Consider the following 72,089-nt stretch of genomic DNA (forward strand, 5'->3'; position numbering starts at 1 on the left):
AATCAGTGGGCCATACTTTCAAGTCCATATTTTTGTCACTTCAAAAAGAAGTACTTCATTTCATACAGGTCCTATTTCTCTATTTTCAACACTTTGAAAGATCATTTACTCAAGAGATCATCAAAATTCAGTCAATTGTTCACCATAAATACAAATTGCTTTCCAGAATTTCAAAGTTTATTACTACCTCTATCACCAATACATTAGTGTGACTGTTACCCAACATTTTAATACATATTTCTCTCTTTAGTAGTTAATCTTATCATTATGATATATGTGAGGTCAAGATTCAGATTGAGTTTTATTTTCATTATTGTAATTATTAGCCAGTTGGAGCATTTTTACACATAGGTAGGGATAGGTTAGATTCCTTGTATTGATAGTTGTATTTAAAACCTTTAAAAATTTATAAATTGTAAATAGGCAGTAGTACGTACAAACATGGAAAAATTACTTATATATCTTAGAAGTAAGAATATTAGAAGTAGAAGTATAATAAATAGAGTTTTATTCATGAACATTTTGGTCATGAATTCTTGTCCAGTTCTTAACCCTGGAAAAAAACTTCTTCCTTGTGCCTCTCTTTCTTTAAGATACTATTGGTTTTTGTTTCTACGTTATGTAAGATTTGAAGATTATAATGAGATATGTTTTCAGGTGAGGGACCTCATATCTACAAGGTGATGAACATTTTCCCCAACATTTTTTTTTATTCTCTGTATGCTTGGTCTCCATTTTTTTAAATTTAAGAATGGATTTTCTAAAAAGTTTGGCAAACTAGAGAAATTGGTAATTTTGGAGATGAGCTGGTAACTGGTAGAGAACTGTTTTATATTCTAAATATGATAGTAAATTTGAATGAGAGTCGGAGAGAATCTCTAGTACAGTACCTAATGTCTTCAAGCCAGAAACAGGTAAGATGGGAAAAACCATTATAGCTGGGTTATAGCTCCCTTCCACTGCAGGTGGCTGCTCAAACACTATTATCAAGTCCTGGCATTAATGTTTGCCATAGAAGAGATCAACAGGAACTCCAATCTGTTACCCAACATTACTCTGGGATTCCACATCTACAATGCCTATGCCAATGATGAGAGGACCTTGGAGAGTTCCCTCATGTGGCTCTCAGGCCAGGGACAGACCATTCCAAATTACAGCTGTGAGAAGGGAAAGTCCGTGGTGGTCATTGGAGGAGCCACTTCTGATTTAACTGTCTCCATGGGAAGCCTACTGGAGCTCTATAAGTTCCCACAGGTAAGAAATTATAAGTTCAATTTATCCTATTCTAGTTGAGGACAGAGGCAAATTTTTGAAGATTTACCAATTTATTTTCGGCTTCCAAAGAGTTTTGGCAAATTCTAGGGGAAAATTTATCTTTCAAGTACCCCTCAAAGAAGAAATAGAAAACAAAGAGTTTGAGGAAATCAGACTTGTTCCCTTCATCATGTCTTGTAGCAAGTGGCATGTTTTGCCCTACCAAGATTTGAAATTAGGCAATTGAATGCTGGTAATATATATTAAATATTTCCAAATCCCTGGATTCAGTGGTACGGAAACAAGTAAAAAAAAAACATACCATTGCACCTAGAGCAATTATTATGAAGGAGAGGACACCTGGCTTAAGCCCTGAATAATAAGAAGTATTATACCAGATAGAAATGAAGGAGTTAATTCTACAGAGAGGGAGGATGAAAAAATAGGTTCAGAGGTGGAATGGTGGAGCGATGAAATTTTTTCTTACCATGAACTCATTAAACTGAAAAAGGCTCCTGTTTCGTTCCTATTTAGATCAGCTATGGTCTCTTTGATCCACTCCTAAGTGACCCACTTCAGTTTCCTTCTGTTTATCAGATGGCCCCCACAGACACCTATCTTGTACGTGGCATGGTCCTATTAATGCTGCATTTCAAATGGAACTGGGTGGGTCTAGTTGCCTCAGATGATTCAAGAAGTGAAAAATTCCTGAGAGATCTTCAAGAAGAAATGACCAGAAATGATGTCTGTGTGGCCTTTACAGAAAAGATCATCTCTGGTCAGAAAGGGGATATTGGCGTTTATAACTACTTTATAATGAACATATTAATGTCAACAGCCAAGGTGATTGTCATTTATGGAAATACAAATTCACTCTTGAGCTGGATGTTTACCAAGATTCCTTATGTCATTGTAACAAGAGTGTGGATCACCAGCAGTCACTGGGATATTGCCAAAAAACCCAGTTACATCTATTTCAATAATTTCCATGGAGCTCTGATATTTTCAGACCAGACAAGCAAGATTCCTGGATTCAAACATTTTCTGAAAACCATTCACCCTGCCAAATATCCAGAGGATACCTTTCTTAAAAAATTCTGGGAAATAGCATTTGAGTGTACATATGAACAGAGAGAGGGAGATGAAGGGCTCTGTTCAGCAAATGCTTCTTTGGACACACTACGTTTGAGCTATTTAGACATTAGTATGTCTGACCAGAGTTACACTGTCTACACTGCTGTGTATGCTGTGGCCTGGGCCCTTCATAAAATGTTCTCGGTGAGATCAGAAAAGGAATCAAATATATTGGGTTTTCATCCATGGAAGGTAAGGTTGCCCCCTACCTAAGCACTAATGCTTAAATCTCTTATTGTAGGAATGCCATATAAAGAAAAGATATAAGGGATTAGGAAATCAAATTCCCACTTTTTTCAGTGAGTGTCCTCTGCACAACAAACTGAGAATGTCACCTCATTTCTAGTCATTTCAGAATTGAGATCATTTCAGATCTTGTGGCAGATTGCAGGAGTGAGAATCCATTTAAAGTGGTACCTGAAGGTTTTTGATGAAGAGGGTGTCAGGGAAGGGTAAGACCATCAGCATTGCAAAGTCCTGCCTCCACCATGGGCTAAGTGAGAACCAGGCATCTCTCCCTACCCTGGCAGTCTTAGTACTCCACTACAACACAGTACAATGGACAGAGCTTTGTTCTAAAGCCAGAGAAACTGGATTCAAATCCTGACTCTAGAACATATTTCTTGAATTTCCTAAGTTTAATCTGTAAATTTTAAAAAAATTGAATTAAATAGCCATAGAAGTCATTTCCAGCTTTAGATCTAATTTCTTTCTTTTTTTTGCAAGACAATGAGAATAAAAGTGACATATCCAAGGTCCCAGTAAGAAAATGCCAAGTGTCTGAAGTCAGATTTAAATTCAAGTCCTCCACACTCCAGGGGAGTGCTCTACCTTATTTGCTACCTAGTTGATCCTTTTTATGTAAATATTAACGTGGGATTTTGAATCTCAGTAAAAGAATTTATATATCATCATTTCTAAAATATTAGCTTCTTATAATTGGAATTTCTCTTATCTTTGCCTTCAGTCTCCAGTACAAGCAGCATACTTCCATGATGTGGGAGCCATTTGATAGGTGCTTGTTGAATGAAAAAGCATCTAAACTATTAGATTTTATTAATCCTGCCTCCAACTCATCACTTACAGAGCTGCCAATCAGTCAAGAAATATGCATTTAGAATGGTTCTAAGTGAAAAGATGTTACACAATAGGATATAAACACAGAGATTTTTTTAAAATTTCTCTACATGATCTGACACTGAAAGAAGACAACATAAATATGTGTGTAAATGCATCTATAGATATAGTTGTATATAGTTATATGTATATATATATGTTTATTATGAATATATAAATAATAAAGATAAAATTTAGAGAGATACAGGAACACAGTGCTTATATAAGTATATAAAATAAATTTAATATATATAACACAATAATATAAATCCTAATAATTACAAGATTTTGGGGAAAGGAAGATCAACAAGATCATAATAAAGAATATCTGAATATGTCCCTCTTTTGGTCTAAAGGTGACACACTCTTGGTCAGAAATTATAATCAGCCCACTATAACCTCTAAGAGAAAATGAAAAAAAAAATGCTCAGGTTAGAATTAAAAGTCCTGCATTGTCTGATTCCACTTGTACACACTCATTTCACCCTTTGACTCAACATATTATGTTTCACTATAAAACCTTACTGAGTGTACTACGAGTTAGAATTACATTACCAAACAACAAACTTTTGCCCAGTCACTTAAACCTAAGACATACTGCAACCTCACCTCTGACTCTAGTTCCCTTATGGACCCCAATGCTTGCTGCCACTTAAGAAATCCTTTTTGAATTCCCTCATCTATAAACCACATTGATTAAAAATAATACTCAGCATACTGGATTGCATATAGTAGGTGCTGTATAAATATTTAAGCTTTCCCTTCCAATTTAATAATATTTCCTTTTCCTTGAATCACACAATAGTTATTCTTCAAGTACAATGAAATATCATCCAAAGAAACATAGCTTCCTTGAAGGTACATGCTTATTTTTTTTTTCATATCAGACCTTAAGCACTCAATATTGGGATATGAAAATAGTTGGCATGGAATAAATCATTACAGCTCTATGGATAAGCTCTGTTGCACCCCACCTACAATAAACCACTATTGCAAGCTTCATTTTCCTGTCTTCTTTCCAACTCCACCCTCATTAAATAGAGAATAGACATTTCTGGCCTTTTCCACAGGCTTAAAAATTTTTACTTCAGTCTTGATATTTGGCTAAAACTCTAGCCAGATGAGAACTTTTTGGATCTTGGTTCTGTTATCCAATTTATTAGCAATCCATCCCAATTCCATGACACTTGAAAAATCATAGGATTCAACTATCTTTGCTTATTAAAAAATATTGGGGGAAATAATAGAAAGTATAGATTCTACCAAATGTCTCTGAGTGAATCATTATTTTCTTCATTTTTAGCTCCATGACCTTTCTGAAAGAACATCCATTTCAACAACAGTGCTGGAAAGCAGGTGGTCTTGATACAAAAGAATAAGTCTATGGCAAAATATGATATTCTCAACTATGTGACCTTTCACAATGATACTGAAGTCCTGGTAGAAAGTGGGAGAGTTTATTCCTCAGGCTACAGATGGTGAAGAATTCACCATCCAAAGAGAACAGTAGTATGGGGCACAAGGCATAGAAAGGTGAAGAATAATTAAAATGTTAGCTTTGGGAAACATATAAATATAAAATATAGACCATCAAAATATTCACTGGCTTCTTAAAAGAGGCAAATGCCACAAAAACAGTTTGGAGAAAACAGCTTACAAATCAAGTTTTCATACATAATGCAATCCAGAAAGGGCAAAAAGAAAAAAAAAAAAAAAAAAGCATGTGTTTCTTTGGATGAAAAGCCCAAGAAATACTGAGATTTCCCAATTGCATACCTACGACAGTAGGAAAAGCATCTGATCCATGGATTCCAAAGGAGAAAAAGTGGGAACATTCAAAACCTTCCTATGAGATCTCATGATTTTTGACTACTTCCTGCTAAACCCAGTAAAGTTGCGATGAAGTTGCAGTGTCTTGATGAACATCTCAGCTCTAAATACAGTAGACGTCTAATATAATAATCTAGATTTTTCTCATGCTTAGCTTGAGACCCAGTTATTGGGAAAACATTTTCCAATTTTTATCATAAATTTCAAACATGATATCATACAGACATAAATTTGTCAAACATTTATGAACTAATTTCTCCGCTGGAGGATTACTTTCCTTATCTGGGCATTGACACAATTAAAGAACAAAATACACAGGGACAAATGGAATTTGACAAATCTAAAAATTTATATAGTGAAACAAACCACAATATCTGATCAAGTCAGTATAAACAAATTAATCACTTTCAGGTTTTCTAGTGATAAGGGTATACTATTCTAGGAATGTAAATTGTGCTAAAATTGAACAGCCATTAGGGCTGAAGAAGAAATTGATCTTCTTTTTATAAAACAATCCCTTTCTCCCTCAAAAATACAATATACAAGATACAATAATCTTGTATTCATTCAAATAGAACTTAATGACTTGGTAAATATTTGGGGAGAATCAAAGAGAACATCAATATCCTTCACAAGTGGCTCCTTCTTGTTGACATTTGACTAAAATTTATGGGTTCAAATATAATTGTGCTGAACACATGATTATTTCAATCTGCAGATAGGGTCCCTGTCCAACTTCACTTTCCCTCATAACCCTCTTTATTCTAAAGATAAAATTCAGTTATCTAGAAAGATGCAGGCAACCAAACAGATTATGTATTTATACTATCTGTTAATATATAGGGCAGTATGGAAAGATGAAGAAATAACTGACTTTTTCACAGGATTTCCTGCAGTGTAGGGCTTCGACTCCAAAATGTGTCTAGAGCTATTGATTCTCCTGGCTTCTTCCTTTTCTACAAAAGCTTAGTTTTTACTTGGCTCCTGAAAGTTATTGAAATACTAAGATTATTCAATCCCTCCACATTCAGACCCTCAGAATCTTTACTTCAGAAAAAAAAATGACTGCTTTTTATATAAATTATTTTGTTTATTAACAAGTCTATCAAACAATAGCTTTAAATATTTCTTAGAAATGGATAAGTACTTTCACACTCAGTTCTGACAGTCAAATGCATAATGCTCTTACTTAATAAAAGTGACCATTTTTAAGTTGGAGGAATAATCACTGAAGCACTACCTTTACACTCTACATACACACTCACACATACAGAGAGAGAGAGAGAGAGAGAGAGAGAGAGAGAGAGAGAAACACAAGTTTTAATATTTGTTTTTCTGAGGAAATTCATGAGAGTTTATTCAGAGAAAAAGTCTGTACTTTCCAACTTCTGATACTTTTAAGTGATTTAGAAAAAGACTCCATTAACTTTTTAAATACTTCTGCAATACACTGTACTAAATACTATTAGCAAAAGCCTCTTTTGGTAATAAGTTCTGCTATTTCCCACCCCAGGAAATTTTTAAATTCTTGTATAGTGAGAAAATCTGCAATTTCAGCCTCGAATATTGTTATTCTTCATACATTCATGGTTTCCCCAATGCTTTGAGACACTATGGAATATGCCACATCAGGGTCTTTTCTCCTCAACATCTCATGAATACTACTATTGTTTTATTTCTTTCATAGTATCTATCTATCTCTTCCTCTGCAATTCACGTTTCCTTTTGTCACATTAGGGACTTTTCCAGTGGGTTCCATTTTCTCAATATGGGGACAAAATATTTAGGCTACAGCTTCATTGCTTGACTTTCCAAATGTTTAGCCTGGATTCGTTTTTGTCAGTACTTACTGGTTTCATCTCTGCTGTTTTAGGCAGTGTCCAAAATCTTCTCTAGCACAATTCAAAACTGTTGATTATGCAGTGTTCAGATTTCTCCAAAGTTCAAATCTCAAAACCATAGTTACCAGAAAAGCCACAGGTTTGTCTGTACTGATTTTTGCTGCTTTTTCTATGCTGTTCAGATCTATCTGCTTCAATTCTTTATCTCTTTGTTAACAAGGAGTGATGCAACCCATCAGCAAGATTTAGTTGTTATTTTGTTGTTTTTATTGTATACTTCTAACTTTAATTGTAAACTTTTTTCAATCAAATCAAGAGGATTCTTGAATTTTCTTCCCTTTTCTCCTCACAAAGTTTTGTCTTATTATCTGAGATTGTTGGTATTCTCCCAGAAAAGTTACTTCTGGATAATATGCAACTTGCTCATATGTAATCCGCATTTTGAAACCATTAAGGTTTTTCTGATTTAATTCTATCTGTTATTTCTTGATCTGCATACAGGTTACTCAAGGGACAGGAAAGGTTATTTGGTACTTTCACCTCTTTAAGGACTACACATATTTGTTATGGGTAACCCAATCCATGTATAGTTAATGAAGCAGGCAGAAAAGATTATATGTTTGTTTTCTGGAGCCCCCTTCCATTTTCCACAGTCAAGGGAATATTGACAATGTCATCCCTCATTCCTCTGCATATATGAAAAGCAGCTGACTCTTCTTTATTCCCTTCTTATAGAAACCTAGCTTGAAAATCTTGAATATAAACTTTCCAGGGATATGAAAAGAGTGCAATGGCTCAGTAATCTGAACATCTCTTAGCTTTATAATGCTTTGGAATAAACAAATAACTGATTTTTCCAATCCAGTCACCACTGTCAGGTTTTCCAAATTGGCTGGCATTGGAGTGCAACACTTAAAAACAGTGCTATTTTTTAAAGATTTTTAAACAGCTCAGCTAAAATTCCATTTCTTCTACCAGTCTTCTCAATGACAATGCTTCCTAAGGAACACTTCATTTCATTATCTAGGATATGTCCCTCTTGAAACAAACCCACCACTACTGCAATTATTGGTGATATGAAAGCCTTCATTGGATAGTTAAATTCTGTATTCTTTCCAGTTCTTCTGATTATGTCATGTTTCTATTAAATCACTAAGATTTTGTCTTTTATAATATTTATATTTGCATAAAATTTTCCCTGATATCTCGAATTTTCTGGAAGACATCTCCTATCTTTCCCATTCTACTGTTTTATTTCTTTGTATTGCTTAAAAACATGTCAGCTATTTGTTCTGATCCTAATATTGAGTAGGATGTAAGTAGGAAGAAATATCACTTCTTAAATGTTTAGAAATCTGTGTTGTTTTTGCAAAAAATAAAAAATAAACTGAATTAGTCTTTGGCAGAAAGACTATTTTACGAATGTAAAATAGCATTGGTAGACTTTATCAAACTGTCAAATAGTGTATATATTGCTACAAACATTAGGTAACAAATTGTGCTAAATAATGATCAATACTGCTTCAAAAGCCTTGGGATATTTTCCTGTGTAGCCTCCTCAGTCAAGATGCAGTAGTTGTGGTCCTGGATTCCAGAAGAAATCCCAAGAGGGAAAGGCTGTCTGCTGTTATGACTGTGTTCCCTGCGCAGACAGGCACTTCTCCAACCAGACAGGTGAGTCTGTGAGAATACTTTTGTTCTCCTTCACTAAACACAGATGCAGGATGACCAAATAAAGCTAACTATCCCAGGTGACAACCAAGCAATGGAAACTTGTTAATCCAGAGACCAAGAAAAGGCTAGATGAACAATAAGAAAGATCAAAGAGACTGAAAGCCCAATATGATCGATATCAGGAGTGTTTGTGGGTTTGAGGCACACCAAAACATGAATTTCTTGCCTAGGATTTCTGTAATTCATTGGTAGAAATACATATTTAAAATGTTTTTCCCATTGATGTAGGACTTAAGAGTTTTCTGCAACTATTTTTCATCAAGACAGCCATTACAAAATGCAAATATTGATTTACTAGTTGTAGAGAAATATGAAGTGACCATTCATGGCAGCACAGCTAAGGAAGAGATGTGGAACACTAGCCAGGGTACTGAACTGCCATCCATCATAATTTTCAGTTCACCTCAGCTGTCTCCCCTGACTGTTCCTCATTTGATGTGCAATGGCTGCCAAGAAGGCACAAATTTACCTAATCCAAAATGAACTGTCATTCGGAACATTTCTTGGAATCTGCTTCTCACTAACTTCTTTAAGCCCCTACTTTTACTTATTTAATACAAATCTATGATTTTGGAGAAGATGCAAATATGATTTGAAGATGCATAAACAGAAAAGGCTTTGCAAGCAAGGTGAAATAAGGCAAATTACTGCTAAAATGAAGTAAAGGAAAATAATGTATGTTGAGGAAATAATTTAACCCTGAGCACTACCTCCAGGCATAAGACCTCTGGGAAGAAAGATCTTGCAGTCATCTTTGATCATTAAGAGAAAGTGGGAGCATAGTCTTTCCTCAGCAGATCAGTGAAAATCATAACTTATGTGGACTTGTTCTACCTCTCACCAATATACGTCAGACATTTTCCTCTTTGCCTGATATAGAAGGAGCAAAGCAGGGAAATGCCAAAGACACAGCAGGAAGAAATTTTTTTCTCCTAGAACTAAAATATACCTTTATCTCCTCCATTGTTCTTTTAGTAAAAAAAACATCTCATTAGAACATCTTCTTTATGAAGAGAAGTATGGCCTTATATTTATAAGTTCATGGGCTCTGACAATCATTGTACTTCAAAATTGGAAGGTCCTAAGCAATCATAAGCTCCACCATGTCAGATACTCAAAAAGTAATCATCCAGCATCTTCATGAAGATGCCTAAGGATCTCAGGGCATTTCTAGATCACTCACATTACAAAAAATTTACCCTGACACGGAACCTAAATTGTCTCTTCTCAATTCCCAGAGTGCTTTAGAGTTTGTCTTTTAGCATCAAACAAAGCAAGCCCATTCCCTCCTCTAGCTATAAGTACTTTCTTTGAATAAAAACATCCCATCAGTTGCCAGGTTCATTCAGAAGCTTCTCTTCTCCAGGCAAATCATCCTCAGTAACTTCCATTCATATTCTTAGAGCAATCTGAGTTGATGTCCCTAAAAACAACCTGAGGATCATGTGGAGAAAGTGTAGAAGAAAATGTCACTAAGTAGCTTAATACACACGTCATTGATATCCAAAACATCAACAGGAAAGGGAAACACATCAAGATCTTAAAAGGTTGTAAGGAAGTTATCTTCACACACATTGCAGAAAGAATAATATTTTCACTACAATGGAGTCATTTTCCTCTGAAGGAAAAAACCATAAAGAACAGAGAGCTCTAAGCTGAGGAAATGAACCATTAAAAAGATTATGGTCCAATTCCAGGAAATGAACTCAGCAATAACTTGATTTCTTTGCTTTTTGACAAATAGCGGCCACATTTATTGTTATTGTTGTTGTTATTACTAAGAATAATACCTCATATTTTACAAGAATTCTGACAATAAAAAAGCTATATTTAATGTAGCAGCTGTTTGTGAAATAGTTCAGAAGGCTTGTACAGAGCCTGCAGTCAGGAAGATTCATTTTCCAAGTTCAAATCTAGCCTCAGAAATTTACTAACCATGTGATTCTAGGAAAATCATTTAACCCAGTTGACCTTAGCTTCCTCATCAAAAAAAAATGGGCTGGCAGAGAAAAGGCCAAATACCAATTTCTTTGCCAAGAAATACCTCAAATGGGAATATGAAGAACCACATAAATCAAAATTGTTGAAATGTATATAGTACTTAAGATTTGCCAAACTCTTTCCATTTATTAAAACATGTGATCTTCATAAAACTCCATGAGATTGGCACAATTATTATTCCCATTTTCCAGGTAGGGAAATTTAAGTAGCGAGAAGAAAATTGACTAAATCAACATCATAAAGTCACAGAACTATCTGAAGCAAAAATCATACTCAGACCTTCCAAGTCCTCTGTCCATAACAACCAGATTCTGGAATCAATTTGAGCAATTTGAATATTTTTAAACTATTTTTGTTCCTCTGATAGGAAAATTTTTCTGAAAATAAAATATTAACACTTTGTTTCTTCTCTTTAGATACAAATCAATGTATGAAATGCCCTGGTGATCAATATCCCAATAAGGAAAGGAATCATTGCCTCCCCAAAGTAGTGACCTTCCTGGCCTATGAAGAGACCCCTGGGGATGGCTTTGGCTTCTCAGCTGCTTGCTTGTCTCTCCTCACAGCTCTGGTTCTCTGGGTCTTTGTGAAGCAAAAACACGCCCTATAGTCAGAGCCAATAACCAGGATCTCAGCTACATCCTCCTCATCTCCCTTTTCTTCTGCTTCCTCTGCTCTCTGTTCTTCATTGGCCAGCCAACTGCAATGAATTGTCTCCTTCGACAAGCAACATTTGCAGTCATGTTCACGGTGGCGGTCTCCTCAGTTTTGGCCAAAACCATCATTGTGGTTCTGGCCTTCAGAGCCACCAGACCGGCAGCAGGAACAGGAAATGGATGGGAACCAGAGCACCCATTTCTGTTGTTCTCCTTTGCACTTTGATTCAGGTTCTGCTCTGTGCAATCTGGCTGCTGCTCTCTCCCCATTCCCAGAAGCAGACATACACTTTGACCATGAGCACAATATCCTGGGATGCAATGAGGGCTCTCTCATTGCTTTTATTTGTCCTGGGCTACATGGGAGTCTTGGCCCTGGGGAGCTTCATTGTGGCTTTTCTAGCCAGAAATCTCCCTGACACTTTCAATGAAGCCAAGTTCATCACCTTCAGCATGCTGGTGTTCTGTAGTGTCTGGGTCTCCTTCCTCCCCACATACCACAGCACAAAAGGGAAGATGATGGTGGCTGTGGAGATCTTCTGCATCTTAAGCTCCAGCACGGGATTACTAGGCTGTATCTTCATCCCCAAATGCTATGTGATCCTTCTGCAGCCCCACAGGAACACCAAGAAAACTTTAAAAGATAATTCCAATTCCTGAGTCAAGAATCATTCTGAAATGTTTTGTGTGTCTTTCACTCATAGTATGATATTGAAAACAATTAACACAAATTAATTTAGCTTCAAAATTCCCAATGAAATTCTCATGAAATCTTCATTTACTAAATAAGAGCTCCTTGCCTATTCCAAAAGCAGCTGGGGCAACACTTTCAAGCTCTCAGTCTTACTGAGAAGTCAGGAGATTGTGACAACCTGTGTTGTAGTTGAAGCAGAGTGATACCAAGTGGCAAAGAGTCATACAATAGTAAGTTGTTTATGTGGTCCCCATGCCCAGTATTTTTTTCCTTATACAAGGGTATTAGGGTATATAAAGCTGAGAGAATTTGGAATAAACAGACTCCATCCACATGACCATCAACATGAGTCTCACTTCATCACTTCTCCATTAAGACCAAGGACTTGGGCTGGTACTGAGATCTTCCAGAGAGTTAGTCTGATCACAATATAATATAATCAAAATTATCTATTTTGTGATCAATAATGATCTCTAATTATTCTTTGGTCACAAATTCCTTTCTCCTTCACAGATCTGAGAGATAAACTATCCTATGTTCTTCTAATTTGTTTATAATATTATTCTTTACATCTACATCATGAACATTTATCAACCTTATCTTGGTATATGATGTTAGACATGGGTCAATACCTCATTTCTATTATGCTATTTTCCAATATTTCCAGCAGGTTTTGTCAAATACATAATTCTTATCCCAAAAGCTGGGATCTTTGGGTTTGTCAAATACTAGATTGCTACAGTCATTGATTATTTTATCCTGTGAACCTAACTTATTCCATTGATCAACTAGTCTATTTCTTAGCCGGTACATACTGGTTTTGATGATCATTGCTTTATAATATAGTTTTAGATCTAGTACAAGTAGGCCATATTCATTTCTTTTTTTCCATTAATCCCCTTGAAATTATTGACCTTTTGTTCTTCCAGATGAACTTTATTGTTATTTTTTCTAGGTCAGTAAAATACTTTCTTGGGAGTTTAATTGGTATGCACTAAATAAATAGATTTATTTGGGCAGCATTGTCATCTTTATTATATTCACTCGACCTTTCCAAGAGTATTTGATATTTTTGCACTTGTTTATATCTGACTTTGTGTGGAAAATGTTTTGTGATTTTGCTCATATAGTTCCTGAATTTCTCTTGGCAGATAGATTCCCAAATATTTTATACTAATAACTTGTATTTCCAATGGAATTTCTCTTTGTATCTCTTGCTGTTGGATTTTGTTAGGGATGAATAAAAATGCTGATGATTTATTGTAAAGTGCTGGAAATCTGAAGAAATATCCTTAAGACTCAGTATGATTGATTTAATCGTAAAACAAGGTGGTAACTCAGTGGAATTGATAAAACAATGGTTATCTAGTTTAGCATGTGAGTTCTCTAATTGAGTATGATTGATTTAATCTTACAACAAATAGTGGTTCCTTAGTAATATAATGATTGGTTTATACTTAGTAAACTGTAATGATGTAATTGTAATAGAGTACATAAACTGAGGACAAAGTTAGGCACAGACATTTCCATCCTTGATCAGCTTTGGGTGGCTCTCTTGCCTCCTGCACTTGGAGAGACTGGTTCAGACTGTAAGACAGACTCAGATATAGACAGAGAAGACAGAGGACTGGAGGCTGGAGACAGACTTCAAGATAGAGACCATCCTGGTGGCTCTCCTGCCTCCTGTATTTACTCCACTGAAACCAAGACCCATCTGGAGAGCTTCCAAAAATCTAGCTGGGCCCAGGGTGAAGAAGACAGACTGTAAAGGAGATAATAAAGACTTTGGAATTTATCCCTGACTATTCTCATGGTGATTGTTCCCTTGAAACTAAGGCTGGTCCGAGTTTTCCAGAAAGCTAATCAGAACATCACAATTTATGTGGATTTATTTTGTATCCTGCAACTTTGCTAAAGTTGTGGATTATTTCTAATAGCTAACCTGGGCCCCACACAGGAGACAATAAAGAATTTGGACTTTAACATCTGGCTATTCTTGTGGTGATTAATCTGCTGAAAAGAAGGCTGCTCCAAGACTTCCAGAAAACCAACAAGAACACTATAGTCCCATAGTTCTAAAATTTAGCCACAATGTTGCTTGGAATTTTAATTTTGGGATCTCTTTAAGGAGATGCTCAATGATTTCTTTCAATGGTGGTTTTACCTACTGAGTCTATGACATCTGGGCAGTTCTCTTTGATCATTTCCTGAAAAAGAGTCTCTAGGCTCTTTTTTTCATCATGGTTTTGAGGAAGTCCAGGAATTCTTAGATTATATCTTCTAGATCTATTTTTAGGTCAGTTGTTTTCCCGAGTAGGTATTTTACATTTTTTCCTATGTTTTTCATTTCATTTTGTTTTTCTTGACTGATTCTTGATGTCTCATTGAGTCATTCATTTCCATTTGTTCAGTTCTGATTTTTAATGAATTATTTTATTTATTTACTTTTTGAAAATTTCGTCATCAGGCGATCATGGGTGTCTTCAACAAGAACAACCAAAGACTAGTTTCATTTGAGTAATGAGGTCAAAAACTAGACTGCAACAAGTTAAAAAAAATGAGAAGGAAAGAAAGCACTGAATTTAATATAATGATTTTATGTCATAAGAGTGTCTAGGCATGTAATGGGCTGAGGCTTGAACTGATGCACTGAGGTCCCAAGCACGTGCGGCTAAATAGTAATTGGACTATACTCTATTAATATATATGCTTGGAGAAAGAATGACCCCCGCCCACTCTCTGTGCAAGTCCTGATGTGTTGTATAGGAAATGAAAATTTTGGTGGGTGGAGACAGAGGGGCAGGAAGAGAGGTGGAGAGAGATGGTTGGGTTCTGCTCTGGTGGCTGCTGGTCTCGTGGCTTCTGGTCTGGCTAGCTTCTTGACTCAGCTACACACATTGCTATTGCCAATTCCCCTTTTACCTCCGACCCTTCTTTACCTCTACTGAAAATAAAGATTAAAGGTTTTCCCTTAACCTGAATTCCTGACTCCAGCTGATTTTAAAATACGCGGTCATCACATTTGGGGCCCAAGTGTGGGAACCAAGGACCCTACTTTCACTGAAGAAGTCTCTGGTGACCAGGAACTTGGGTGAATATTGTTAATAGACAAACAGGGAACTTATTTTCTTAAAAACTAAACTAGAAATCTTTTTTTGGTGGCAATGGGACAGATACTAGCTAAAGATTCTCCATCCCCGCCCCCAACCCCTTCAACCACACCCAGGAGTGGCGCTATAGAAAGCATGCTTAAGCTGATAGAAGGACAAGGGGTACTTATAACTTAGGAACAGATAGCTAGACTTCTGAGTACATTAAACCACACCTCCCCTTGGTTAGTAGAGGAAGAGCAAATCTCTCGAGATAATTGGACATTAATTGGTCAACAGTTTCCACATATTACAACGAAAACGGTCCTCATTCAATTTCCATAGAGGCATTCTATTTATACAATATAATACAGTTAGGCCTAAGAAATCCTATGATTCCTAAAAGAAAGAAAATAAGTGCTAAAAATAGCCAAATGTGGAAGCCTGAGAGTAAGGAGGAAGACAATGAAGAGATTAATGACCATATCCCCACAGGGCATGGAGACTTAAGTGAGGCTCACTGGTGTGGTGAATCTGAGGCAGCTTCACCTGAGGAACAGGTAATTGACTCTCCTCTGTCAACTCCACCCACCGGGATACAGGGAAGAGGGGTAGTGGGGGGAGGGGCAATGACAGCACCAGCACCTCCCCCCCCCCCAGCATCCAACTACTCCTATGACTAGATTGCAAAAGGGACTAATGAAGGCCAAAGTGGAAGGGATTGATGTAGCAGAAATCCAACACCATATTTTTCCCGTAATACAACAGTTTAATTCTTCAGGTCAAGAAAGTCGAATATACGCTCCTTTTAACATAGAAATCCTCAAAGATCTGAAAAAGCCTTGCACTCTTTATGGGGATACATTAGCTTATGTTAAGATGTTATTACAGAATTTGGCTTTTGAAATCTTGACCCCTAATGACTGGAAATCTATAGCAAGGGTATGCCTAAAACCTGGACAAAAGTACTTGTGGCTTTCTGAATATAGTGAGCTCTGTAGGATACAAGCCCAACAAAACAGTCAAAGTGCAGTTCATGCTGCAGTCACCTATGACCCATTAACAGGTGTAGGTCCCTATGCAGATGTTGTAGTACAGATTAATTATTCCATAGCAGCATATGAGCAAATTGCTGCTAATGCTATCAAAGCGTGGGCTTTGCTCCACAATAAAGATGACAAGGGTGAGGCCTTTACAAAAATAACACAAGGGCCAAATGAATTCTTTGCTGACTTTGTGGGACATTTTCAGACATCTATCCACAAGAACTAATGGTGAAAATGCATCAACAGAAGTTTGGATAAGGCAACTTGCTAAGGAAAATGCTAATGAGGTTTGCAGAAGAATTATACTAGGACTGCGCAAGGATGCTCCTTTAGAGGAGTTCATAAGGCGGCCACAGTGGGCACAAAATGTCTTTTATAGCAGGCTATGATGCAGACTTCCCAAGATCCCAACATGGGAAGACAGGGTTCCTTAAGGCAAGGGACTTCAGAGAGATTGTCAATGCTTTCAGTGTGGTAAAGTAGGGCATCTGAAAGCCCAATGTTGGTATAGAGACAGAGTGAGAAAACAGGTGAGAGAACAAGACCCAATACCCATGTCCAAATGCAACAGAGGCTTCCATGGGCCTCAGAATATAGACATTGGGAAACAGGATGAGAGCCCAGCCCAGGCCCCAGGCAAAAAATGCTTGGGCATGATAGCTAATGGACCAGAAGTCCTGAAGTCCAATACCCGATATGCCAATCAGCCAGGAAGCCATGATGAAACAGGATTACACAATCAATCAGCCAGAAGCAACCTAATGGGAGAAAGGATTACAATTAGGAGAATAGAATGCAGCTGACAACTGAGATACCCCTGGAAGATGAAACTGTTCCTCCACCTATGATCCCCCTCCAGCACATAGGCTTGACCATTCACCTCCTTTTGTACATACAAAATAGGTCCATCCATACCGATGTGGGAAACTGGAAATATTAGATAAATCCCAGTCACCAATACAGCAGACAAATGTGTGACTTATCACCCAGGAGTAGTACTCAGTTTACTCATACAGAATCCTATACAACCTGGTGAAAAGTCACCCAGATTCTGATTCCAGACCACAAAACCAGCAATACGACAGCACTAACAACTGACCGACCTATGCTCACGATCTATATAAATGGCCTACCATTAGAAGATTGGTAGACACAGGTGCAGATCGTAACATTAGATGCCATGGCCCAAACAATAAAGATTAAAGCAGACACCTACAGTCTGTGAGGATCAATAGCAGCCAACCATTGCCCCTATGAAATGGACTTTTGAAGGCAAACAGGAGTTTTACTCCTTTTATATTGAAAAATCCCCATCAATCTGTGGGAAGGACTTTCAGCAATTAGGGTTAAAATGAGTACTTTGTTTTAGCCAGGGCTTTGAATACCAACACTTCACCTGCTCCTGTCCAATGGAAAACTGATACACCAGTGTGGATAGAACATGCCCCTTAGATAATGATAAAATTCAGGCCTATTAGATATAGTACAGAAGCTTTGACCAAGGACACTTACAACCTCTAAGTCCTGAATTCCCCAGTTTTTTGTAAAGAAATCGAAATGGAGATTTAAGATTTAAGAAAAGTGAAGAACAGATGAAACTATGAACTCTTCAGCCGGACTTCCATCTCCTACCAATTCCTAGAAATGCCTCTTTAATCATAGATATTGGATTGTTTCTATTCTATCCTCTGGATAAAGGATATGAAAAGTTTCTTTTCAGTCCCACTTAACTATTGACCTTACAAAAAGATATGAATGACAGTTTACCAAAGGAAAAAAACAACCCACTATGTGTCAAATTATGTTCTCTCTCTGTCCATAAAAAAGCATTCCAAAAAGTTATCTATTAATATATATGTATGATATATTGGAACTGTCACCTGAGGAACATATGTTAGAAGCATGTCTACAAAAGACCATAGAAACACTAGAATTACAAATTATACATAGCACCAGAAAAAATTCAAAGACATACTTTTCAGTATTTTAGGATATGAATATACCCTAATGCTTAAGTACAAAACGTCCTAGAACAGAGAAGCTAAACACATTGAATGATTTTCAGAAATTGATAGGAGATATCCAATGGATCGGCCATGTTAGCCTGACTACCCATCAATTGCAACCATTATAGATATTTTAAGGATACGTCTTTAAATTCACCATGCCAGCTTACAAAAGAAGATCAAGAGGTTTTGAGAAAAGTTAACTCTTTACGAATGTATTGAAAGAGCCACCAAAAACCCCTTAAAATCAGTTTTTACATAAAGAGGCACCACAGCAGTCCTCATCAAAGAGACAGTGGATAATTGAATCTCCTTAAAACCAGAACAAAGTGTTACTCCCTACATACTTTGGCTAGAATTTTATTAAAGCCATTAAGCGAGGAGTTAAATTATCTGGGACAAGACCTGAAAATATAATTTTATACCAATACACAAATTAATGTGTGTTAGAGACCATCCAGAGTGCAAAATTAGCCATGGCTCCAAATTTACAATGGTCTCCATTAAAGATAACCAGACATTAATAATTGGCAATGGATCTTGAAGAAAAAGTTTCTAAAGTTCCTCTTAAAGGATCAACTATCTTCACAGATGCATCCAAACATAATATTTGTGCTGTGTACTCTCATGATCTAACTATAAAGAGAGTAGTCAGAACTCCTTTTCAATCCACTCAGCAGAATGAATTGTACGCAATCATTCTAGCTCTTACTTATTATCCAGGAGACAAAATATAATATCGATTCGCCTATTCAGTAGGTATGGTACAAAGAATTAACAGCCAAATAAAATTTAGCCTCTAATATATATCAGCCTTTAAGAAACTTCAAGAACAAGTGAGAAAGCATCGAGGTAAGATCTATATCTTGCATGTCCACCTATAGTGGCTTGGTCCCATTTTGATGGAACAAAGGCAGATAGCCTTCTTAATATTTTCAATACCCTTTATTCCAAGAAGCCCAGGAATCTCCTGAAATATCACGGCGCCTGAGCTTTACATTTACAATTTAAATAACAAGAGAGGAAGTAGAGCATAGTAAAAAGCCTGTATGGCACCTTCGTTTCCATGATCCTACACTGCCTCCAGGAAGAACCCTTGTTGTTTGAGACCCAATAAAATCTGGCAAGGGGATGGACCCATTATAAATTTTTGGTTGTCTGTCTTTATCCAGTTGGGTAGACACCTTTTGGGGATTCACTTGCAATAAGCAAAAAAAACACCTGAGTAGTCACTAATTCCTCACATAAGCATTTGCCATTATGGATGTCCACAAGCCAAAAAATAGAAATGGTCTGCATACTTCAAAACATTTTTGCAAACTTTTGTGACAGAAAGATTTTACACCACTGGATACCTTTTAATCCTAAGGACGGCAATAGTGGAGGAAAAAGAGTATTAAGACCTCCTCCAAAAAAAAAAAAGGGAAGCACGGTAACCCCAGAGAACTTTTCTAAATCTAAAGATTTTTGAAAAAGGACTGGCCCAAGGGTTTTATAACCCACCATAAGGCAGTGTCCGGGAAAAGGGCTCCACATTTTAGATAATCACCAGGTGATGTGGGAGACCCAGAAAGTGGTGAATGGAAAGGAAAATAGACTAATTGGGGGGAGAGGGTTTGTTTTCTCACAGGTGGAGAAAGATCAGATGGGTGAACAGCGATTTGCCTTTGTCCATTGCAGAGAATGGACAGACCTTGAAACGAAGGAGAAGACCCAAGAAATATCGGGTGGTTCTTTGCTGATTGTACTACCAAAAGAAATGGGTTATGGGTTTGACCATGGACATCAAAGATTGTTGGATTTAAAACCTCAGGAATTTGGTTCTTCTGAGAAATAAACTTTACAGGACTTAAAATCTGCGGAATTTGGATTCCCTAACACATAAAAAGACTTTTGCGGACTTAAAAAACTAGGGAATCATTGGATTCCCTGCATGAAAGCAATGGACAATAGATTGGTTTTGGACTATCTCTTGGCTGCAAGAAGGCAGTGTACTGTTTGTTTAATACCCTCCTTCTAGGGACTTCTGGTGATCTTTTAAACCACCATGTTGATTTATATTGTTTGTTATTCCGCTACTTGTATGTAAATTCATGTTTGTTACACCACATCAAGCCTGACGACTGAGGGAGGGTCATCCCTAACCTCTCATGTGCTTTTGTATTGCTTTGTAATACCTTGTTGATGTATTTTGCATCTAAGGCCCTTCAGCCCAGAAACCTGCTGTAACCCCCACTTCCCTTTGGTGCTTTTCATTTCCCTTCCTGAGATGTCAGGGAGGGCATGATCATCTCCTTTAGTGCCCCCCTCCTTTCTGAGAAGTCAGGAGGGTGATCCCTTTGGGGGTTCTGACCTCCTAAGTCAGGGATGGCATGACCACCTGGTTCTAAAACAAAAGAAAGTGTGAGATGTAATGGGCTGAGGCTTGAGTTGATGCACTGAGGTCCCAAGCATGTGAGGCTAAATAGTAATTGGACTATACTCTATTAATATACATGCTGGATAAAAATGGCCCCGCCCATTCTCTGTGCAAGTCCTGATGTTTGTATAGGAAATGACGATTTTGGTGGGTGGAGGCAGAGAGGACAGGAAGAGAGGCTGGGAGAGATTGGGCCTGGGTTCTACTCTGGTGGTGCTGGTCTCGTGGCTTCTGTTCCAGCTAGCTTCTTGGCTCAGCTGCACACATTGCTACTGCCAATTCTCCTCCCACCTCTGATCTTTCTTCACTGAGAATAAAGATTGATGATTTTCCCTAACCTGAATTCCCGACTCAGCTGATTTTAAAACACATGGTCATCACATTCTGGGCCATAGGAAAAAAAAAAAGATATAATTGAGGAATATGATGATAACCCCATGGTGACACAGCCCCAGTAAGAAAAAAAAAAATTGTGTTTATTTTAATACTGTTGAGATTGGACAAAATTAGGTTAGAGGAGTGAAAAGGCTATATAGAATACTAAGTTTCCTAATCTGGGCCAAATAATGATGCAAAGATATAGATAAATATTTCAACAAGGCATTAGCTATAAGAAAAGATTGTCTCTATACTCTTCAAAAGCAGGAAAATGAAAATGTTGCCAACTAGAATTCTCCACCAATAACTCTCATTGTCAATCTATCCAAAACAATGGAACAACAATTTAGTTCTCTTGAGATGGTAGTTAAATTCTCTCTTTTCCTCAAAAATTTTCTTCAGAAAGTTCTCATCAAAATCAGAGTTGTTTCTGGCTACAAGAAGTACACAATTCCTCATTGAAATTATGCTAAGACATGACTCCAGAGTCTGTATATTAGTAGACTTTAGTAGAAGAGAATGCCAAACTCAATATGGCGGGTAAAGACATGAAACAACTCAATGTGAATCAAGTTCAAAGCATCCTCACTGATTAAAAAGAAAAGTATTTCTTCTTAAAACTTTGTTCACACTAGAATGAAAACTATTTTTGTGCAGGTACTATGTAGATTTTAGTTTTTAGATCCCCAGAACCCTGCATATACAATTTAGGATTAGAAACTAGACTTAGAATTTCCTTGGTATAAAGTCTTCCCCATGACAAAATTCTATCTGCCTTTGTAATAGTAAATTGTTAATGAATTTTCAATTTAACTCTTTCACAAGTTTAAATTACTTATTTAATTGTATCACTGATCTTTTAAGTATAAACATTTATGTAAGTAAAGTGATATTATATGGTCTTTTGTTATACAGAATTGAGATATAGTTCAAAATGAGGTAGACATTAAACTGAGAGATTAAGTATCGAGTGACTGTAGAAAACAAAGATGGAAAATGGGTTCTTCTGCAATAGAATTTGTTAGAAACCATGCTCACATCACCACTTAGGGATCTTTGTCAGGCAATAAGTGCAGGAAAAATTTCAATGTGCTTATGGAAGAATTCATAAAAAGATACTTGGAATAAGACCCATGTTTAAGAACATTATTTAGAGAATAACCCCACAGTCTATAAGACTTCCTGAATTGTGTGTATGGGGGACAGGAAGCTGAGATTATCTTAATCTTGGTCACCCAATCACTCCCATTTTCTGACTTTGTCACTTCTCATAGACTCTACTCTGATGCACCAGACCAGAATTATGCAGTTTCCTACACAGAATCTCATATGGTATGAAATTCCCTTGTCTATGGAAAGGTCATTGGGGCTCCAACTCACTTGATGAGAAAAACAAGTTTTTTTTTATTTTTTTCACTCAGATACAGGAACACAGGTGGAGAGCTGCAAGCAACAAGAGTCCCTCATGGACTAAGCTCCATCTCTCAGGAGTGGGGGGAAAATACAAACACAGGATCCTATCTACATATAATAACATGGCTTTTTCATGATCTTTTAGGCAGAGCAAATTCTTATACATTCATTCTGGAGTATCCAGTAATACCTCTGCCTTGGTTATGGGCCACAGTTCATATTATGGTCTGTATCCACAAGTATGAGAATCAGAGCAAAACTTGAGCAGATGTTCAAGAAAGAAACCATTAACTTGAAGAAGAGTTTTCTCTTCCCAAGAAACCTGAAGCTGCTACAGTGGCTGTTGTTCTGCTTCCTCCACAGCACATCACAAACTTGGCTAAAAGGCTGATGGACTTTGGTTGGGAGGTGGAGAGCAGTCTCCTTGATGTTCTCCCTGCTTTTCTTCTTCCTGCTTTTGCAGCTGCTATTCTCTGTGGGCAGGGAGCAAGGGACTCCATGCTGCCTAAAAAGGACTTTCAGCCCAACATATTACAGAGATGGAGATCTTGTTGTTGGAGGATTTTTTCCTTTATTTATTCATAAAGTAAGCACATTTAAATATTGGAAAATGTTTTGGTTTCACCCTCAAAACAATATCAAAGACTCTCAGTAAGTACTTTTTCTGTTTTATTTTTTTATCTCTTTATCAAGAGATTTTTTTTTCTTTATCACTTCCAAACTCCCATTGGAAAAAAAGAAAAAAACAACTTGTAATAATTGAGGATAATCAAGCAAAACATATTCTCATATTGGCTAAATAAAAAATGAATATCTTTTTTTTGTTTGGAGTTTTTAAATGCTTTAATCTGTATTCAGACATAATCAGTTCCTTCTCTGAGTGTAGACTAGATTTTTTATCATAAATCCTTCAGAGTAGTCATGGATCACTGTACTGCTGAGAATAGCAAAAAACATTTACAGCTTATCATCCTAGAACACTGCTATTACTTTGTGTAAAGTACATTTCACTTTACTTGAGTTCATGACTTTCCAGCTTTTTAAAGCATCCTGATCATCATTTTCCATAGAAAAATAATATTCTATCATAATTTGCTTGCCACAATTTATTCTACCATTTTCAAATTAGTGAGCATCCCCTCAAATTCCACATACTTTTTTTGTCCTGAGAAGAGAACTGCTATACTTATTTTTATACATATAAGTCCCTTTTCTTTTTAAAATCTTTTTCAGATACATGGCTAGAAGTGGTATTGTTAGATTATCGTATGCATGAATTTAAAGCCCTTTCAGCATAAATCATATCTTTTGATCATTTATCAATTGGGAATGGCTCTTATATTTTGTAAATTTCACTTAGTTGCTTCTGTTTGAGAAATGAGATCTTATCAGAGAAACTTGCTTTAAAATTCTTTTTACAATAGTTGTTGCTAACTGTATTTCCCCATTTATTCTATTCTCTCTTTTCACCCTGTCCATCTTCAAAAGTGTTTTGCTAGTGGCCCTCCCTCCTTCAATATGCCCTCTCTTTATCACCCTCCCACTTTCTGTATCGCACTCCCCTCCTACTTTGCTGCAAGTAAGATAAATTTCTATACCCATGCTGAGGCATATGTTATTCCCTCTTTGAGCCAATTTTGATAAGAATAAGGTTTACTCACTCACCCTCTCCTTCCCTCTTTCCCTATAAAAAGCTTTATTTTGTCTTTTTATGGCAGATAATTAACATCATTGCACTTCTCTCTTTCCCTTTCTCCTAGTGCATTCTTCTCACCCCTTAATTTCTTTTTTTTTTAGATTTTTTTTCAAATTATTTTCAACTCACACCTGTGCACTCTGTCTGTGTATATTCCTGCTAACTGCCATAATGATGAGAAAATTCTAATGAATTACAAGTATCATCTTTCCATTTAGGAATGCAAACAGATAAACCTTATTATCAATACTTTATATCACTTCTCCTGATATGCTTCTCCTGATCCTGTATTTGAAAATCAAATTTTATATTCCGTTCCAGTTTTTTTCATCATAAATGCCTGAAAATCCTCTATTTTGAATTTCCACCTTTTCCCTGAAGGGATTGAGTTTTGCTGGAAGGTGATTCTTGGTTATAATCCAGCTTTATTGCTCTCAGAATATTATATTCCAAGTCCTCTGGTCTTTTAAAGTAAAGCTACTAAATTTTGTGTTATACTGACTGTTGCTCTACTGTACTTGAATTGTTTCTTTCTGGGTGCTTGCAATATTTTCTCCTTGAGCTGACTGTTCCAGAATTTGGCTATAATATTCCTGGGAGTTTTTACTTTGGGATATCTTTCAGGAGGTGATCCATGGATTCTTTCAATTTCTGTTTTGTCGTCCAGTTCTATAATATCAGGACAGTTTTCCTTGATAATTTCTTGAAAAAATGATGTCCAAGTTGTTGGGTTTTTTTGATCATGACTTTCAGGTAAACTTTTCTCAATTATCAAAGTTTTTTATCATGCCCAATCTCTTGCTGAAAAGAAAGAAAAGAAAACTCTTTGTAACAATTAAGCAAAAGAATTCTCATTATGGACAAATAAAACAAAATGAGTCTTTTCTTGCACATCAGTCCATCACCTTTCTATGATGATGTGAATATATATTTCAGAATCAAACATTTGCAATTATTGTAGATCATTGTATACCTCGGGTTGCTGACATCTTTTGGAATTATTTGTTTTTATAATATTGCTGTTAAATTATAAATTGTTTTCCTTATTATTCTATCTTCAAACTACTTCAGTTCTTACAAGTCTAATGGTTTTATGAAATAATGATTCATTTTCAACAACATAATAACATTCAGTTACACTGGTATGAGATAATTTCTTCAATCATTCCTTAATCAATGGCCAACTCCTTCCTGTCCAAATCTTTACCACTGGATATAAATTCATATATAGAATTTTAAAAGTAGCTGTGGCCAGACATTGTGGACCTACAATTGTACTTTCAAATGACTAAGGAAATTCTTCTAATAGAAGTTTCAGTTTCAATTCAGGATTAGGTAGAACCAGAAATATTCCTTATGCCTAACAATCTCTCTCCACTACAGATGGCTGCCCAAAAACTATTATCAGGTTCTAGCCTTCATGTTTGCTGTAAAAGAGATCAATAGGAACCCTAGTCTATTACCCAACATTACTCTGGGATTCCACATCTACAATGCCTATCACAGTGATGAGAGGACCTTGGAGAGTTCCCTCATGTGGCTGTCAGGCCAGGGACAGACCATTCCAAATTATAGCTGTGAGAAGGGGAAGTCGGTGGTGGTCATTGGAGGACCACTTCTCATTTAACTATCTCCATGGGAAGCCTACTGGAGCTCTATAAGTTCCACAGGTAGGAAAGCATATGGTTCAATTTATCCTATACTAGTTGGAGGGCAGAATAGGGTCTTTAAGGGTCTGCAACTTGAAATATAAACTTCAAAAGTTTGGGGAGAATTGTAATGCTTGATTTATCTTTCAAGTGATCCTCACAGAAGAAAAAGGAAACACAGAGATCTGAGATCAGAATAAATTCTTTCATCTTGTCTTGTAGTAAGCAGCATATTTTGACCTACAGAGTTTTTGAAATTATATAATTGAATCTTGCAAATATTTAGTAAACATCTGTTTGCAATCCCTGTATTCACTAACATTAACATGTGTTTCAGCTAATGCATGTATATGAAGGAGATGAGCTGCCCTCTGGATGGAGGTCTAAGTGATAAGAAAAGCTTTATCAGTCAGAGATAAAGATGAATCCATTCTAAGTAGACTGGGATGGAAAATAATTTCAGATTAAAATGGTGGAGTGGGTTACTATAATAAATTCATTACACTGAAAAAGGCTCATATTTGCTTTCTATTCAGATCAGCTATGGTCTCTTTGATCCACTCTAAGTGACCCACTTCAGTTTCCTTCTGTTTATCAGATGGCCCTGACAGACACCTCTCTTGTACATGGCATGGTCCGATTAATGCTGCATTTCAAATGGACCTGGGTGGGTCTTGTTGCCTCAGATGATTCAAGAGGTGAGAAATTCCTCAGGAACCTTCAAGAAGAAATGGCCAGAAATGATGTCTGTGTGGCCTTTATAGAAAAGATCATCACTGGTCAGTCATTAAATATTGGCTTATATCAAAGTTTTGTCAGCAGAATATTATATTCTACTGCCAAAGTGATTATTATTTCTGGAGATACAAATTCACTTCTGAGTCTGATGTTTACTGCCAGATCCTTATATCTTTGTAAGAAGAGTGTGGATCACTACCAGTCACTGGGATATTGACAAAAACCAGTTATATCTATTTTGATAATTTCCATGGGGCTCTGATATTTTCAGACCAGACAAGTAAGATTCCTGGATTCAAACATTTTTGAAAACCATTCATCCTGCCAAATACCAGAGGATCTCTTCCTTAAAAACTTCTGGAACTCGGCTTTTGGGTGTACATATAAACATGGAGAGGCAGATGAAGGGGTCTGTTCACCAAATGCTTCTTTAGACACTCTACGTTTGAGCTATTTAGACATCACAATGTCTGATCAAAGTTATACTGTCTACAAAGCTGTGTATGCTGTGGCCTGGGCCCTTCATGAAATGTTCTTTGTGAAATCAGAAATGGAATCCAATATAGATGGAGATAAAAGAGTTTTTCACCCCTGGAAGGTAAGATCACCTTCCCCTAAGCACTGATGTCCAAATTTTTATTGTGGGAACTGCCTTATTCAGAAAAGAAATAAGGGATTAGTATCTCAGCTCACCTCTTTTGCAATGAGTAAACCCTGTACAAGCAGATTGATGGCATTAGACCTCATTTCTGATTATTTCAGAGTTATGTTCATTTCAGACCCTGTGATGGGGTGTAGAAGTAAGAATTCAGATGAACTTGTTCCTGAGGGTCTTTGATGAGGATATTAGGGAAGGGTAGGAGGATGGATACTATAACCCACCAGAGGCTGAGGAAATCAGAATCAGGCATATTTTCTTATCCTGGCAGTTCAGTTACTCCCCTACAGCATAGCACAATGGATATGGTAATTGTTCTGATGTCACAGAAACTGGGATCAAATCATTCCTCCAAAACTTATCCCCTCACTGCCATTGAACAAGTTACCTAATTTTCCTGGGCTTGATCTGTTAATAAAGTTGAATGAAATAGCCTCTGAGGTCCCTTCTAGCTCTAGATCTAACTTTTATTCTTTTTTTGTAAGACAGTCCAAATGAAGTGACTTTTCTAGGTTTACACATCAGTAAGTGTCAAGTGCCTGAGGCCAGATTTTAATTTAAGTCTTCAAAACTCGAGGGGCAATACTCTATCTACTTTGCTACCTGACTGTTCCTTTCAATGTCAATCTTAACATGGGATGTTAAATCTCAAAACAAAAATTTATATATTAGCTTTTCTAAAATATAAGCTCTTTCAGAACAAGGATTGCTCTTAGTTTGTATTTAGTTTCCAGCTGTAGCATGATGCCTAAACTATTTGGGAGCACTTAATAAGACATGTTGAATAAAAAATGTATCTTAACTATTCTTTTAGATTCTCATTTCTTCTATGTCCAACTCACCATTTCCAGAGTTACCATTCAATTAATAGACGTGTATAAAAATTCTGATAAGATAAAAGTAAAATAATATGCAATAGAAATATGAAAACATAGATAAAACAAAAATCTCTCTCAAGAACTTAAAAATGGGGCAGCTAGGTAGTGCAGTGGATAGAGCACCAGTCCTGAAGTCAGGATGACCTGAGTTCAAATCTGAACTCAGACGCTTAACATGTGTGACCAGGGCAAATCACTTAACCCAATTGCATTAGCTAAAAAAAAAAAAAAAAAACTTAAAATGAGAGAGGCAACATAAATATATGCATATTTGATATAGATATAGCTATGTAAATTTATACTTATTGTGAACATAGAAACAAAATTAATATAAAATGTTTACATATTAACATTACATATTATGTATTTGTATCATATGTTATATGTAATATATATTTTATAAATTATATAGATTCATCATATTTATGTACATATACAAAATAAGTATGAAATACATAATGCAAGACTAAAAATACCAAAAATACAAGATCCATGAGTCAAAGAAGTCTAAGATCAACAAGATAATGTTCCCTTAGAACATCTGAACATGTCACTCTCCTGACCCAATACGATAATATACTCTTTGTCAGGAGCCATAAATGGCACCCTAAAAGTCTAAAAGAAAATTAAAAGTCCTCAGAAATTAAAATTCCTGCACTCTCTGGTTCCAGCTTTCCAAGCTAATTTCATATTATATCTTTTAACATAATTTATGTTTCAGCAAAACTACCTTACTAGATGTATTCTGAATTAGGATTACATCACCCAACTATACACGCAAGTGCACAGGCACTTAAGATTAAGACATATTGCTACCTCACATCTGGCTCCTAGAATTTCTAGATTCTTTATAGTCTGAAGTTCTTTGCTGCCACTTTAAAAATACTTCCTGATTTCTCTTATCAAATGAAATAATATCGGTTTTTAGAACGTATTTAGCACAGTGCATTGAATGCTAAATTGCAAAATAGATGTGGAGTCTTGAGAACTTGAATTAAAATCCAATTTATTAGCAATCCATGCCAATTCTGTGACAATTGGAAAATCTTAGGAATGTACAATCCATCCTCATTCCAAGACATTGAAGAAAATGTAAACAGCAAAGGAACTAGAAAACATCCCTTAGAGAATCTACTGGTGAACTTCCAACTAATTTTCTTCACTTTCAGCTCCATCCCTTTCTGAAGAACCTTCAGTTTAATGATAGTGCTGGGAATCTGGTGGTCTTGGATAAGAAGAGGAACTCTGTGGCAAACTATGATATTCTCAACTATGTGATCTTTGGTAATGATACCGAAGTCCTGGTGAAAGTGGGAGAGTTTATACCTCAGGCTCCACTTGGCCAAGATTTCATCATTCAAGAGAAGGCAGTAGTGTGGTCCACAGAGCAGAGAAAGGTGAAGTATGATTAAAATATTGGTTTTATGAAAATATAAACATAAGAATATAGGCCATCAAAATAGCAGCATTTTCAAACTTGGGGTAAATGTCACAAAACCTACTTGGAGGAAACAATGTGCAAATTAAATTTTTATGTCCGATTCATTGAGCAAAGGTAAAGACAAAAGCCTAGAACACATGCAAATTTCGGTGAAAAACCCAAGAATAGTGAGATTTATAGCTGAGAAGAAGCAGGAGAATCTCTGATCCATGATATCAAAGGAGAAGGAACTGGCTGTTAGAGTTATTGATGCGTGGTCATTTGTTACTAAACCCAGTAAAATTGCTGTGCTGCTACAATGGCCTGATTGACATCTGGGTTCTCAATATTCTGAACACTGAAACAAAATCCTAGATTATCTAATGTCTAGCTTTAAACCCCATTCACAGAAATAATATTTTCCCATGTTACGCCATGCCATGTCACACAATTATAAATATACCAATTCTACCTGGTATATGGATCCCTTGCCTTCTACAAGTAATAACTCAATTAAAATACAAAAATAAAAAAAAAAATACAAAAGACACAGGAAATTTAACCAATCTATAAGAACATGGAATAGACCAAAATACTTAATCAAGTCAGTATAAACAGCTTAATCAAATACATAGTTTATGTTGAATGTATACAATTCAGAAAATGTAATTTAGCTGAAAATCAGATTACCTACAGGGATTTGGGAAATATTGATCTTTTGGTTATAAGGCACAATTCCTTTTCTCTTATTCATTTATTATTGTATTCATTCAAATAGAATTTGTTAAGTTCTGGTTGGATGTTTGGGAAGATACAAGAATAAACATCAACATTCTTCACATATGGTTCCTTTTCCTTCACTTTAGACATAAAGTCATGAGTTCAGAGTATAACTGCTCTGAACTCATGGTTAGAAAAATTGAAAACCTCATGCTTCATTTTGGTTCTCTGCTTAACTTTATTTTGCCTCACTGGCCTTTTCATGGTTGAGGCAAAATTCAGATTCCAGAAACATTAGGATAATCAAACAGCATATGTATTTATACTCTCTTTTAATACACAGGGGCTATGGGAATTTGGAGGAGCAGTTGATGTTTTCTCAAGATTTCCCTGAGTCTAGGGCTTCAACTCGAAAAAGTGAAGAGCTGATGATCCTCTTGACTTTTCCTTTCTCTGACACAACTCAGTCTTGCCGGTGTTCCTAAGAAGGATGCTCGAATATCAAGTTTGCTCTTTCTCTCAAGTTTCTCCACTTTCAGACCCTCTGAATCATTATTTCTGAAAAAGTTGTTGCCTTTTATATAAATTTCTTTGTTATTACCAAGTCTCTCAAATGATGGCTTTCAATAATTGTAGAAAAGAGATATGTACTATTCACACTAGTTTCTATATATAGTATATAGTCTCAAAAATCAAATAGTTTTTTAAGTGAGTTCTTTTCCAATGCATTGTACTAAAGAATCTTAGAAAAAACTTCTGTTGGTAATAAATTCTAATTATTAACATCCCCCCCCAGGAGATTTTAAAATTCTCTTGCTGTGGAAAAAAGCTCCAAGTTCCATTGTTGTTATTGTTGTTCAGTCATTCATTCTTATCCAATTATTTGTGACCCCATGGAATATAGTACATCAGATCCTTCAATCCTCCCCTATCATTTGAAGTTAGACTAATTCTATTGTTGGAATCTTTACAAAGTGTTAAGCCATTAGAGTTGATAGAGACAATAATTACCTAATTTAGCATGGTTCAATATGATTGATTTGATCTTAGAAGGAAATATTTTGGGCCAGAACTTGAAACAAAATACTAAGTACAACTGATAGAAATGATGCTTGTGTTTACACCTTTAGAGAGTTCATAAGTATCTAAGTACTCAATGGAGTTCACACGTTTGGGAGATTTCAGGTTTAGTATGAGATATCCGAATTCACACCTCCCTTAGGGCCAGAGAGAACTCTGGGAGAAAACCCAGAATCCCTCTCTCCAGAAGGAGGAGTTAACCTTTGGGAGATCACATATATACAGGTAGCTCTTAGAGATGGATAGTTACTTAGGAACATTCCCAGGAGTCGGAGAGGAGTACTCTGGGAGGAAGCCTACAAGCCCTATCTCCGAGGCAAGAGAGATTTCATTGCATCTTCTACCTTGGTGCTGGCTGGAGTTGGAAGGACAAACCTTTGGATTTGGAGACATTCGGAGGGAGCTCTTGGAACCAAGCAGAGAGATAGGCCTGAGCTAACCGAGCTATATTGAAGGACACAATAAAAGATCTGAACTTTTATCACTTGGCTGTGTTTGGAAAAAGAACACCCACATTCTATGATCATTTTTCATGTTATTACCTATACATCTAAGCCTTTGCAATCCTTTTCCTTTTTTCTTTAATCTTTTGCAAGTCTTTTCCAATGAGTACAATCTTCTCACTATGTGGCCAAAGTATTTAGGCTTCAGCTTCATTATTTGACCTTCCAAATGAATATCCTTAATTAATTTTTAACTATTGGCCAAGTTGATCTTTTTGCTGTCCCAGTGACTCTCAGAAATCTTTTCCAGCACCACAATTCAAAAATGTCAATTCTGCAATATTCAGCTTTCTTTATAGTCCAACTCTTACAACCATATGTTGGTACTGGATAAATCACATCTTTATCTATACATTCTTTTGCTGACAAAGTAATACCTCTGTTTTTTAGTGTCCTGTCTAGATTTTCCTTAGATTCCCTTCCAAGAAGTAAGCATCTTTTAATTTCATGATTGCAGTCACCATCTGCAGTGATCTTTGAGCCAAAAAATCTAAAATATCACAGTGCTTCCATTTTTCTCCCCTATTTGCAAGGAATTAATGAGACCAGTGGTCAAGATTTTAGCTTTGTTGTTGTCGTTGTTGTTGCTGTTGAGCTTCAAGACAAGTTTTTCAATTTAATCAAGAAGCTTTAGTTTTCTTCTCTTTCTACCATCAGAAAAGTATTATCTCCATATCTGAGATTGTTGATGATATGTTGATATTTCTTCTGGAAAATTTAAGTCCAGCTTTTATTTCATTGAGCTTGGAATTTTCTCATGATGCACTCTGCATTTAACTTAGATAAGGAGATGATATACAGCCTTGTAATATTCCTTTTCAAATAGATAAGGAGATAATAGCCCTGTCACTTCTTTTCAAATATGAAACCAATTAGTTCAGTTATATGTTCAGTTCTATAATTTCTTGATCCACATGTTCCTCAAGAAGGAAATAAAATGATCTGGTATTCCCATATTTTTAAAGTATTTGCAAGATTTGTTGTGAGTCACAGGGCCAATACGTTTTCAATGAAGCTGAGTTTTTCTTTCCTAGAACTTCCTTTAATTCTCCATAATCCAGTGAATGTGGGCAATTTGCTTTCTAATATCTCTACCTCTTTGAAAAAGCAGAATGGCATGCTTTTCTTGTAATTCTGGGTACACTTATTATTGAAGCATAGCTTAAAAATTGTAAATATAATCTTATTAGCATGTGACATGAGTGCAATTTCGCAGTGATTTAAACATTCCTTGGGATTGTCCTTCTTTAAAATGGGCATGTAAACTGATCCTTCTAATCCAATGGCCACTGTTGGCTTTCCAATTTAGCTGGCATATTGAGGGCAGTATTTTAATAGCATCATCTTCTAGATTTTTAATAAATTCAACTGGAATTCCATTACTTCCACTAGCTTTCTCATTAGCAATGCTTCCTAAAGCATACTTGATTTCATTCTCCAGCATATCCACCTTCTTGAAAGTAACCATACCACTATAGTTATTGGTAACGTTGAGTTTTCTTGAATAGCTCCTTTGATTTTCTTCCCAACTCTTCAGATTATGTTCTGTTTCTATTAAATCATTAACATTTTGTCTTTTATCATGCCCATTTTTTGATGAAACATTCCCTTGATGTTCCTAATTTTAAAGAGGAGAAATTGTATTCTGTTCTATTGTTTTCTTCTATTTCTTTGCATTGCTTATTTAAGAAAACCACAGCTATCTAATAGCATCTTCACTTCTCCAAATGGGAAGAAATGAAATTCCTTACCCTTTTATAAGGAAACTAATCTAAGCTTTGAAGGAATTTCTGGTGTGCTCATGTGAAAATAGTATTGATAGGCTTTGCAGATTAATCAGATTGTGTATATATTGCTACAAACAAACCAGACATGGGCTAACAAACTACTAATTCTTAAATGATGATGTCTCAAAAGTCTTTGATTACTTCCCTATATAGCCTCCTCAGTCCAGATGCAGCATAATCTGTGGTCCTGGATTACAAATGAAAGCCCAGGAGGGAAAGCCTAGATGCTGTTTTGATTGTACCCCTTGCCCAGAGGGGCACATTTCCAACCAGACAGGTAAATCTGTGAGAATGTTTTTGACCTCCCTCAAGAAACACAGACCCAGGATAACCAAAAAAATCTGAATGAGTTTCCCAGATGGCAATCAGGCAATGGAAACATGTTACTAATAGAACATGGGATTGAGAGACCAAGAAAAAACTAGAAGAAGGCCCAATGTGAGCAATATCAGGGAGAGTTTATGGGTTTGAGGTGTACAAAACTGGGTTTTTTTTAATTAGTTTCTCTGTGACTCAATTGCTCATTCTCTATGGCTCCTCCATTGACTTAGGGCTTTAGAGTTTTAATTAAATCTTTCTCATCAACACAGCAGTGACTAAATGCAAGTATTTTGTACTAGTTTTAGTGAAGAGAACTGACTATTTATGGTAACACAACTATTCAAGAGAGCTAAGACTCCAGCCAGGATATTAGAATACAATCCATTCCATTTTTCCAATTCATCTCCTACTCTACTGATGCGTACCCATATGTTCCACAATGGGTGCCAAAAAGCTCCACTCTATCCAAACTGACCGACTTTTTCTTTAACTCAGAAAATCCCTTGGATTCTGCTTGACAGTGACCTGTTTTAAGCCCTGTCTCACTCAACACAAAATTATGATTTGGGGAAATGCAAATGTACTTTGCAGATAGTTTAAACTGATAAATTTGTGTAAATAGGCAGAAATCTAGCAAATTACTGCCAATATGAGGAAAAGAAAAATAATATATAATGATGAAATAGTCTACTTAGAGTAATACCTCTAGGAACAAGATCTCTGTGAAGGAAATTCTTGCAGTAGTCATTGATGAGGAAAGGAAAGTGTTTGGGAGGATAGTGTCTTCTCAGCAAGAGGTCAATGAAAGTGGTAGCTTAGGAAGGGTGTCCATTTACCTCTCTCAATGGGATAAAGGACATTTTCACTTTGCTGGATATAAAAGGAATAGAGAGGGACAAGCCTACTACACATCAGGAAGAAAGTGTATATCTTAGAACTAAAACAAACTCCTTAGCCTCCTTCATTATTCTTTTACTAAAAGATTTCATTAGAATGTGGCCTTTCCTTGAAGGGAATTATGGTTGCATGTTTATGAGTTAAAGGGCCCTGAGAGTCTTTACATTTGACAATTAGAAGGCCCTTAACAGCCAAAAGGTCTACTGTGGAACACATCCTAAAATTGACATAAAGATGCCCAAGAAGGAGATCCTCTTAATTGAACCCAAAGCATTTTTAGACCACTCTCATTATTGAAGAATTCTCCCTTATGTGGAACCTCAATTGTCTCATTTTAATTCCCAGGCTGCTTTGGGCTTTATCCTTTCACACCAAACAGAGAAAGTCTAGTCCCTCCTCCATCTATAAGTGCTTCATCACAGCTTCAGAAGCTTTTCTTCTTCCGACAAACCATGCCCAGATCATTTGATTCATATTCCTAGAGCATTTTCAGCAAAGAAACTTAAGAAAGTAAAGCTCACAAAACATTATCTCAAGAAATACTTAAATGTGGACAAATCAGGGAGAAGCTGACCATCAATAGGAAAGAAAAATACACCAAGATCTTCAAAATTGTAGAACAGGCATCTCTACCCACATTCCAGAAGAGATCTAGAAAGATTCATATATCCAGGACAATGGAATCATTTTCCTCTATAAAGAAACTACAAAGAACAGAGAGTCTTAAAAAGATTATAGTCCAAGTCCAGGAAATAAACAGAGCAATAAATTGATTTCATTATGCTGTGACATACAGCTGTCACATTTATTTTTATTATTTTTTATTACTAAGAATACTTATTATTACTAAGAATAATACTTCAAAAATTAAACAAGTACTCTTTCAATATTATTCATATAAGAATTAGCATTTATGTAGCAGCTGTTTGGTAGATGGAGAAGGGATCTGTATAGGTCCTGCATTCAGGAAGATTCAGCTTCCCGATGCCAGACATTTATATGTTGAAGGATTCTGAGCAAGTGATTTAAGCCTGTTTACCTCAACTTTCTCATTGGAAAAAAATAGGCTGGAGGAGAAAATACCAAATATCAATATCCTTGCCAAGAAAATCTCAGAGTCACAAAGAATTAGACATAACTCAAAATTACGAAAATCTATATAGTACTGTAAGTATGCAAAACTCTTTCCGTTTATTATAGGATTTGATCCTTATAAGAGCTCTGTAAGATAAGCACAAGTCTTTTTCCCTTTTTACAAATGATGAAATTGAAGTAGAAAAAGGTAATTGATTAAGCCAGCATCACAAAGTCACAAAACTATCTGAAGCTATCAGATCTTCCAAGTCCAAATGTTCTATCCACTACCACTAGATTCTGATCCCCATGGAATTAAATGGAGCAATTTGTATTATTTTTACAATGATTATTGGTCCACTGAAAGGGAATTTTTGCTGAGGCTAAAATATTGAGACTTGTTTGTTTTCTTTAGATGCAGATCGATGTGTAAAATGCCCTGAAGATCAACATCCCAATCAGGAGAGGAATCAGTGCCTCTCCAAAGTGTGGACCTTCCTGGCCTATGAAGAGCCCTTGGGGATGGCTTTGGCTTCTGTAGCTGCTGGCTTGTTCTCCTCACAGCTCTGGTTCTCTGGGTCTTTGTGAGACACAAAAACACCCCCATAGTCAGAGCCAATAACCGGGATCTCAGCTACATCTCTCCTCATCTCCCTTATTCTCTGCTTCCTCTGCTCTCTGCTCTTCATTGGCCGCCCAACTGCAGCCCATTGCCTTCTCCGACAAACAACCTTTGGAGTCATGTTCACAGTGGCCGTCTCCTCGGTTTTGGCCAAAACATCATTGTGGTTCTAGCCTTCAGAGCCACCAGACCAGGCAGCAGGGGCAGAAAATGGATGGGAAGCAGAGCCCCATTTCTGTTATTCTCTTTTGCACTTTGATACAAGGTATGCTCTGTGGAGTCTGGCTGCTGCTTTCTCCCCTTTCCTAGAAGCAGATACACACTCTGACCATGAGCACATCATCCTGGGATGCAATGAGGGCTCTCTCATTGCATCCCAGGAGTCTTGGCCCTGGCAAGCTTCGCCATGGCCTTTTTTGTCAGAAATCTCCCTGACACGTTCAACGAAGCCAAGTTCATCACCTTCAGCATGCTGGTGTTCTGCAGTGTCTGGGTCTCCTTCCTCCCCACTACCAGAGCACCAAGGGAAGATGATGGCAGCCTGGAGATCTTCTCCATCTTAAGTTCCAGTACTGGATTACTAGGCTGCATCTTCATCCCCAAATGCTATGTGATCCTTCTGCAGCCCCACAAGAACACCAAGAAAACTTTAAAGAATAACTTCAGTTCCTAAATCAATAATCATTCTGAAATGTCCTACATGACTCTCTCTAATAGCCTGAAGATTGCAAACCATTAACACAAATTAGTCTTGCTTCTAAATATCCCAATGAAACCTATATGGAAGCTACATTCACTAAACAAGAACTTCTTAGCTGTCCCACACTGTTCCAAAACCTGCTAAAGGTTCATCAGGTCCCCAACTTCATAAACCTGATAATACCATATCTAATATTCATTTCTTCTTTTTCCCATTCAATCCATCTTACAGTTGGAGAATTCTTCCATGATATCTGCATGAACACCTGCTTCCTTTACATTTCTTCTATCACAACATGTGCAATCTTCCTTGTACTTTGTACTTTGTTACTTTGTTGTACTTTGTTAGTCCACTTTTTGTTTTTGCTTTTATTCTCCCCACAATTTCTCACTAATGTGAAAGAAAGAATAAAGAGATCTTTGCATTTAATATACTTTGCAACACATACTTCATTTGTCTTATACTCATGATTGATGTACAACGTCTTTTGTATCCATTGACATAAGGGATGTAAAAGATAGAGTAAGAGACAGAGATACAGATGATAAATATATGCAAATATTGTATGCATATATCTGTACATTATATATAGATACACTTGTATCTGTGTATGAAAAGTTAATTACTCAAAAGCTTACAGACAAGCTAGGCACTTATTTGTGGCCTCAAAAAGCAGACAAGGTGGTGGACTATATAGAGTACCAAGCCTGGAGTCTGATAGACCTAAATTCAAATCTGGACTCAGATACTATTAGCTGTGTGACCCTGTGTGTGTCACTTAAGCCTATTTGCTTCAGTTTTGTCACCTGTAAAATAAGCCAGAGGGGAAAATGGTAAATTACAATATACTTTCCAAAAAAAAAAAAACTCAAATGAGTTTCACAAGAGTCAGCCAGAAATGAAATGATGGCACCACAATAAAATGCCTACTTTTAAATAGTCACAAGAATGATCAATACATGTAAAGAAGTCATCTCTAATTAAGTCATGAAAAGGATTCATTCAGTCAATAAGCATTTAATATAGAAAGCATTTTTACATAGAGAATTTTATGCAGAGAATTATTTGAAAGAAATAGGCAAGATTTCACTTTTTAAAATCGTGTGGATACTATATCTTTACAATTATTTAATTAACTTAATGATATTGAGAATACAAGATCAAAGATATATTTTGTTGTTTGTGAATTATTCAAAAGCATTCAATGGAGCAAGACATTTTCTTAAAGATTCCCCACCAAAAAGATGATTGTCAACAAGATTATGTGACAATCTACTCTGATGGATTTGGCTCTTTTCAACAGTGAGGTGATTCAGACCAATTCCAGTAGACTTTTGATGGGAGATCCATCTGCATCCTGAAAGAGGACTGCAAAGATTAAATGTGGATCATAAGTACATAAGTACTTTCACCTTTTTGTTGCTATTTACTTGCTTTTTTCTCATTTTTCCCTTTGTGATTTTTCTTGTGCAGCATGAGAATTATAGAAATATATATGGAAGAACTGCATGTTTAACATATATTGGATTACTTGCTGTCTAGGGGAAGGGATTGGGAAAAGGAAGGAAGAAAAATTTGGAACACAAGGTTTTGCAATGTTAAATGTTGAAAACTATCTTTGCATACATTTTGAAAATAGAAGGCTATTATATAAAAAATATAAAACCAAAAAGCAGGGTTACTGATAGAACCTATCATCCTATTATTACCAGTATAAAATGAGATGAAATTTATAAAATCCTTTGCAATCCTGAAAGTGCTATATAATTACTAGCTAGCCCTCAATAGATAAAAACAAGCTTATATTGAATTGCTCACAAACAGTATTTAGAGTATGGACCCAAGACAAGAGAGAGTTTTAAAACAACTATTTTAACCCTGTCAAAAAAAACTCATAACTTTCTATGTACTACCGGTTGTTGTTAGGAAGATGTTGACCAAAAAGAGAAGATGCTCTCTATCCTTCCTGGCCAATAAGAGGAATAAGGAATAAAGAAGCAATGTTAGACTTGCTATTGAGACTTTCTTCCCAGATGGATGAGATGAAACAGAACTTACTTTCTGTTATGATTTCTTACTGAGAACAGAAGGCAAAGAGTACTTTATTTCCAAAAGGCAGAAGAGAAGAATCCTACCAGGAAGCCTGGTTGAAAAGGCTTTTGTTGATCTTAAGGTGGTGGTTGATGTTATTGTCTGTCTTTTGTTCTGAAAGAGGACCATGACATCAGGGAGGCAATGTCATACCCTGCAAGTGAGTTGGATTCAAGTGAGGGAGGATTGTGCCTTACATTCCCTTCCACAGTCATCTGGGTCCAGTGGCCAGACAAAATCAAAATTACTAGAGATTACTCTGGATGAAATAGTAGATTTTGGCTTTTTAAGCTAAGGTCTTCAACAGGTCTTAGTTTGACTGAAGCTGTATCCATTCAGTGATTAAGGCTATGTAGCAACCTACTCCAAAAAAAAAACTAAATAAATAAATTAATCTAGGAGGGAAAGACCCTCAGGGTTTCTGGCAAAACAGAAATGACTATTTACATTCAAGATGAGTCAATCAGGACCCAAACAATGACCAAATGATGTATTGGGGCAGAACTCTAATAAGGTATACTTAAGATATTGATAGCAGGGTGCTTTTCTTTAAGCATTATTTAATTATTTTATTTAAGCATTGATCACTCATTGTGATCAATGAAATAATGATTCTCTAATTAAGCACATACTTAGTGTGATGTAATCATGTCATCACTCTAGTTAAGCACATACTTATTGTGATATGGTGATGTAAAGGCTCTCCTAACAGTTGTAGCATGCTCAATGTGCTGTAGTGATGTAATCATACCTAGGCATTTAAGGGAGTCTCAGATACAGAAGATTTGCGCTCAGACATGGATAACTAATAAATTTGCTGTCTCCTTGGAAAAGATAAAAATTCCTAACTATATACAAGCAGGAACAAGTAGATATCCATCAGGAATCCTAGAATAGTGGAATGAGAGATAGCAAGGTTTCTTTTAAACTAAATTATCTTTGAGTTAACTGAACTGGATTTCTGAGTTCAGATCTATCTATCTTCCTGAGTTTAATCCAAGCCATGTGGATATAGAACCAGTCATAAAATTAATATGCCATAAAATCAGTTATATTGTAGAATCAACATAGTAGAAATCAATAGAGAAGAAATTTAAAATTTTTCATAATAGATATACGAAAAAGGCGCATGCATGTGTGACTGTTGTTTACATACCCTCCTTCTAGGACCCAAATGTGATGACTGTGTATTTTAAAATCAGCCAGAGTCAGGAATTCAGGTTAAGGGAAAATCTTCAGTCTTTATTCTCAGTGGAGGTGAAGAAGGATCAAAGGTGAAGGGGGATCAGAGGAGAAGGGGGGATCGTGATAACAGTGTGTGCAGCTGAGTGAAGAAGCCAGCCAGACCAGAAGCCAGCCTTCTCTTCCACTCCTCTCTTCACCCCTCTGCCTCCACCCATCAAAATTGTCATTTCCTATACAAAACATCAGGACTTGCACAAAGAGTGGGCGGGGGCCATTCTTTCTCCAAGCATATATATTAATGGAGTATGGTCCAATTACTATTTATTTAGCCTCATGTACTTGGGATCTCAGTGCATCAACTCAAGCTTCAGCCCATTACAGATATAGATAAATACCGAAGTAAATACATATTTATAATGTGTGCATGTATTATTTATATATGGTACCTAGATAAATATATAAGCATATATTTTATAATTTTGCATTTGGAGTCTACCTATTGTCAGTCAAAAACTGGAAAACACGATTCTTGCTAATCTACAACATGAGGCTGAAATTGTAACAGAATAATGCGTGAATTTAAGGAAAATTGAAGATGTAAGAGTAAAATCAAATTATTTTATTTTTAATAAAAAGCCTTTTTGACTTCAAAATAACTTTGCAAGATATTACAACAAATATTATCATTACAATTATACAGATGAGAAAATTGAGACTCAGGGAATTTCAAATCTAAAAAATCTTATGGTACTCCTAAATAAGAGAGAGAGTAAACTTCAAGCCTTTCTAATTCAAAAATCAGTACCTTACCTTCTGTGTCACATTGCATCACAAAATACTTGGAAAACTTTTCAACCAAGAGCGCTCAAGATGGAAGGAAAGGAGAAATGTACTTCATACAACACGAGTACAGTTATGGTTTAATGCAGAGGTGTCAACCACACTGCCAGGGCCATGTTGTCATACATGACATTTCTTAGTTTGACTTATACTAGACTAAATTTAACTCGAAATATTTAAAAATTTAACAAAAATTCAATAAAATCCATTTATATTTTAAAACAAAGACATATGTGACTCACAGAGAACTTGAATGTATATATGGTCTTTACTTCTATTTGAATCTAATAGAATAAAAGTGGATTTATAATCAGGAGACAGGTGTTCAAGAACTGACTAATACACTTGCAATCTGTGTTATAAAGTTCAGGACATACAATCTGTAATACAACAATATGTTCTAATAGAGGAAAGTGTTTGAATGCATGATCAAAAAGGTTTTTTTTTTTTCTAGTATTAGGTCCCACAATTCTTAGAATCCCATGTTCTTGCTCCTTTCCCCACCAGCTTCTGAAATTATTTGCTTGCTATTTTGATAGGGCAGAATTCTGGGAGGTGGTGTAAATGGATTTAATGTGGCAAAGGAGATAGAAAGGTGTTCTATGCCACAAAGCATCCCAATATTTGAGGATTTGGGAGTCACAGAAGATCAGCACAAAAGGGCTAATGGCTGGGAACCATGCTGCCATGAGGTCTGAAATGGCCAGGATCCATTGATTAGATTTGTCACTTTTAAAGAGATAAAATGACAAACCAGAATTAATAGAATAAAAGGAGGCATATATGCTCACTAGTAAGAGAATACCACGAGTGGCTCTTTTTCAGGGAAAGTTCTGGGAGAGAGATGTGAACTATGAATATGTTGGACTTGCTGATGGTGTCTGTGTAGGAGAAGCACTAAAAAGGCATTAGCCCAGATCATGAATCCCACACATATAATATCAGGAATAGAAAAGACAATTGCAAAAAGTGAGACATTAAAAGAGATAGGAGAAAACATTGAACAGTATCCCAGATACCACATCCTTGTGTCATTAGTCATATATCTTGCTTTATGCATAGTTCCAAGCAAAGTAAAATTTACCAGCAGGGAGAAGCACCAGCAGAAGAAGCAAGAAGGGACAATATACTTTGGGGCTTGGGTTTTGAGTTCTGCCCACCTGGAATTACTGGGACTGATAGTGATTACCTGAAACCACTCAAAAGGCAGGTGATGTTGAGGGAAACACTCGGCTATATTATAAAGATAAACAATTAGTTTACATCCAAAAGGACCCAAGAAATTTTTGACACCCAAACAGATAATCATTAGAGGGATTCCCTTGGAGAGAAGCACTTTGAGTTGGCCAAGGCTAAGTGGGCAAAAGGCACTCTATGGTCCTCAGCTTGTGACCAGTAAGGAAAGTGAAGGTGAAAAGACTCAGAAGGAAAAATTGCCAAGAATCCCAACTGCCATCTGAATAAGGAAGACACTGCCCAGTACCAAATCACTATGCATTCTTTTCTTCAAATATTTGGAAATATTGGGGAAATCCTACAGGAAAATGAAGAGATTTATTTAATTTTTAAAGAGTATTACTGAAGAGACTGTGGATTCTTTTAGGGAAGCAAAGAGTAACTTGTGGATTTGGTTGAATTTTGATATAATTGTACTTAAACCACTGAGTTTAAACCAGTGGTTGTATTTTCTGTGTTTTTCCTTGATTTCAAGGATATGAAAGTTAGCAAATTATTTTGAAATAACATAGATAAGACACCAGGAGTCCATCTTGCATTCCAAATCTTCTTTTATCCTTTGGTAGCTTTGACCCTGGATGCTAGAAGAAGGAATTCACAAATTCAATTCCAAAAATCTAATATTGTAGAAATGTTTTCACAATGCATTATTAAAATGTGAAAATTTTGAATAAAATAATTAATTAGAGCTTAAATGAAAAATTACCACAAAAAGTCAACACAATGCACATCTGATAATGTCAGACACATCTTGCTTTAAATCACATGACAATAGTAGCTATTTTACAATGTTTTGATGTGGATTAAATGAGAAAATATGACAATTGGTTGGCAACCTTTAAAATGCTATAAATTATACTATTAATAAGAATCTATCAACTTAATCTTAAAAGATGATGAAATTTATCACCTGGCATGTATATGTGTATCTATGTATATGTGTATAAATATTTTATGACATTTTAAAATTTCAATAAAAACATATGAAAAATGTTTTTAATTTCAAGTTGAAAATAGCTTTGACATTATAAAATGTATCCAACCAAATAAAATCACTTTAAACAGAGGAAAAGTTCTTGTCTGTCCCCAGAATAGTAATCGCTGATTGATTTTAATTAAATCCCAAAGCAACCAAAATACATCAATTTAATAATCTATAAATTTTGGTATATTAGTCTAAAAGAAAATCACAGTTTTATTTTAAAAATACAAACATGAAGAACAATTAGTTAATAGACAAGCATTTGTTAAATGCAAATTATATACCAGGTGCTAGGGATGTAAATTTTTAAAAAAAGATAATTCTTGCCCTCAATTAGGTTAAGATCTATTAAGAATAGAAGAATATTTCAAAAGCAATGTACAAAGGAATCATGACAGTATACATATTTTCTACATTTTAAAAAGAGGAAAATAGAATGACAGAAGATATGGAAAAGCAATAATGGAAATAATAATGCATTGGCAGGAACAACAGTAATAATTAATAACAATAATAGGAGCTAGAATTCACATAGTATCTGCCATTTTCCAATCACTGTGCTAAATGCCTCACAAAAAGAATCTCTCATCAAATAGTAACATGAAGGAAATGCAAAGATTATACATACATAACATTCTATTATTTTTTTTTCTTTATGATTACTCATTTTTATTGAGATGAAGAAGTAATTCTGGTTCTCTTCATCTTTGGGAGCTGAACACATCTTCTAGTTGATTGAATTCTCTGACCAATCTTCAGATAAGGTTCTTTCTTTGGTCATGGCAAGCCACAGAATAAAGAAAAATACAAAATGTCCCTCATCATTGTCCAATAACTTCTGTTTCTATGGATGAGAACAAAAAGATGAACAATGGAGCCAAATGTTCTAAAATCTGAAAGGTTTTAGAAAACCAGGAAGTATAAATTTATGCCCTATTACTCTAAATGTGGGACACTTTATGAAATAATGAGTAGAGGGGTCAATACTGATAGAAATGAATTGTATCAACCTTGACTTTCTTGCTACAAATTAAATCACAATACCAAAAAAAAAAAAAAAAAAAAAAAGGAAATAGGAGCTAGAAGAAAGACTGAATCAAAGGTTTTCTGTGAAGATATAAATTAAGTAGGTAACAAAATGTTTCCTGGGACAATATATCATCACATATGTTATAATCTTGCATTATGGTACTTATAATATGAATTAGCAACAAGACCACCATGATAAATAATAGAAACATGTATCCCAATTATGAGGATTATCTTATTGGTTTAGAAGTAGAATGTATCTTAGAAACAATTTTGTCAGTGAGTCATTCAATTAATACTTTCTCAGCACTTAGTGTAAGAGACACTTTGCTAAGAGTTGGGAATGTGAAGAAAAGCAAAAGCAATTTTGCCCTCAAGGAGCAAAAGTCTAATAAGGGAGATGCAAACAATTATATGGTATGAGAAAGAAAGAAAGAAAGAAAGAGAAAGAAAGAAAGAAAAGAAAGAAAAAAAAGAAAAGAAAAGAAAAGAAAAGAAAAGAAAAGAAAAGAAAAGAAAAAGAAAAAAGAAAAAAACTTCCTATAGGATGAATGACAGACATTCAACAAAGGGAAGAGACCAAAATTAAGGGAGATCAGGAAAGACATCAGATAATTCTGGTAACATTTCCATCTGATAGTGGGATTTTATTTAGAATTTGAAGAATTGAGTGAAGGAATAAGGCACAGATGAGAAGAAATAATAACCCCAGGAATGGGGACAATATGGTAAAATGCCCAAAGTCAGGAAATTAAAAGTTTGTCTTCTTTGAAAAAGTGTCAGGTGCCCAATACGGCAGAATCATAGAATACTTAGAAAGGATGCACATTAAGGTGCAAGAAGACTGAATAGCAATAAAGGGAAAATAAATGGACTTGAAATGAAAAAGAGGAGATTTCCTTATTTGATCCAGAAGATCTTATGGAAATATCTAGATTCTATTGAGTAGAGAGAGCCATGGTAAGACTTGTGCTTTTAGGAAGAAAACATTACATTAACTGATTGGAAGATGAACTAGAGTGGAGAAAGACCAAGTAGCACAATTATTATATTGATCGAAGTATAAGGTGATTAGATGTTGGAAGTAAGTTAGAAGGAAAGGGGTTTGTAGAGAACAGATGTTATAAAAAGCAAAGCCTGCTTGGTCTCATCTGGACTGAAATTTGATATGGGGGCTGAGAGAATATTGCTACTTGAGAGAAAAGATTATTTTTCTATTATATTAATAATCCATTATTAAATTAGAATGGAGGCTTTTCTTTATATTTCATCATTTAGGGACTCAGTTCTTACAGATCTTTCAGTCAATCTTCTGAGGGAAATTGCTGATAGAAGAGATTTATTAAATCCTCGTGAGTACATGCTCCTAATTTTGTGCTATGATTCTGCCTAATTAAAAGAGCTTTACTTTTTATTTCAAATGAAACACTAGGTGTCTTTTTTGCATCAGGGAAATGATCTTCATCCTTGAAATTGTCCATTACAATTTAGGGTGACCTACTTATGAAAGGGAAAAATTTTCTGGTAGAGATGGATTTCTTTTTCCAGATTTCTGAGACAGCTGAATCTCGTGGATAAATATAGAGGAGAAGTGAAGCTTACTTTTAGCCCACTTCATTAATATATCCATTCCTTATTAACTGTTAACTAATCTGGATTGATATTTATCACCTGTCACTGAAATAGCTCCTTTTTCAAACTCTATAAGCCATTCTGGGATCTTCAAGTAATTTTGTCTTTGGTTACTAAGAGAAATCACTGACCATCAATCTATTGTTTTTTTTTTTTGGTCAGTCTAATTAATAAATTAATTATTAATTACCCAGAAACGCTGTCTTCAGAGTTTTTCATTCATAACAGTACAGAGCATGCAACCTAAATTTTGAACTTGAGTAACTAGAAAAATGCTGGTATCCTCAAAAATAATATGGAAGTTTGGAAGAGGGAAAGGTATTGAGGGGAAAATAATAGGTCCAGTTTGGAACATGTCAAATTTAAGATGTCAACTGGGCATTCTGTCCTACAGGCAAGTGGAAATGTGAGACTAGCAGGAAGTAGAGGAGTTAGGGTTAGATAAGTATCTTTAAAAATCATCAGCATGCAGATGGTAAGAACTATAGTAGCTGATGACATTACCAAGTGAAATATTAAAAAGGGAGAAAAGAAGAGGGGTTATGAGATACATATAGAATAGCAAGGTTTCCTAGGCATAGTCTGAATAAAGATTCATCAAAGGACACTGAGAACTAACTAGTCAGGTAGGTAGGAGCAATACTAGGAAGCTATCAGTCATAAAAACATAAAGATTATCAAGGAGAAGTTCATATACAGTGTCAAAAGTTTACAGATATCAATAAAGATTGAGGAAAGTCCATCCAATATGCTAGTTAGGAAATTGTTAGCATTCCTTCTGCCCAAAAGCACAAAGAGAAAATCATTTTTGTAATATAGACTCTTACTCAAACCAGTCTACCAAGTGTTCCCAGACAAGGACCCCAGATTAATGAAAAGAAAGTCAATTAGGAAAGAGAACCCTTGTTAATGCAAAAGAACTCAATCCTAACCTAGGATTCCAGACTCCCAGTTTCATCCACAAACTGAATTTTGTTTTGCACCCTGAGTCCTTCTCTGTAAAAGGGGAGAAATGCCCTTACTTAGTAAAAGGAAAAGCCTGGGAAAGAACTAAGGAGTTCCCTTTCCCTGAATGTAGCTCAAGATTTTGAGGCTCATGACAGAGAATGTAATAAATACTTACAGGAAGTCTAACACTGGGACTGGAGAACAGTAAACCAGTCCTTTCTGTCTCCCTTTCTATTGTACTCCTTGGGCCAACCCAGCTTCAAGAACACAAAGAAGGATGAGGAGAAAGGAAACCTTAAGAGCAAGCAAGGAAGTAAGAGGAAAGAAAGAAAAACTCAGAAGATGCCCCAGTATGGGAACAGGGATTTCATAAAAAGGAAAAGAATAGTTAGAAAAAAAAAATCTCATATATATGCATATAAATACATATATATACAATAAATATATATATTAATATCATTGTATTAATTATATAATGTAATTAATATATAATAATAATAAAGGTGAAGGAAAAAAAGCTTCCACCTGTGAAGAAAGAAAATTGTCAATATAATAGTCAGATTATTGAAAAGATAGAAAAAGAAAATCTAAAAGAAAAAAATACCAGATAAGTGATATCAGGAGAATGGGATTTGGGAAAATGTCCTTCACAACATGTACTGAATAAATATTTAAGGAGCACTCAAGGCAGGGTAACAGTTAAGGAATATTGAAACCTTACCTATGATAGGTGGCGATCCATGGAATCAGAGAATCTCAGGAAATTCAGAGATACACAAGATAGCAAGGCAAAGTTCCAAGGCCTCTTCACAGTCCTTCAAAGTCCTTTTCATATCTCTAGGCAGATGTCCCTGAACAACATTTTTGTCTTCTGGAACAGATTCTCTCCTAGATATGAAACTAACATATAAGAAGATACTCACCTGATTATTCTCTGCTTCTGATAACGTGCTGCCCCAACCAGAATGTGTCCCTTTGCACATGTGTGTGGGTGTCCGTGTGTGCATGTGTGAGACCATAAGCAGGTCCTAGTTATAACTACTGGATTGTCTGAACCCCTCTGCCTCGGGAGCTGTGATTTAACAATGTCATGGGCAGTTCCAATGACATTAGCCTGCCAAGGGAAAAAAGGATGTGTCTAAAAGATGTAACTTCTGTCCCAAATGAAAATGTCTTCAAGGGTTCCCACTGAGTAATAAATCCCCATAGGCAATTGCTAATGAATCGTGATAATGGCCAAATTATCAATTAAGCAGAGAAACTTTCTGGGTTCCATGAGATTAGAGGTGCAGCTTTTAAAGAAGTTATTACTGTCAGGGATAGAAGAACTAACACCTCTTTATAGGTACTTCCATTAATAATCCTGGATTGTCCCGAGGGATCCCCAGGCATTGCACTGACAGTTTTTAGCATTCAAGTTTCCAGCCTCGTAATGAGGTCTTTAAATATGAATTCCTACTTAAAGGTATTATTCCTAATATGAAAATGGTATTTTTTCCTCCATTTTACATTTTTTTTTCTGTACAATGACCACCAGTAAGAAATTGACTTTATTGTCAGTAAAAAAAGTTACACACACCTCAATTAGGACCCAATTTGCTTCATTATCTGATGAAGTCCTCATTTTTGGAAGACAGCATAATTCAATCAAAAGAATAATGAAATTTTGGTCCCTGTATTACAGTCTTATCTTTTATGTAATGTGGTAATGCATATTTGTGTGTGTGTGCGCATTTTGTTGAGTTGTTTTGCCATGAAGATTATCTTGTGCCACAGATCCCTTTTAGTGTCCTGCCTCAGTTTCCCTGAATTGTTCTGCCTCAATTCCTAATTGTTCTGCTCAAGCCTGCAACACCACCCTTCCCTCTTAATCATCAGAATGTGTGATAGGATAAAGATCTTATAGCTTACAATATCAGGTGCCTCTCCCCATTATGTCATCATTCTTGTTACCCTATAAAAGAACCTTTGTATCCACATTCAGGATAGATTCTTGGAGACAATAGTGTCATTAAGCCATAGATCTGGTTGGTCCCAGTAAATCTCTCCCTTTTAAATAAAACATTAAAAACTCTCTAATTTCTATCTTGCCTCAGTTTCTCTGCACACAAGTCAAAATGTTATCTGCAGGGAAGCAAGAATACAAATCTCTAATGACCTTCTTCCATCCTTCTCTAAGAAGACTTTGATTTCCTTCTTACAGTGCAACAAGAGTTTGGAAGCTAAAAGTTGGCCACTCTGCTTTATTCAGAGAGAGGGGATACTGGTTTGGAATTAAATCTATCTTCTTCCTAAAAGATTATTATTTTAGGGGAAACAATTTTTAGATTTAAGTTGTTCTCCTAATTGTTATCCCTCATTAAAGAGAAACTGCCCAAGTTACTTATCAGAGTTTGAACTCCCTTCCTACCAGATATGTTTCATAATGAATATGAATAATAAACAGCAAAGCAATGGATATATCCCAATTAATACCAAAAGAAAAATCAGAGAAAGTATCTATTGCCTACAGAATATCAGACAATGCAGAATAGATTGTCTCATTGGGAATGAGACAACTTAAATTCAACTGAGAGGAAAGGGAGTCTTCTTAGCTCTTTTTTCTGGGAATGTACTTTTCCAATGCAATAAGTTTAAAATGCACTTTTCTCCAGCTTATAAGTAGATTATTTTTACAATTAAAGAGTGTGTCACACAGTCAGCTGTAGAGTCAGGAAGATTCATCATCCTAAATTCAAATCTGATCTCAGACAATTACTTGTGTGATCCTAGGCAAATCACTTAATCTTCTTTGCCTCATTTTCCTCAACTATAAAATAAGCAAGAAAAGGAAGTGGCAAACCATCTCCATTTCATTGCTATGCAAAAGTCAAATGGGATCACAAAATTGAACACAACTGAAATGACTGAAGAACTGAAACATAAGTAAAGTCCTTATGTGTGTATGTGTTGGAGAACACTGTCAAAGATCAATAAAGCCTATGGAAAATAAAACATATTTTCAAATGTGTAACATAAAATATATAGAGTTCAAGGGAAATGCATTATATCAAAATACAATGATACAAGTTAATTAAAGTTACATATAGGTATGTGTGTGTCAATGTTTATGTATAGATCCCATATTAAGGAGCCTAAAGCAAAGATAATGAGATTAGAGGAAGAGAATTGTGAACTAGAAAGAACACGGTTTCAAATTTAATATATCATTTGAAAAACTCTATGTAATAGTAGTTCACACTTTCACATACAATCCTACTTTAAAATTTTAATGTTCCATTCTCAAGTTCAAAATAAAAGACCCAAATATTTTTGAAAGAATCAAGACAGATTTTTTAAATGGAAAGAGTGAATACACTATTAATGAAGATGAAATCAGAGCAACTAAAAAGGGTTATTTGCTACAATTATATGCCAATAAATTTAACAATTTAAGTGAAATGGAAGAATATGTACAAGAATATAAATTGCCTAGATTAAAAGGAAAGGAAATAAAATACTTAAATAAACCAATTTTTGAAAAAGAAATTTAACAGACTTGAGTTTCCTAAGGAAAAATAATTATGATCAGACTAATGTAGAAATGAATAGTACTAAACATTTAAAAATAAATTCCAATATTAAATGATTTAAATAAATTATTTGGAATAATAAGCAAAGAAGAAGTTCCTCCAAATCCCTATTGTTAAACAGATATGCTACTGATAATTAAACCAGGAAAAACAAAAAATGAAAAATTATAGACTAATTTCAGTACTGAATGTGTATGCAAAAATCCTAAACAAAATGCCACCTAGGAAACTACAACAAAATGTTACAAAAATTGTACATTGTGATTAGGTGGGATTTATACCAAGAATAAGGGATGGTTTCACATAAGGAAAATTTTTAATATAATTGATTATATAAATAACAATAGTAAGAAAAATTGCATCAACAGATGCAGGAAAAAAATTGTTAAAATATAATACTCATGGGACAGCTAGGTGGTGCAGTAAATAGAGCACCAGCCCTGAAGTCAGAAGGATCTGAGTTCAAATCTTATCTCAGACACTTAATACCTCCTAGCTGTGTGATCCTGGGCAAATTACTTAACCTCAATTGCCTCAGCAAAAAAAAAAAAAAAAAAAAAATATATATATATATATATAACCCATTTTTACTAAAAACAAATAAAATTGAAAGCATAGCTATTAAGGGATTTTTTAAATTAAAATGATAAGAATATACCTAAAACCAATAAGATCAGGAGTGAAACTAGGATGTCCATTGTCAACAATATTATTAAATGTATTAGAAATATTAGCAATATCATTGAGAAGAAAAAAACCCCGAAGGGATGAAAATGAACAATGAAGTAACAAAACACTTTTTTGGTAATTTTTTTTATTTCTAAAATTTTGTATCTAAACTGAAATGCAAAGCAAAAATGGGGAAAAACATTTCTGGTGTATTTGGTATAAAATAATGTTGAGTGGTGAGATACCCAAAAGCTATGGGGATCCCCAGACCAGTGTCGCAGTTTTGCGAAAGAATTTGCAGTCCCAATCTCCAAATGAAGTTTGGCAAAATGGGTTTATTTTCACTGAGGAATTCTCTGTCAGTGGGCTACTTCCTGATTAGGAATATAGCAAAAGTTTGGGATACAGAGTGTTGGTTTTTATTTAGCCTTCTGTGGTTTGGGGACAGGGAACTATTGGGGGCTAAATTCCAAATCAATAGGGTGGTGACTGTTTCCCAGATCAAAGTGATTCCCAGATCAATTGGAGGTAGGAGATTCCCTTGGGAACCAGGTAGGGATGCTCCCAGATGGTGGAGGGGTAGAGATTCAGGGTTTTTCCAACCCAGGGCCACCTCACCAAAGATCAGGGATCACAGAATCCTATTATAGCAATAATACATTTCCATTAAAAAAAACTATCTAATAAATAATACATGTTGTTTTCAAAGCTCCTCAGCTTTTCTTTGTTGCTTTCTAGGTTTTCTTTTGCTCTTTGCTGTGACTTTTTACTTTATTTTTTCCTCTCTCTCCCCCCTCCTACCTTAGAGAAGGCTACAAATGTGGCTATATGTGTGTACAGATATATGTAGATTCCTACAAATATACATTCATACATATATGCATACATACACATACATTTATGTAAAACCATGCTATATGTGTATTCACTTATCTCTCTGTGGAGGTGAATAGCATCTTCCTTTATTAATACAAGTCTTTCCATGTTGTTCTTGCTGTTTTTCTAAGTCAACCAAATCACCATTTCCTTTACTCTAGCGTTCAACACAATCTGATCCTGAAAGATTGTCTATGAAAGGTTTTTCCTGAATTCCTTCTTTTCTTACATACATTAATTTTATTTATCTAAAATATTTTAATTTAAAATAATCAAACATCCATTTTACACTTCAAAAATGCCCCCATCATACAGTACAGTTTAAACTCGTACACTGCCAAACATCCTTCCATTACGTTTTTGTTTTTTGTTTTTTGTTTTTTTGATTCTTGGTTTCTTTAAAGTTTCTGACCTTTTGTTTTTTCAAAGGAACTTAGTTACTATAATTTTTTTCCTAGCTCAGTGTAAGGTACAGGTTAGCTTCCTGGAGAGCCTCGGGATCAGCCAGAATCAGGATAAATCAAAGTCCTTGGACTTTAGGAGGAGAAGTGAAGGAGGCAGGCAAGCTGCCACAAGGCTTGCCAAAGATGTATCCTGGATTCTGGAGCCCAGAGTATCCAGCCTCTCTCCTCCTTGTCCTACCACCAAGGGACTCTGACTTCTCTCCCTCTGCCCTCCAATCCTTGCCTATGATTATCTCTCCACCAAACATTCAGGAAGCACCAATGGTGAGGAGAGGCATCATCCAAACATATGCTAATGGAGCCATTGTCTCACATTGAATAGGTAGCTTTAAGTGCTCTCTTGTATGATTTAGAGTTTCAACCCTCTACAACTCAGTAAAATGATTTTTTAATAACTTAATAAGAATGGTATTGAATAAATGGATTAAATAAAGTTGTATATTTTATTCTATTGACTTTATCTACTAGTGAACAATACATTACTCCAATAATTTTAATTTTAATTTATTCATATAAGAAGGTTTTTATATTTATCTTCATATAATTCTTTTATCCATTTTGACAGATATACATTCAGGTATCTGATCTACAACACATATGTTGTGACTTTTGTTTGTTCCTGTGTTAGAAGTTGAAGGGGACTATTTTTGATGTTCTCACTTTTCCTGTTTCTGGTGCTAGAACTTCCTCAGTCTATGGGTCATAAAGAAGTTCCTCTCTGCTTCCTGAAAAGAGATTTAGATCCCACCCACTACAAGGATGGGAATCTTATTGTGGAGGGATTTTTCTCTTTAGTTGTATACAAAATAACCATACTACAGAATTGGAAATATTTTTCAGATTCATCCTAAGAAAATTTTGAATCATTGTCGGTTTTTGTTTTTATTTTCATTTTATTATTTTTGCATGTATGGTAGTTGATAATTAAAAAGATACTTTTAAAACATTTGCATGGATAGAACATAATTTTCTGTCTTCTTTTCTGCCTTCCATGCCTTTAAGGTCTCAGTTCTCCATATATGTAGACATATACACACTCTGACCCAGAGTAATCAACCTGAATCTTTCTTAATTTGCTCTGTTTCTGGAAAGTTTCCAACAGAAGGAAGATTTGGGAGCTCCCTCCATTCCATCTTTCTTTCCTGTTCTTAGATTACTAACTGCTGACATTCTTGCAGAAGTTGAAAGCCAGATAAATGCTCTGGCTTTTATATCATTTATTTTCATTTCAGCACCATATGGAACCTATCTGACATGCATTACAAATGCCACTCACTATACCACTTTATTATGCAATAGGGTCTATAATATACACAGAGAGTCACATAGAAATTAGTTTATATATTCATGATCTTATGTATGTGTGATTATGACATTTCCTATATATGAAATATATGATAACTATGATGTATATATTCATATATAATGCTATATGAATTACAATTATGTGAAATAGGAAGTTCCACATTCTCTTCCTTTTCTACTAAATTATTTCTTCCTTTATTTGTCCTTGCATTACTTTTAAAGCCTATGGTCTTTTCATCAGAAATGTTCAAAAGTTCTCCATTCCAACACGTCGGCAGTCTACACAATTTATCCTATCCTCAAGATTTTTCAAATCTCTACAAAACAGAAATTCTCCAAAGATAAAGTAATTTCATTTTTTCCATGATCAAAACCACAAAGAATCCAATAAAAAAAAATAAAAAATAAAAAAACCTCCAGGAACTGATGCTTTGGGGAATATGAAATCACTCAGCATGCCTTCTCCACTTCCAATGCCACTAAAGCAAGGTTTTGCTTTAATGACAGCTACATGAGACAGGCTTTCATTTCTGCATCAAGTTTTCCCCCTCTTCTTTCCATTGGTATGGTTTTTATATGGTTTTAGGCTGCAGAAATTTGTTTGGACCCCAACAGTCAGTTTGACCAAAGCCCTTCAAGAGCAAAAATCTGTTGAATCTGAATCCTCACCAGCTCTATGCCTTGACCAAATTACTTTTCCTGAGTTTGGACCAGTTTCCTCAACTCTAGAATGAGAATAATAAGAGTTTTTTTATATAACAGTGTGATGTTTAGAATCCAAGGAGATATTACAATATTATATATTAATTATAAATTAATATTAATTGATTATGATGCTTCCTGAAACATAATTCTCTATGTGAATGATAGCTATTTTATTATAGGTAATCTTGTATTATTTTAATTATTGCTGATTTATAACTCCATGAAAAATGTATTAATTTTGCTGCTTATCTATAACCTTTCTAACATGTGACTATACTCATAAATGTTCTTTTTTATTTTTGGTATTTTTCTGGTTATTCTGTCTGATCTATATGTTCATGTATATATGCTGTTATAGTTTCTATGGTTCTTTCTCTTTATCCCAGTCCTTATTTGGAAAATATTAAATATACAAATTTAGATTATTTTTTTTTACTATTTATACTGTTGTGAGATATTTACTACAAATTACCATGAATTTCCATATTAAAGAGTTAGTTCTCCTTTGCCTGTGACACTTTCTTTGACAACTATATCACTGCTCTCCTGGACTCCAAGAAAGTTCCTCTGCTCTTGGAGTTTTGCTAATGACTTGATCCTTGCCATTATTCATTAGTAACTGAAGATGGGGAATTCTCAATCAGTGGGAATTCTTGAAGGCATTTTCAGCTGGGGCAAAAGTTTACTTTTTTAGACAAGTCCCTTTTTCCCTTGGCAGACTAATGTCACTGGTGCTGCCCATGACATGATAATCACACCTCTGGGGACAGATGGGCTCAGATAATGCAGTCCTTATAACTGGGATCTGCCTGGGGCATCACATATGCACAGACAAGTACAAAGTGACACAATCTGTTTGATTCAGCCCTTTCCTCCATCCTAAAAGCAGAGAACAATCAGGTGAGTGTCTTCTTCTATTCTATCTCAGTTTTACATCTCAGGACTTGGAAGCAGAAATGTTTTTTCCAGAAGACAATTATAGAGTTAGTGTGTTGTTCAGGCCCTGTGTGCCAGGGACAAGGAAGACACCTTGAAAAGGCTGTGAACCAGGCCTTGGAATTTTCCTTGAAATCTTAGGGCATCCCTGTCTTTATTGACATTCTCTGCCCTATTCCATGATCTCCTCATCTCTCATAGGTGGTTTTTCAACAGCGCATAACTGTTGTCTCTGGCTTGAGAGGAACCTAGATGTTTTCTTAAGACATATTGTTAGGAGCATTTTTCTAAAGCTCACTTTCCTGACGTTACTTCTCTGATATTTTGGGGTTTACAGTGGCTATTTCTATCTTCTCTAGATTCTGAGCCTTCTGTCTTTCTACTTAGAATGAAACTTGTTTTTCTTCTGCCTCCATTCTCTGTTCCTTGTCTCCTATTCCTTCTTCCTTTCCCTCCCCTTTTTCTTTAAGTTTTTCTCTCTCTTCTGAGCTCTTTTGATTGATTTTTATTGTCTGTGTGTTTCCTACTTTGAGAAACCTTTGAAACTTTTGTCTTTGTTCTCTTAATGGTCTCCTTCTTCATCTATTGTTTATCCTACCTTTTGTGATTTAAAAAGGTCTAAGAGTTTCTGGATAATTTATTCACTTGTTAATAATGCCAATAGGTTACTAATAAAAGGATGGTTATTTGGTGGGCAGACATATTTATATACCCTAGAGAACAGTACAGGGACCATGGACCATCAAACAGCAATCAAATCTTATTGGTCCATGTGATTGGAGGTGGATTATATTAAAATGGAGGTTTAAATATATTTTGCATAGGAAAAATATCTTTATAAAATACTACTCATAGCTTAAAGCTATCAGTTCAAAGAACATATACCTCACCCAATTAGGAGCAGAAAAATATAGGCTTCCCTACTTTAGATTAATTTCCTGATAAGATTGGGTATAGTCTGATTAAGATTGATTAGAGTTATGGGAATCTCATTATAAGTACCTTACTGAAGAAGAAGAACTGAACTTTTAAAAGACTTTAGAAGAAGGTGGGAGAAATAACTCTATTGGACCTGGGAAAGGGGAATTTAAAAGTCTTTAATTACACAACTGCAAATGGGTGTCTTATTAAAAAGGAACACTGGAATGAATACCTGTTCTTTTTTTTATACCCCAAATGCAAGTCCTTCTCTAGTTGCCCCATTAGCTGAATACCAGAAATCACAATCTATCAGGTGTGAGTATTCCCCCCATGTGAGTGTAAATCCCTACTTAATTCCATCATTGCTCCTACCTTAGTGTCCACTTTATTTGGACATATTTGAGTTCTTTCTTCCCACGATTTCCTATTGGCCGAGTAGTATCTTTTCTGATGATTCTAATTCCCTCATGTAAGTCTAAATCTTTTCCTTTGATCACATCACTACATCTACACCCCCATGTGTAAGTATTTTTCATCTCTGATTACAATCATTTGCAAGTCTGAGTTCTCAGCCTTAATTACATTTGCCCTTTTTAATTTTTATTTCCTTGGTCACATCCTATCAATCTAACTTACATTTTCATGTTTCAATTTCTCTATCTATCTCAATTTTCATAACACTATAGAAACTAAACCACCATTCAGTTCTCACAAAGGAAAGAGCTCTGAATCTCTTCTCAAATTATCGGCTATTATTACTTTTTTCTCATACTTTCATGTCATAGTTGTTCCAAGAAGTCTTTCCAGATTGTGTTAATGCCTGTGTTTTCCTTCTTTTTACTTTATTTTTTCCTACTTCTGTATCTAATTCTCCTTTTGTAAATTCATGTTTTTATATTTTCTTCCTCAATAAACTGTGACCTTCTTAAAAAACAAGGGCTAGCCTTTAGCTTTGCTATTTCCTTAGAATTTAGTATTGTCAGTCACATAGTAATATTACCATCTTCTGGTACTGGTAAATTTTTTTAAAAGCAAAATTTTTAAAATTGATTTGTAGCATAAAAAATATTCCTTTATGCCTTCTTTTGGGTTTACTTCTATAGTTTAGATTTTTTTTAATGAGTTGAAATTTATTTGTGGATTTGAGCAAGTACATGGCTCCCATTTAAAATTAAAACTTGCTATTAATATTATATATGGATGAATTTCCTGTCCCTGTCTCCATCCCTGCACTCTCCTCTACTCTTTTACCACAAAGAGAGGGACCTGAGACATTAGGAATGGTCTCTTGCTGGATCCTACTCAGCAGAAGTTACTTCTCATTTGACAACTTATCGCCCAGCCTGTGTACTGGGAAGTTCCTGTGTACCAAGGCTGTTTTAGGTAATGAGTGAATTCCCCCCTAATCATAAACCACAAAACTAGAATCATCTATCAACCTTTTCATGAGCTTCTAGGCTCCAGGGGATGAACTTCTCTGAATTGTTCAACTTGAATACCACCTGCTACCTGATTCTGAGCCTCAGTACCCCCTGGATGTCACAGCCTCCATCTTCAAGTCATGTGTCTCCCCTCCACAGTCTGGACACTGTTAGGTGGGGCCCGCTCTACTCCCTTTATCAACCTGAAAGCACTTCCAGAAGGTGAGACCTTCATCTCTTTGCATCAAATGAATTTGGTCTGAACAACATGTAGGAAAAATACTGTGATTTCTCTCCTAAGGAGAATTTAGCTATAGGCCTAAAGCTACCTGGACTGGGGAGTGCTGTTGTTCCACAAACAACGCTGGCTTTCAGATAATCTGTTGGTCAGTAATAATAAAGTTTCTGAAACAACAATGCTGTATATATCTCACACCCCTCCTCAACTCTACCTCTAAGCCATAGAATTCAATAATGAAGTGTACACCAGACCACTTCTCAACTCTTACCTCTAAGATCACACCTCAATTCTACCATTAAGCCATAAAATTAGCATATAAATGTGATGAAGCACCTGATCTATCTTTTTCCTATAAATCTATTTTCTTGCTCCTGGTTCTTTGCTAAATTCTATTTTTATTTTTTTGGCTGAACCAATTGGGGTTAAGTGACTTGCCCAGAGTCACACAGCTAGGAAGTTGTTAAATGTCTGAGACCAGATTTGAACTCCAGTCCTCCTGACTTCAGGGCTAGTGCCCTACCATTGCACCACCTAGCTGCCCCTCTTTGCTCAATTCTTTTGGAAATTATACCATTTTAATTGGCATTACAATGACATCAGTCTTTGTCCCTTGACTTGGAGATGACTGAGCCTGCAAATTCTTTTAAGACAGCCTACTACACCATTCTGGAATCCCAACCTTTTGGGGTCTCCTTTGAACCTTAACACATTTAGCAAACTGCCTTTTATCAATACTTATGAGACTGGTAAACATTCAGAATTAAAATTTCCATGTTATCTATAAGTGTGGAATTGTGGTCTGGGCCGCCCACTGATTGACTTCCCTTAATGTCCCCCTTACTCCACTGAGAGTGATCTACTATCCAGACCTACTCTCAGATAAAAGGGCAGAGACAGAGCTCTGGCTCTTTATTCTCAGTGTGCATCTCACCAGAAATCCTCTCTACCATTTGCACTTGCCCATAGAAGTTAAGGACTGAGGAGCTCCATCCTCACATGGCTTTTGGTAATCCACTGCTATTGTTGTTGCAACTGTTAATAGGCTGCAAAAAATGTAGAATACTGCATATGGCATATGTAATCTTTTAAGAAAGAATTATATTTTGGGGATGACTTTCTACCTAAAGAAAAAAAAATGCTCAAATTGGACATTCCCTTCCGCTGAGAGGCATCTAAAGTATTTTCAAATAGGCTTGTTCTTTCCTTTTTCAGCTAGTCTCTGCAGTTATTGACTTGCAGTCAACAGATCCAACTGATGTCTCCTGCCTTCTCCTGGGACCAAAATTAATACTTCGCCAACAATTAAGAAATGAGATGACTGCAATTCTGCAGAGATCACATAAGGATGAAAATGGAACCAGCACATCAGAGCTGGACTACCTAAGTAAGGTTGCTTATCCCAGGCAAATTTTCTCACTTCAGTTTAAGCACTTTTGTCCTTTGGAGTAGTTTTTATTTCCTTTTAAAATCTCCTTGCTCACATGATTGTCCTTCAAAAATCTTAAAATGAGTAATGTAGGGGGCATCTAGGTGACACAGTGGATAGAGCACCAGCCCTGAAGTCAGGAAGACCTGAGTTCAAATTTGACCTCAGACACTTAACACTTCCTAGCTGTATGACCTTGGGCAAGTCATTTAACCTCAATTGCCTCACCAAAAAGAGAGACAGAAACAGAGACAGAATTTATAGGCTTACATCTTCTGCAAATCAAAGGGAAATAATTGAATTATCATATCATTGATTGGAGTACTTAAGTTCCAAAGGAGAGTTTTAGCCATTAACAAGGTGATAGACTCTGCCTAGGTTCCCTAGTTGTTGGGTTCTTTTTCCAAAACACAGCCAGTTGATTAAAGAGTTCAAATCTTTTATTGTGTCCTACAACATAGTCCGGTTAGCTCAGAGACCTATCTCTCCCAAGAGCTCTTGCAGCTTTGTCCTTGGCTTCTGCCTCTGCTTTCTTCAGCCTCCAGCCAGCACCAAGTTGGAAGATACAATGAATCTCTCTTTCCTCCAAGATAGGGCTTGTAGGCTTTCTTGCAGAGTGCTCCTCTCCGACTCCTGGGAATGCCCCCAAGTACCTCTTTCGAGTAGCCCACTGGAGCTGTATTTGTGCTACTTCTCCAAGAGTGGGATTGTGGCATATCTCCCAGCATGTTCTCTGGCCCTAAGGGAGGTGTGAATTCAGATATCTCTTTCTCAACCCTGAATTCTCTCAAACATGTGAACCCATTGAGTACTTAGATACTTATGAGCTCTCTAAAGGTGTGAACACAAGCATTGTTTCCATCAGTTGTACTTAGTACCTTGTTTCAAGTTCTGGCCCAAAATATTTCTTCTAAGATCAAATCAATCATATTGAAACATGCCAAATTAGACAATTATTATCTCTATCAACTCCAATGTCTTAACACTTTGTAAAGATTCCAATGTCTCCCCTTTTCTTTTGATTTAGAACATAGGTGGTCATGACCTCCCTGAATTCTCATGAAGGGAGATGAAAACACCAAAGGAAATAGAAAATCAAATCAGATTAGTGGGTTTCTAGAGGGGCTCACATGAAACAAGGCGTACATAAATCCACCAATATGGGAGCCATTACACATAGTTACATAAGCACATAGCAATATAACACAGGCTAGTAGTAATGTTAACCAATAACATATCCATCAATATGGGAGGCATTACACATAATTACACAGATTAGATAGTAATCCTTTGGTAGAGCATGAGACTTAATCTCAGGGTCGTGGGTTTGAGCCCCATGTTAGGCGCCAAAATGTTGACCCACCTGTCCTTCAGACTCTTGTCCCTGTTTGGGCGCCAAAATGTTGATGTTACTTTTCCAAAACATAGCCAGGTGATAAAAGAGTTCAGATCTTTTATTGTGTCCTTCAATATAGCGCAGTTAGCCCAGAGGCCTATCTCTCCACTTAGTTCTAAGAACTCTGCCCAAATGTCTCCAAATCCAAAGGTTTGTCCTTCCGACTCCAGCCAGCACCAAGGTAGAAGATACAATGAATCTCTCTTGCCTCAAAGATAGGGCTTGTAGGCTTTCTTCCAGAGTGCTCCTCAGTAACTCCTAGGACTGTTCCCAAGTAACTCTCAAGTAAACTCTCTCAAGAAACTCCCCCCAGCTCTAAGAGCTTCCTGTATATATATATATGATCTCCCAAAGGTTAACTCTGCCTTCTGGAGGGAGAGGGATTCTAGGTTATTTCCCAGAGTGCTCTCTGGCCCTAAGGGAGGTGTGAATTCGGATATCTCTTTGTAAACCCTGAACTCTCCCAAACATGTAAACTCCATTGAATACTTAGATACTTATGAGCTCTCTAAAGGTGTGAACACAAGCATTGTTTCCATCAGTTGTACTTAGTACCTTGTTTCAAGTTCTGGCCCAAAATATCTCTTCTAAGATCAAATCAATCATATTGAACCATGCAAAATTAGATATTTATTGCCTCTATCAACTCTAATGGCTTAACACTTTGTAAAGATTCCAACACTGGTAGAACTCATCATTAATAAGGAAGGAGACAAAATTTTAATTAAGTCCTAATGAATTTGCTGTCATAAGTCAGATGGTTTTAGTGAACCCTCAACTCAATAAAGTAGGCTAATATCCTAAAGAAGTTAGCAGGGGATTGGGCTACAGATAAGTTCTTTTATAGAAGGGAAATAACCTTGGGCTTGACATCATAACTTGGCCATTACATTAGGTTTCCAGGGGTTTGTCAGGGAAAGAATTGAATAAATTATTTAACCCCACCCAAGTGCAATAAAGGCCTATGCAGGATAAAAAAAGGCCTGAACAAAATCTAAAGATAGAGACAATCCATGCTACTTGCTGCTTGTCTCAGAGTAGAACTTGGTGTCCAGAGGGTTTACATTAATTCCTGCTCTCTCTATCAACAACCCTCTCCATGTTCCATCTAGACACTAGGCTAGGAGGAAGGACATGAGTTTTTGCTGAGGTCTTACTCTCACTGGTTCTATTCTACATCAACCAGACAAAATCAAGGCAATCTTTTTATTTGAGGGACATTTTGGCTTAGTCTGAAGGAAAACTAAATCCTGAGCAATGGAGAGTAAGACAACTGAGAGTACTTTGGAATTTATGATGAAACATTTTATGGCCAGCCTGGATGGGTCAATCAGCATTATCTGTAAAATTTTAAATTATTTTTTCCTCCTGTTATATGTAGCTTGTAGTTGTTTGTCCTTTATTCACTAAGATCCATGACATCATGGAAGTGGTGCCATGACATGTCGGTGAATTTGATTTAAGTGAGGGAGAGATGACTTAACAATAACATGTATGATTTCATTTAGCAATAAAAATACATAGGGCCATTTAAATTGAATTGAATTGAGAGAATCATGGGATGTTTTAAATGAAGACGGCCAGCCAAATGTTCATTTAGAGAGATCTTTTATTTGAAACAATTGCATCTCTGTTCCTTTTTTTTTTTCTGCTTATGATTTGTGTTGGTTTTTTTGTGAATTACATATTAATCCCTGGCCATTGTAACTGAGGATCACATGCAAAGTTTTTCTGCCTTTAGTTGCTAATGAACACAAAAGGTATCGAGATTATTTCTTTTTATTTTATTTTTTCTTTATTTCACCTAGATTATATGCTATCAAGCAACTTATGTTTGTATTGTGGATTGATACTTTTGATAGGATTCCTTTATTTATACTCTACCATCCAAATGCAAAGGATGGAAAGAATGAGAACTCTGCAGATAAATGACTCAACTGTTTCTTATGAAATAATTGTATCTTTTTTCCTAATTCTGGTGTGTGTGTGTGTGTGTGTGTGTGTGTGTGTAGATAAAAAGACTGACAAAAACAGTGAGAAATAAAGGTGTAGAGACAAAGACATATAAACACACAGAACACAGACACAGAGAAACAGATCTAAAAAAAGACAAAATAAAGATAGTCAGAAACTAACAGAGAGAAACAGGTAGACACAGATGGGCACTCTTTCCTCTTCTCTAGAATTGATGATATTAAAAACTATCATGACTCTATTTTCACTTATGTGTTATTTGTTAAATGTGAATTGTCAAATTATGATACTGTGTTTGGATTGTTTCATAAACTGAAATATCTTAGTGTATTGTTTTATATAGCAATTTTCCTTCCTTAAACAACCATACTTCCAGATCTTTCTCTCTCTCTCTCTCTCTCTCTCTCTCTCTCTCTCTCTCTCTGTCTCTTTCTGTCTCTTCTCTTTCTTCTCCCTCTCCCTTTCTTTCTGCTTCCTCTCTTTCCCCTATTTCTATTTTTTCTCACTTCTTCTTTGTATGGGTAAAGAGTGATGCTTTGGCTACATGACTTTTTAGGATTTAAGTATATGCCCTCCACTCACCACCAAAGGAAAATTCAGGAAATACAATCCAGTTAATCATGATTTGTTTAATTTCTCAACAGAAAATTGTCTCCTAGAAAAATGTGAGAAAATTTTTTTCTTCCTCTCTTTCTCCCTCACTTCTTTTTTTCTTTCCTCATTGTTCTTCCCTGCCTCTATCTCTGTTTCTTTCTTTCTTCTCTCCTTCCTTCCTTTCTTTCCTGCATCTGTCTCTGAGAACTTTTCTTTCTTTCTTATCTCCCTTAGTCCCTCCATCCTTTACTCTCTCACTTTATCTCTTTCTCCTAAAGGTAAATTGAACCCCTTATCTTTGGAGGGGAGGGTTGGAAAGGCCCTGATATAAACTGTGTCCCCTTGAATCTTTGGGGGAAGTGTGGCCCTGGGTCTCAAACCTTCCTGGCCTCTGGAAGGGGCCCCATCCTGCTGTTCATAGCAAAAATTCTCAGATAGTAATCTCCTATTTAATTGGAGATCTTGGCCAGGGACATAACCATCACCCTGTAATGAAAGGTCCCAAGCTCCGGGTCAAAGAAATTCAATAAAACCAAGGACTGTTTGCCCAGACCTTTGTAAAAGTCCTAAGAGGAGTTTGACCACAAGAAAACTGTTTTCTTCATGTAATAAACCCATTCTTACCACAAGCCTCGAGCCTGTATTCATTGGGGCTTGTGAATTCTTTTGCAAAGCCTTTGACCAGTTCTGACACCCCAATGTTCCCTCCCTTCCTTCGTTTCTTCCTTCCATTTTTCCTTCTTTTTTTTTTATCTTTCTTGAATCTGTCTCTTCCTCTAAGAACATTTCTACTTCAGTCAGTGAGGAAATTCTTTTCCTTAATTTAGTTCTAGGTATTGTCTCCTTCATCCAGACAGCAGCTGGTACCCTGGGAAACTCCTTTCTCCTTTGTCTTTATACCATCACTTTCCTTAATGGCAACAGGCTGCGGTCCATAGACACCATTTTCTTCTACTTGGCTTTGGCCAACTCCATTGTGCTTATTTCCAAGGGAGTCCCTCAGACAATGGTTTGTTTGGGGCTGAAAAGTTTCTTGGATAAAGTTGGCTGTAAATTCATTCATTTCCTCCACCGAGTTGCCCGTAATGTTTCTCTCACTATCACTTGCTTTCTGAGTGGGTTTCAGATTATCATCATCAGTCCCTTCACCTTTTCCATTTGGTCAAACTTCAAAACTCAAGCCTCAAATTACATTACACCTTTCTGCCTTTTGTGCTGGATCCTACACATTCTAATAAATGTCTATACATTCGTAAATATGCAGAAGTTTACAGACAAAAATAACAACACGAGGATTTGGAATATTGGATTCTGTTCACAGTTTGCTCCACCATCACTCAAAGTCTCTCTGTTTGTAATTTTGTTCTCTATTCCTGATTTCCTGTGTGTGGGATTTATGGTCATAGCCAGCGGCTATCTGGTGCTTCTCCTGCAAAGACACCATAACCAAGTCCAGCATATTCACAGCTCCAGCCATTTGGCAAGAAGGTCTCCTGAGACTAAAGCCACCTACACCATTTTGGTGTTGGTGAGTACCTATGTCTCCTTCTACTCAGCCAATTCTGTTTTGTCTTTTTACCTCTTTATTTTTGATAAATATTATGTGTCATTGATTCCCACATCATCTTTCTTGGCTGCATGTTTCCCAGCCATCAGTCCTTTTGTGCTTATCAGTTCTGATTCCCATATTCTCCAGCTTTTCTACTCCCTCTGGAAAAAGAAAAGATCCCAACATTCTTTTCCTGGATGTTCTCTTGACTAACATTCTATTTCTCCTTCTAAGAGGAGATGTCATTAAGAACACAATGAGAACAGGTCAGTACACAATAGAATCAAAGAGTCACATGTTTTACAAATTACAATTTGTCATTAATTATGACAATCATCTTCATCATGAGGACATCATGTCTAGAATTGTTTGGTATCTTTTAATGGTGAACTTCCATATTTCACATCTCTAAGATTATTTTGAAGTCTCTTTCTGGAAATATGTATTAAATATTCTCCTTTAGAAATTATTTTTGTCATAGAATTGAATAGGATGTTGAGAAAACCAATTTACACTGGTGAAGGGACAGCTGAGAAATGTCCATCAATTTCTTCTATATATGAAATAAAGGAGAAATTGTGTTTTACCTGTGATCTACAAAGACTGTAGAAAATATCTGGAGAAAAGAGAGGAGAAAGTTTTGTGACCCTTACCCCTCATCAGGACTGGCATAAGGGGTATTTCAAGTCACAAGAAGAATTTTTTCTTTTATTCCATATAATTTGTAAAGTCTTAAAATTTCTTGCTACTGTCTATTATAAAATAGATCTCAAAACAAATTGGTATGAAATCTTAAATCTTACTTTAGTACTAGTTAAATTCAGCTCAAACATTATGATTCTGATAGTTTTAGTAATAGAGCTATAAGATGATAATTAAATTACTAACTCATAGTTCCCTTGAAACGTCAGAGAACTTAAGGTTTTAAATATCCATTGCTATTTTTATCTAATCCATGGACTTGTTGAAAACTCTGCTAATAATAATTTAGAGCAAGATTGTTAAAAAAAAATAAGCAAACCTATAAGAATCTGACATTGTAAAATAATTCATTTTGCTTTAAAGTTGAATATTTACCATAAAAGAGCTAAGCATGTCTAAATTATTGCTGACTCCATTACAATTAAATTTCTGTGATGCAAGTTAGCAAATTTTATAATGTTATTGAGGTAATTCAAGTATCAACTGGCAAATAAAAAGCAAATATTTTATAATATCAGGAAAGGCAGAACTCTGTAATCTTTTTTTCTAAAATTATTTACTCATTTTTTTCAAATTACTTAGAAATCTAAATAATTTTTAAAATTAATTCCATTTTTCTTTTAGAATTCCAATTAATTTTAATTTAGTTAAATTTTAAAGTTTTTTTTTTAATTAAAGCTTTTTCTTTTCAAAATACATGCATGGATAATTTTTCAACATTGACCCTTGCATGGCCTTGTGCTCCATTTTCTCATCTTTCCCCTACTCCCCTCCCCTAGATGGAAAGCAATCCAATATATGTTATACTTGTTAAAATATATGGTAAATCCAATACATGTAAACATTTTTAGACAATCCTCTTGATTATAAGAAAAATCAGATCAAAAAGGAAAGAAAAGGAGCGAGAAAACAAAATGCAAGCAAACAATAACAAAAAGAGTAAGTATATTATATTGTGAGCCACACTCAGTTCCCACAGTCATCTTTCTGGGTGCAGATGGTTCTCTTCTCACAAGATCATTGGAACTGGCATCAGTCATGTCATTGTTGGAAAGAATATGTCCATCAGAATTGATCGTCTTATAATCTTGTTGCCATGTATAATAATCTTCTGGTTCTGCTCATTTCACTTAGAATTAGTTCATGTAAGTGTAATGTGCTGAAGCTGAGCAAGCAAATGCACTGAGGTCCCAGCACTTAAGGCTAATTACCAATTGGACAATACTCTATTACTATATGCTTGGAGAAAGAATGGCCCCGCCTACTCTCTGTGCAAATTTGATGTGTTGTATAGGAGATTGGGTAGAAGATTTGGTGGATGGAGTGTGAGAGCCAGAGGCACTGCTGGCTGGAATTGCTCTCACTTCATATAGCCATTCCCCTTAACCTCCACAAAGAATAAAGATCAACGACTTTTACCTTATCCAGACTCTGGCTGATTTTAAAATACCCTGGGTGCTAAAGGTGGTCATCACATGTAAGTCTCTCCAGGCTGCCCTGAAATCATCCTGCATTCTTTTTCAAAAGGTTTTTATTTTCAAAACATATGCATAGATAGCTTTCAGCCTTCACCTTTGCAAATCCTTGTGTTCCAGTGTTTTTCTTCCTTCCTTCCCTGGACTCCCTAGCCAGATGACAAGTACTCCAAAATATATTAAGCATGTGCAATTCTATACAAATTTCCACAATCATCATGCTGCACAAGTTCTCTCTGGGTGTAGATGGCTCTCTTCCTTACAAGACCATTGGCACTGGTTTGAATCATCTCATTGTTGAAGATGGCCACATCCATCAGAATTGATCATCATATAGTATTGTTGAAGTATATAGTGATCTCTTAGTTCTGCTCATTACCCTCAGCATCAGTTCCTGTAAGTCTCTCCAGGCTGCTCTGAAATCATCCTGCTGGTCATTTCTTACAGAACGATGATATTTTATAGTATTTGTATACCATAATTTATTCAGTCATTCCTCACCTGACGGGCATCCACTCAGTTTCCAGTTCCTTGCCATTACAAAAAGATCCGCCACAAACACTTTTTCACATGTGGGTCCTTTTAGCTTTTTTTATGATCTCTTTTTTTTATGGTCTTTATCCAGTAGACACTCCTAGAACAAAGGGAATGCCAGTTTGATAACCCTTTGGGCCCAGTTTCATATTGGTGTTTGGAATGTTTGGATTAGCTCACAATTCTACCAACAATGTATCAGTGTCCCAGTTTTCACACATCCTCTGCATCGTACTGTTTCCTGTCATCTTAGCCAATCTGAGAGATATGTAGTGGTACCTCAGGACTCCAATTAACTATAATTTAATTCTTCCCTTTAAAGGGATTGAGAATAAGAATCTAATCCTTACAGAAAACATAGGTAACAACACTTCATATATACACACACACATATATTTGTATTTATACACACATGTACATATGTGTGTATATGCATACATATATATGGATTTACGTAAAAATTCTAAATTGTGTGGCAGTAGTAGCAAAAAATGTAAACAAACCTGGGATGGAATGCACAAGAAATTTGAGTAAATAATTATTGTATAATTGTATAACAGTTTATATTAAAAAGACCTGCCTTATAGGACATGTTCTACAAAGGTGTTGGTCCCAAATTCAATAATAAATCTAAGTAAAATTGACTTTTGTTTGAGTTAACATAAAATATTCCCTAACTTGCTCTCTACTAAGAAACTCTTTTCTTTAAAACAGAAGTGAAGAAGTTTCTCTCTTTAACCTAATTAATAAATTTATATTTTGTTACCGCAACATTTTGCATAGTTTCGTTATTCTTACATCATTTTGAATATTTCCAAGGATGATATCTTCTGCACAAATATATAATTATGAACAGGCAGATGACAAGGACAGGTACTTGTCTTCTTAGTTGTCTTGGATATAGATATGATAATAATCTCAGACTGAAAATGGTGAGAACTCACAACTTCTAAGTCTATATTTTAAACCAATACAGAGGTGCCCAAATATAGCAGTAAGATTCATCATAAGACTATTCAAATTGTCTTGGTTAGAGAGATTTGTTATGAAAAGAAGAATCAAACCAAGATGTTGAATTAAGGTTCAAACTGACCTGAACTCTACTTAATTCATCTCCAGAAAACTTTGAAGTAATGCCTCAAAATGAATTCTCTAGTGACAAAACTAACAAGAAGACAGGGTGAAAAATGTATCCAACCCAAGACAACTAAGTAGGCAGGTGGGAAAGATCTATATCACTTGGGTCAAAGAGAAACACCATCTAATTGAGATAAGTCAGAAGCAGCCAGTGCCCCAGCAAACTAGGAGAAGACCCCAAACTCTAATACAGGTTGAAGAGCCTATTTCTGACACAGCAGGTAATCAATAAGACAGAAATGAATATACCCTTTTCTCGGCAGTACATGGAACCTATACAAAAATTGACCATTTATTAGTGCGTAAAAATTTATACAAAGACAGAAGACAAAGACAGAAATAGTACAAAGCATTTTTCTCAGATCATGATGCAATAAAAAGCCAGGGGAAAATAGACCAAAAATTAATTGGAAACTAAATAATCTAATCCTGAAAAATGAGTGGGTGAAACAATGAATCATAGACATAATCAATAATTTCATACAAAAGAATGACGAGACATACCAAAATTTGTGGGATGTAGCTGAAGTAGTAATTAGGGGAAATTTTATATCTCTAGATGCTTATTTGCATAAGATAGAAAAAGAGAAGGTCAAGGTATTGATTGGGTTTACAACTAAAAAGCTTTAAAAAAAAACAAATTAAATACCAAATTTGAAATTCTGAAAATAAAAGGGGAGATTAATAAAACTGACAGTAAGAAAACGATTGAATTAATAAATAAAGTTGAGTTGGTTTTATGAAAAACCAACAAAATAGATAAATCTTTAGTTCATTTGATTACAAAAAGGAAAGAAGAAAATCCAATTGTTAGTCTTAAAAATGAAAATGGAAATATGTGTGTGTATGTATAGTATTGTCAGTTATATATACAACTATATAAATGAAATTATAATCAACATGAAATTTATCCAAAACCCTGAAAGAAAAACAATTTACTGGGTAATGATGACTGTGTCTGCAAGAAAATCACAGAACTATTCTATAAAATGATATAAACCTAAGACTGGAACCTTCTTCTGGGAATGGTAGTTTTCCAGCACAATAAGTTTAAAATGTACTGTTTTGGATCAAATAAGTAGATTATTTTTACAATTAAAGAGTGTACTGTCATAGCCAGGCCTAGAGTCAGGTAGATGCATCTTCCTGAGTACAAATCTGATCTCAGACAATTATTACTTGTGTGATCCTGGGCAAATCATTTAACCCTGTTTGCCTCAGTTTCCTCAATTATAAAATGAGCAGGAGAAGGAAATGGCAAACTACGACCATTTTATTGCTAAGCAAAAGTCAAATGAGACCACAGAGTTGGACACAACTTAAATGACTGAAGAACTGAAACATTATAAAGTGAAGTCTGTGTGAGTGTGTGTGTGTGTGTGTGTGTGTGTTGTATGGAATATGGGAAAATATTTTCAAATAAATAAAGTTACATATGTGTATATGTGTGTCTATGTTTATATATGGAACCCACATTAAGAAGCCTAATGCAAATATAATGAGATTATAGAAAGCAGAATTGTGGAGTGGAGAGAACACTTTTAAATTTAATTTATAGTTTAAAAGCTATATGTAATAGAAGTTCACACTTTTACATACAATCTTATTTTTAAATTTTTATGTTCAATTCTTAAGTTGGTAATAAAAGAAATATTTTTTAAATGTAGGTTTTTTAAAATGCTAAGCGTGAATATACTATTAATGAAGATGAAATCAGAGCAATTACAGAGGGTTATCTGGTACAATTATATGCCAAAAAATTTCATTTATATATGCTATTATAGTTTCTATTTTTCTTTATCTTTAACCCAGCTCTTATTTAGAAAATATTAAGCATACAAATTTAGATTTTTCCTTTTTCCTGTATTTATTTTATATTTATATTGCTATGACATTACTAATTACCATAAATTTTCATATCGATGTGCTAGTTCTCCTTCCTTTGCCTGTGACAGTTTCTTTGACAACTACATCACTGCTCTCCTGCAGCCTAGGAAAGTGCCTCTCCTCTTGGAGATTTGCTAATGATTTAATCTTTGTCATTATTCGTTAGTATTTGAAGATAGGGAATTCTCAATCAGTGGGAATACTTGAAGGCATTTTCAGCTGGGGCAAAAGTTTACTTTTTTAGACAAGTCCCTTTTTCCCTTGGCAGACTAATGTCACTGCCGCTGCCCATGACATGATAATCACATCTCTGGAGACCTGGAGACAGATGGGCTGGGATAATTCAGTCCTTATAACTGGGATCTGCCTGAGCCATCACATATGCACAGACAAGTACAAAGTGACACAACCTGTTTGATTCAGCCCTTTCCTCCATCCTAAAAACAGAACAATCAGGTGAGTGTCTTCTTCTATTCTATCTCAGTTTTACATCTAGGGACTTCGAAGCAGAAATTTTTTCCCAGAAGACATTTACAGAGTTAGAGTGCTGTTCAGGCCCTGGTTGCCAGGGACAAGGAAGACACCTTGAAAAGGCTGTGAAGCAGGCCTTGGAATATTCCTTTAAATCTTAGTGCATTCCTGTCTTTATTGGCATTCTCTGCCCTATTCCATGATCTCCTCATCTCTCACAGGTGGTTTTTCAACAGCCTATAACTGTTGTCTCTGGCTTGAGAGGAACCTAGATGTTTCATTAAGACATATTGTGAGGAGCATTTTTCTAAATCTCACTCTCCTGACATTACTTCTCTGATATTTTGGGGTTTACACTGACTATTTCTATCATCTCTAGATTCTGAGCCTTCTGTCTTTGTATTTAGAATGAAACTTGTTTTTCTTCTGCCTCCATTCCCTGTTCCTTGTCTCCTCTTCCTTCTTCCTTTCCCTCCCCCTTTTTCTTTCAGTTATTCTCTCTTCTGAGCTCTTTTGATTGATTTTTATTGTCTGTGC

General features: G+C 35.7%; 1 protein-coding gene and 3 pseudogenes across 1 annotated transcript; 3 read left to right on the forward strand and 1 right to left on the reverse strand.

Moving 5' to 3' along the window:
* The window catches only part of LOC116422144, a 12,872-nt pseudogene extending 646 nt beyond the window's left edge, over window positions 1-12,226 (forward strand).
* A 13,501-nt stretch (window positions 12,227-25,727) lies between these two features.
* Window positions 25,728-37,327, forward strand: LOC116422145 (annotated as a pseudogene).
* A 4,670-nt stretch (window positions 37,328-41,997) lies between these two features.
* On the reverse strand, window positions 41,998-42,968 carry LOC116422676 (annotated as a pseudogene).
* An 18,216-nt stretch (window positions 42,969-61,184) lies between these two features.
* On the forward strand, window positions 61,185-65,559 carry LOC100933658 (vomeronasal type-1 receptor 3-like). The gene is made up of 2 exons (XM_031961704.1): window positions 61,185-61,265; window positions 64,579-65,559. Exons 1-2 carry the CDS (start codon window positions 61,185-61,187, stop codon window positions 65,557-65,559), a joined length of 1,062 nt encoding a protein of 353 aa, XP_031817564.1.
* The last annotated feature ends 6,530 nt before the right edge of the window (window positions 65,560-72,089 follow it).

The sequence above is a fragment of the Sarcophilus harrisii genome, chromosome 3 (genome assembly GCF_902635505.1).
Source record: "Sarcophilus harrisii chromosome 3, mSarHar1.11, whole genome shotgun sequence".
Taxonomy (NCBI): Eukaryota; Metazoa; Chordata; class Mammalia; order Dasyuromorphia; family Dasyuridae; genus Sarcophilus; species Sarcophilus harrisii.

Bases quoted from the DNA above. Each gene is read 5' to 3' on its own strand.
- LOC100933658 (XM_031961704.1), top strand. From the start codon at position 61,185: ATGTTGACCCACCTGTCCTTCAGACTCTTGTCCCTGTTTGGGCGCCAA. The intron at 61,266-64,578 runs GTGATAAAAGAG...TCTTCCTCTAAG, and splicing joins CTTTTCCAAAACATAGCCAG to AACATTTCTACTTCAGTCAG.